This window comes from Podarcis pityusensis (assembly GCF_964106645.2).
Source record: "Podarcis pityusensis genome assembly, chromosome: 7".
Taxonomy (NCBI): domain Eukaryota; kingdom Metazoa; phylum Chordata; class Lepidosauria; order Squamata; family Lacertidae; genus Podarcis; species Podarcis pityusensis.
In genome coordinates this window covers 191,088-259,671 of record NC_138031.1, presented here as the reverse complement: position 1 = coordinate 259,671, position 68,584 = coordinate 191,088, and the positions used below count along the sequence as shown (strand labels likewise).

General features: G+C 51.6%; 3 protein-coding genes and 1 long non-coding RNA gene across 6 annotated transcripts in view; 3 read left to right on the top strand and 1 right to left on the bottom strand.

Annotated features, from left to right (window-relative positions):
* Positions 1 to 6,603: 6,603 nt before the first annotated feature.
* LOC308481429 lies at positions 6,604 to 6,738 on the bottom strand. Its single transcript, XR_013988671.1, has 2 exons — positions 6,685 to 6,738; positions 6,604 to 6,643 (listed from the first exon to the last, which is right to left on the bottom strand). It is a non-coding gene; the product is annotated as an uncharacterized lncRNA (long non-coding RNA).
* Positions 6,739 to 16,679: 9,941 nt separating this feature from the next.
* On the top strand, positions 16,680 to 40,817 carry NRBP2 (nuclear receptor binding protein 2). 2 transcript variants are annotated; one of them, XR_013988526.1, is made up of 19 exons: positions 16,680 to 16,837; positions 26,405 to 26,527; positions 26,678 to 26,779; positions 27,427 to 27,516; positions 27,889 to 27,929; positions 28,029 to 28,123; positions 28,353 to 28,376; positions 28,943 to 29,026; positions 29,156 to 29,211; positions 29,439 to 29,534; positions 34,961 to 35,093; positions 35,208 to 35,310; positions 35,401 to 35,451; positions 35,782 to 35,917; positions 36,193 to 36,246; positions 36,445 to 36,508; positions 36,802 to 36,857; positions 38,029 to 40,593; positions 40,632 to 40,817. XR_013988526.1 is itself a non-coding variant. In XM_081013217.1 (18 exons), exons 1-18 carry the CDS (start codon positions 16,712 to 16,714, stop codon positions 38,095 to 38,097), a joined length of 1,503 nt encoding a protein of 500 aa, XP_080869343.1. In that variant the 5' UTR covers positions 16,680 to 16,711; the 3' UTR covers positions 38,098 to 40,817. The 2 variants fall into 2 exon arrangements, 1 of the variants encoding a protein (XP_080869343.1); XM_081013217.1 differs by having other exon boundaries at positions 38,029 to 40,817.
* Positions 40,818 to 51,736: 10,919 nt separating this feature from the next.
* PUF60 (poly(U) binding splicing factor 60) lies at positions 51,737 to 63,322 on the top strand. 2 transcript variants are annotated; one of them, XM_081013925.1, is made up of 11 exons: positions 51,737 to 51,893; positions 54,479 to 54,574; positions 54,999 to 55,088; positions 55,797 to 55,847; positions 57,985 to 58,146; positions 58,257 to 58,349; positions 58,841 to 59,054; positions 59,138 to 59,328; positions 59,629 to 59,773; positions 62,431 to 62,666; positions 62,896 to 63,322. In XM_081013925.1, exons 1-11 carry the CDS (start codon positions 51,867 to 51,869, stop codon positions 63,193 to 63,195), a joined length of 1,605 nt encoding a protein of 534 aa, XP_080870051.1. In that variant the 5' UTR covers positions 51,737 to 51,866; the 3' UTR covers positions 63,196 to 63,322. The 2 variants fall into 2 exon arrangements, with proteins under 2 accessions (XP_080870051.1, XP_080870052.1); XM_081013926.1 differs by lacking the exon at positions 55,797 to 55,847.
* A 1,529-nt stretch (positions 63,323 to 64,851) lies between these two features.
* SCRIB (scribble planar cell polarity protein) overlaps positions 64,852 to 68,584 on the top strand; it is a 56,057-nt gene continuing 52,324 nt past the window's right edge. The window contains 1 exon segment of the mRNA XM_081013948.1: positions 64,852 to 65,222. Within this exon segment, the coding sequence (XP_080870074.1) occupies positions 65,061 to 65,222 (162 nt within the window). The 5' untranslated portion in view covers positions 64,852 to 65,060.

Below are 68,584 nucleotides of genomic sequence, written 5' to 3'. Positions count from 1 at the left end.
GGCAGGAGGTCCATGGGAGACTGCTCAGAACTATCTTCCCATCTCATGACAATTTTTTTTTTAAATGATATTTATTAAAATTTCAGAAAAAAAGAATTACACAAAAACAAGAAAAGTAAAAACAAAAAACAGAAGTAAAAATACAAGAAAAATACAAAATACAAAGTACAGAATAAAAGAATAAAAAACACTTAAAGAAGAAAAAGAGAAAAATAGATCAATTTTTCCATACCTTACATTCATATCCTTGTTTCCCTGACCTCCTCATACCTCCCTCTTTTGTATTCCAATTCAATTTGTTAGTCCAGCAATACCTTTCCCTCCTTTTTAATCCTGATCTTTAATCTTGATATATTATAACATTAAATTTTTACGTATTAAAAACCAATTTTTCCATATTCTTTTATACCATTACAGCTAGAAACCACTTAACTTCAATCCGACATCATTCTAACATTCATTAATTTTACAATATTTCTGTACGTAGTCTTTAAATTTCTTCCAATTTCTTTTTAAATTTCTTCCAGTTTGGTCAGACTTCGAGAACACTATCCAACTATCTGTCGTCCCCTTCTCCTTGTGCCCTCCATATTACACCCATGTTACACCCCCCAAAACTACATCACTCATACATGACGGTTACATCATGAAAGGGGAGGTCTGGTGGCAGGAATCTGAGCATCCTGGACCCTGCCCCATGGTTCTCCTTGCCCTCCACCAAACACCCATCAAGTGTCACAAAAGAGATGTTTACATTTCTCTGTTTCCCAGCCAAGTTCATCACACCCTTTTGTCTTCACCTGGGTTTGTTATTTCTGGAATGGCTTCCTGTCTGGCCCTCAGGTATCAGGATGCCAGGGATTATCCCTCAGGCAGAGGGGCTGCTGAGTAGCTGAGCTCACGTCTAGATGAATTTCTGAAGTTTTCCCAGTCAGCCAGTACATAGATACATTTATCATTTGGTATCGTGCAGCAGAGGCCCTTTGAATAGATAGGAAGAAACTGTGATGAAGTGTTTTGTGCGGACAAATCAGAGAAGTCTCAAAAGCGATTGTGCTGATTTTGGTAGTGGGCTGCATGTGCATGATATCTGCTGGAGGGGCAACCCCCCCAACCTATACATAAATTCCTGCAACTGTTTCTACTACTACAGACCAACACTGCTGCCTCCCTGTAAACAAAATGAGAAGGGAGGGGGAGGGGGAGGGAGAAGGAAAAACCCAGACCTTGCCTGGAAAAGTTCCACAGCTGTTCTCAGGGTCAGATTTAGGTTTGATGAGGCCCTGAGCTACTGAAGGTAATGGGGCCCTTTATATGTCCAGCTGTCCTTTGTCAACAACAAATTGTCGCTGGTTTTTGGTTTGTTTGTTTTTTTTGTACCATATGCTATATGGTAATTTATGGTACATGGTAATTTATGTTGCCATGCAACCAGTCCATGCAGAATGTAAAGTAAAGGTAAAGGTACCCCTGCCCGTACGGGCCAGTCTTGACAGACTCTAGGGTTGTGCGCTCATCTCACTCTATAGGCCGGGAGCCAGCGCTGTCCGCAGACACTTCCAGGTCACGTGGCCAGTGTGACATCGCTGCTCTGGCGAGCCTGCACCAGAGCAGCACACGGAACGCCGTTTACCTTCCCGCTGGTAAGCGGTCCCTATTTATCTACTTGCACCCGGAAGTGCTTTCGAACTGCTAGGTTGGCAGGCACTGGGACCGAACAACGGGAGCGCACCCCGCCGCGGGGATTCGAACCGCCGACCATGCGATCAGCAAGTCCTAGGCGCTGAGGTTTTACCCACAGCGCCACCAGCCAGCGGCGTAGCATGGGTTGTCAGCACCCGGGGCAAGGCAAGTAATTTGCGCCCCCTAACCCGGGGCAAGGCAAGTAATTTGCGCCCCCTAACCCCTAACCTGCCGCCGCTGCCAGCTTCTTCTTGCTGCTGCCTGGTCTGGTCTGGTGTGGTTCTCTCCCACGCTCAGCGCTGCGCTGGGCGGCCGCTGCACTGTCCCTCCCCCACATAGTCCCTCGCTCTCTCTCCGCACCGCACGCCTGGCACCCACCCCCTCCACAGTGGGCGGCGGCCCAGCGGCTCGGATCGGATTCGCACAGCCAGCACTGCAGTGAGAGAGAGTGAGTGAGCCAGGTAGGGGCAGAGAGCTGCAAGTGCGAGCGCCCCCGCCCCAGATGTTGCGCCCGGTGCGGCCGGCCCCCCCTGCACCCCCCACGCTACGCCACTGCCACCAGCGTTCCCCACAGCGCCACCCGCAGAATGTAGGCACCCTATATATAGAAATGAGCAAACCAGTGATATTTGAGGGAGCAGGCTAGCAGGTGGGGCCCATGACGTACATCATAGGAGCCTACACAACACAAAACACTGTTGCTGTGCGTAGGTTTTATTATTATTATTATTTATTCTGGCAGTTCCCTCACTGTGAGAAGTGAGGTTACAGGGAACCAGGCAGTGGGCCTTCTCAGTAGTGGCGCCTGCCCTGTGGAACGCCCTCCCACCAGAGGTCAAAGCAATAAGCAACTATCTGAAGGCAGCCCTGTTTAGGGAAGTTTTAATGTATAATGCTGTATTGTGGTTTTAATATTTGGTTGGGAGCTGCCTAAAGTGGCTGGGGAAATCCAGCCAGATGGGCAGGGTATATTATTGTTGTTGTTGTTGTTGTTGTTGTTGTTGTTGTTGTTGTTGTTGTTTCTTATATTTGGGAAATGTACATCCAGGTTTTTCCCCCCTTTGGTTTTTTGGGGGTCCCCAAGAGTGTGGGGCCCTAAGCTATAGCTTGTTTAGCTTCTACGTAAATCTGACACTGGCTGTTCTTGCAGTGAGCAGCTGTGCTGTAAATAGGAGCGGGAGGAACCTGCTTCTCCCTCCTCCCGGGCTGAATGGCAGTGGCTGCTCTTTCTCCTGCACCTGACACGCAGCTTTCTCAATCAAAAGTAGCTGGAGTATTTCTGATGTTTTGCCTAGTGGAGGTTTGAAACGTGCCACATCCTTGGGCTTCGAAATACCACACCGTGTGGCTGGTGGGGGTGAAATGGGGGCTGGACTGAGAAGTAGGGTGGGTGTGGGTGTGCCTGGGCACCAGTGCCGGTGCCCAGTCACTGTGGGTGCCAGTCAGCCAGCTCCCCCCACCTGTGGGCTGCTGCAGCTTCTGCCAGGAGAAGAAGAAGCCCTCCCCCAGCCCCACTTTCTCTTCTGGGCCTTTGATGTGTCCCATGTGGGGCTCGGCCAGAGGGGGACAGGAGAGATTCTGCTGCCTTTCTATTTAGACTCTGCTATTTTAAAACTACTAAGCATTTGCTGGAATTGCATCATTTGTTCACCTGCCTATAAGGTGCCTTGTGAGAGTCTTTGTCTAAAAGGCAGAATATAAATTAAATATAAAAATAAAACAAGGGCTGCTTTCCTGGGCACGCCCAGCTGGAGGGGAGAGGCAGATGTAGGAACGTGCGTCTTTTGCATGGTTGGGATGGAGCTACGCTTTCTGCCCCCCCCCCCCACTGGCCTTGGCCATCCTTGCTTCCTGTGGGAGTGAGTTCCATAGTTTAACTGCGGTCTGTCTCTTCCGCCTTGCCTGCTTCCGGCTGCAGCCTCCAGCTCATCCTGCCTGGTGCTGAGTGCCTGGCCAAACGCTTCTGCCCCAGGATCCTGAAAACTGGTTCGGTCCCGTCTGTGTTATGACTCCTGTTGGCATTTACCCCAATAAGTGTCTTGTGCATAACACAAGTCACACTCTTTTAGGCCGGCCAATTAGCCTAATTGCAAGCTGGTGGCTTCCTGATCTCAGCCTGACATGAACCAGGATCATCCTTCTGCAAATTCCTTTCTATTGTATGTAAACTCCCCTTCTAGGCCTCTGCTTGTGTGTAAACTTAGCAATTGCTTGAAGGGAATTGAGGCAAGGGGTGTGGGTGGGTGCTCAGCCTGCAGCAAGGGATTCTGCTCAGATCCTGGAGGAGTCCCTTTCTGCTCCTTCCCTTTGCAGAACAGAGGACTGCTGCCAGCCTGTGATGGTGTCAGGGTGGACTTGCTCTTGCCCACAGCCCCCCCTTCTTGCCAGCTGCTCAAAGGGCCCAAGGTAGGCTTAAAAGAGGAAGAACCAGAATAAGGCAGGTACATGCAGCAAAATCAGCCCAGATGAAACGAAAGAGTTCAAAAGCACTGGCTTGAAAAGAGGCTTCAACAAATTCATAGGTTCCACAGTCAGAGACTGGAAGCCACAGGAGAGAAGATTGTCCTGGTGTTCAAGTCCTGCTTTTGGGCTTCCCATAATGGTCACCTGGTTGGCCACTGTGAGAACAGGATGCTGGACTAGATGGACTTGGGCCTGAGGCAGCAGCCTCTTCTGAGCTGCTGCTGCCCCCTGCAGGAGGAACAGGCACTTCGCCAAGGCTGCTTCAGCCCATCCTAGAGGTCAAAGGCTCCTTCATGGATCACTGGCAAAGGGGCTTGAATAACTCAGAGAAGCTATGAGCTCTGCTGTCCAGGGCCACCTAAGATGGACAGGTCATAGTGGAGAGTTTTGAGCAAATGTGATCCACCTGGAGCAGGAACCGGCAAGCCGCTCCAGTATCCCTGCCAAGAAAACTCCATGAACAAAGACAGATGGTTGGACAGTGTTCTCGAAGCTACCAGCATGAGTCTGACCAAACTGCGGGAGGCAGTGGAAGACAGGAGTGCCTGGCGTGCTCTGGTCCAGGGGGTCACGAAGAGGCGGACACGACTAAACGACTAAACAACAACAGAGATCAAAGGAGCAGAGAGGCAAGCAAAGGACTCCTCTGGGCTCCTTCCAGGGCCTCCCACTGAGCAGGTATTGCCTTAGTTTGTGGCTCCCATGGGGCAAATGCAGCTGGACCCCAAGTCTTGTATTCTTGTAAAGAAGCTGGTAAAATGTGGTCTTGACTATGCTACCACTCAGTGGATTTGTAACTGGCTGACTGACCGAACCCAAAGGGTGCTCATCAATGGTTCCTCTTCATCCTGGAGAAGAGTGACTAGTGGGGTGCCACAGGGTTCTGTCTTGGGCCCGGTCTTATTCAACATCTTTATCAACGACTTGGATGATGGACTCAAGGGCATCCTGATCAAATTTGCAGATGACACCAAATTGGGAGGGGTGGCTAACACCCCAGAGGACAGGATCACACTTCAAAACGACCTTGACAGATTAGAGAACTGGGCCAAAACAAAGAAGATGAATTTTAACAGGGAGAAATGTAAAGTACTGCACTTGGGCAAAAAAAATGAGAGGCACAAATACAAGATGGGGGACACCTGGCTTGATAGCAGTACATGTGAAAAGGATCTAGGAGTCTTGGTTGACCACAAACTTGACATGAGCCAATAGTGTGATGCGGCAGCTAAAAAAGCCAATGCAATTCTGGGCTGCATCAATAGGAGTATAGCATCTAGATCAAGGGAAGTAATAGTGCCACTGTATTCTGCTCTGGTCAGACCTCACCTGGAGTACTGTGTCCAGTTCTGGGCACCCCAGTTCAAGAAGGACACTGACAAACTGGAACGTGTCCAGAGGAGGGCAACCAAAATGGTCAAAGGCCTGGAAACGATGCCTTATGAGGAACGGCTAAGGGAGCTGGGCATGTTTAGCCTGGAGAAGAGGAGGTTAAGGGGTGATATGATAGCCATGTTCAAATATATAAAAGGATGTCACATAGAGGAGGGAGAAAGGTTGTTTTCTGCTGCTCCAGAGAAGCGGACACGGAGCAATGGATCCAAAGTACAAGAAAGAAGATTCCACCTAAACCTTAGGAAGAACTTCCTGACAGTAAGAGCTGTTCGACAGTGGAATTTGCTGCCAAGGAGTGTGGTGGAGTCTCCTTCTTTGGAGGTCTTTAAGCAGAGGCTTGACAACCATATGTCAGGAGTGCTCTGATGGTGTTTCCTGCTTGGCAGGGGGTTGGACTCGATGGCCCTTGTGGTCTCTTCCAACTCTATGATTCTATGATTCTATGATTCTACAAGGCAGCTGCCATCACCCTTTAAGGTGACACAGCCATGCATTTCTCTGGGGGAGGAAGTGCACAGTCTCCCCCCCCCCCACCCCAGGCAGGCCTCATATTGACAGTGGTGGTGGTGGTGTGGTGTTTCTTACATAAAGGGAGGGTTTATTTCTGTTGTGGTGAAGATGTTTCAAACCTGAGTTAAACATACGTTATATAAACATTTTGGGGTTGGCTTTTACAGCCTGTTATGTGATACGGAAGGGGGGGGCATGTCTTCTTCACCTCCTTCTTCGCTACAATATATCCATTTATTTCCAATTGTCAATGTCAAAAGGGACTAAAATCTATAAAATTCATAGAAAATCAACGTGCCAATTTGCTCAATTTCTCTACGACTCCATGACACCTCCCCTGTCCTCCATAATCCCTCAAGCAAGGTGTCAAGACCCTAATCCTGTCAAATCACTCTGCCAAACCTTTCCTCTGGGCAAGGCCAGGTGGCAGACCATGCATACATGGACCATTGTCTTCTCATCAGGTACTCAGGATGTGCTTATCTGCGCATATCTCCAGCTCTGCATATTCCCCCCTCCCTCCTCCATATGTTAATCCTGTGTGACCCAACCTCTTCTTAATGTATTCATGATGTAATCTGTGTAACCCAACCTCTTCTTAATGTATTCATGATGTAATCTGTGTAACCCAACCTCTTCTTAATGTATTCATGATGTAACTGGGATGTATTTTGCACTGTATTCTGGGAGATGGAGGGAAATTTCAAAAGTTCATGTCACCCCTTTCTCGCTGTTCAATCTCGCCTTGAACCTGTTGCGCAATAAACTTGGATCTTCTGCAGTTTGCTCCTGTCTCCGGCTGAGCTCATTTTCTTCCGCAGTGACCCGCGGACTTAGTCCGACGAGCTGGGTGGCAGAGTAGCCCCGCACCCAGATTTTACCGTAACATATGGGAAAAAAATCCAGGGTGAGAAGACTACGCAACAGCCCAGTTCATCGGAGTGCAATTCCCCTGTGGGTCCACACAGTCAGTAAAAGAAGGAAGTTCCAGCCAAGTAATTTGGAGCAAAACAGAGATCTGTAGACCACAATCTGTATTGTTGCACAACAGGTCCCCACAGGAGTAAGAGCCACAAGCATGGGGTGACATTGAAATAAAAAATTTAAGGTCATATATATAATAAATGTTCATGAATATACCAACCAAGCATATGTGGACCACATGTCTGGAGCAGCACAGGGAGACCTTCCTGAAACCATTTTGACTCCCAAACTGACCAAATGTTTTCGCTGCAAGGAGGGAGCGGGTGAGGGAACCTTTCCATTGTCTCAGGAATTGGGTAATCACCATCTCAAAGGAATGGCCAGATTACCAGGAAAGGCAATCAGATATGACATTATCAGATAACCTGGCAGACAGGAAAAACAACAACATTCAAATTTCTGTTGTAGACCATCTTTTCTGTGATGTAGGTATGATGTATCTGGGGGGTGGTCTTGGGTTACACCCCTTCTGTGATGTATGCATGATGTATGGAGGGGTGGTCTTGAGCTCCAGGGCAGGGAATTTAAAATGTCTATATAAGGGCAGACACACCTTTGTTCTGGGTCTTCCTCCTCCTCCTTCTGCGTGTGAGGGGAGCACCCTGTTGCAACAGATCAATAAAGATCAGGCTTATGAGCTGCTTTGCTTCTCAATATTTTCTGGTTGGCCTCTGTTATTTTCTCCTACCGATAGGGAACCCACTTAAGGCTCTTGGATATACAGGCTCTTGGATACTCCGCAAGGGGGAAAAGGCAGATTTTGTTTACAACAATACCCTAGTTTCTGAAACCATTGTCACAGGCCTCCCCAAATTGTGCTCTTTTGACTGTTTTGGTAAGGATTGCCCAGAGTTGTTGAGCTTTTTGAGGGGAGGATTGCCACCTATCCTCTGTCACTTCACCAACAAAAGTCGCAAATCGCCTGCCCAATTACTGCAGCAACAGCCAATCAACACCTTATCTTGCTGCAGCAGCCAATAACACGCCCAATAGCATCTGACAATCTCCGGCTCGCAGCAACAACCAATCACACATTCCTCCATGTACTATCCGTGTATAAGACTACCCGCCCCCCTTTAACATTCTTTCTTAGTAAAGTAAACCTACTCTTATACTTGGTGTTGCAGGGATTTATGTATGGGGGGCGTGTCCCTCCAGCAGATATTGGTGCACATGCAGCTGTGATAAAAATTTTATGGTTTTAGATATATGGCAACGTTCATAACCACACGTACATAGATCAGCACAGGAAAACCAACCTGGAACCATTTTGATTCCTAAACTGAGCAAATGTTTCTCTGCATGGTAAAAATGGAAAAGCCTCCCCATTGTCTCTTTCCTCACAAATCGTGTTTCAAGGATATGTCTGTTTGAATAAGGTGTGAGCCTGTGACCTGGCCCAGGAAATAAGTATTTTACCACTACAAAAGAATGGCCAGGCTCCCCAGGAAATCCAATCAAGTAACCTGCTAGACAGGAGATAAACAACAACAGGAGAAAAACAATATTTAAATTTCTGTGATGTAGGGGGATGTATCTGAGGGGTGGTCTTAGGTTACACCCCTTCTGTGATGTATGCATAATGTTTCTGGGGGTGGTCCTGATCTAGAGAATGGGAATTTCAAAAGTCTTTATAAGGCCTTGCAGGCCATTGTTCTGGGTCCTCTTCCTCTCCTGCGTGTGAGGGGAGCACCCTGTTGCAACAGATCAATAAAGATCAAGCTTACTAGCTGCTTTGCTTCTCAATATTCTCTAGTTGGCCTCTGTTATTTTCTCCTACCAATAGGGAACCTATGTAAGGACTCTATATGGGCTCTTGGATACCCCATAAGGGAAAAGGGCATATTTTTATTTACAACAGATGGCGACCACGCACGAAGGGACTTTTGGTTACCCGGATTCTGGAAGTGAGGAAGGACTGGTTATCCAGCGCGCACCAGGCAGTTTGCCAGGAGGAATAACCAGTCTTCCATCGGTCCCAGGGTCTGGAAATAACTGGAGTTTCAGCGGGGCTAACCAGAGGAAGCAATGCTTGATCAGGCTGGCCTTAAACAACCAGTCAAGACATCGTGGGATCACCAGGAACAGCGCATGCGGAAGTGAGTATTAAGTAGGAAACACGGGTAGTGGGTTGGGGTCTCTAAACCACAGCAACCAAAATTCTTTAATTCTTCCTTTTCCCTTCAAATCTAAAATTTCTAATTTTTTCCTCATCTAAAAATTGCCTTCTCCTTTCTGTCCCCTCGATCTCAACACCAGCCCTAGCCCTTCGGAGTATGCCCAGGCAAAAGTTGTGTGTGACTTCTTTCATTTCCCTTCTACAGTCTATATGCCGACCTATTCCTTCGGAGTTTTGCCCAGAAAAAGGTCGTGCTTTTTCTTCTGTACTGAAAACTATAATTCCCAGGTGTTGTTGCTGCTTTTCATCATTGCACATCTGTAGAAGTGATATCCTGTAAGGGGCAGGGTTTTTGGGGCGACTTAAAAACACAGTTAGACAAGGAAGGGGCAAAAGGCAAAAAGGATGTCCTCCAGTTTCCATGGGAAGCTGCAAATAATAACAATCTTAGTGGATTAAACATTTTATTCATTATCACATTTCCATATAATTACTGTTATTATCTGCTAAGTTTGTTTGCTTTCCTTCACTTAATAAAAACTTACTCCACATGTAGAGAAAGAGAACTGTAAAAAATACAAGAAAGGTTAAAAATTAAAAAGAAAGCAAAAAATTAGATTACCAGTTAGATGAAAACGGACTTGACACAAAGACATCAGATTAAGAAAAGAACCATTATTAAATAGTACAAAGATATTATCAAAACCACACAGATTACTACTGGACTAAAAAAAATGGGAAAACAATGGGGGAAACTTAAAATTCACCATGTGCTATCCAATAAAAGAACTTCATGAAACTGACTTTCAACATGTGATGAACATGTCCCCAAAGTAAAACACACACACACAAAATGACCTATGAGGAACCAAAAATAAATAAATGCTAAGACACACAATTAATAAGCAACCTGAAGTAACCTGAAGTAATCTGTTTTGGCATTCTAACATCCCAAATGAAAATAAAAGAGTGTTTCTTGATGTGACAACATCGGCTGTAATGTTAATAGCGGAATACTGGGAAATGAGTTAATACCAAGAAAAAATGAATGGCAATTTAAAGTTGTGCAAGTACCTTGCACTAGCCAAAATGACAGAATTAATAAGAAATGCTCAGGCAAAATGGTAGACAAATACAATTCCATAAATAATGTTTGGTTGTGCTTTGATTAATTTCATATATATAATGGAAGAACTGATAAAACGAACTTAATAAACGAAAACAGATTATTTGTAACCTAAAAAAAATGTCAAAGCCACAAAGAGATAGAGGGAAGTCACTAATATAGCAGGGATTCAGACTTGTTTTGCTGAACAGAAAGAAAGTGACTGTTTGCCTTTAAGGGAAGAAAGACAAAAAGAAAAACAAATGCAATTACTTTTTATAGAGTATTTAAATCACTGTTTGCATCCCCTCATTATCATTTGTGCTGTGGGAGAAAAGAAAGGACACTCTGTTAAAAGGGAAAATTATTTCATGTGAGAGGTCTGTCAGGAAATGCTGTTCCTAAAATGCATAGGCATATACACACACACACACCAAAAAAAAAACTTATAAAATTTAAAACCCATGGGGGGGGGGGGGAGAAACTACTCAAGAGAGGAACTCACAGTGGGAGTGCTTTGATATTTACCTGTGAAAAGAATTTGGCACTACCAGAATCAGCACAATCACTTTTGTGACTTTTGTGATTTGTCCTCACAAAACACTTCATTTTTATTTTTATTTTGCCTTTCCTTTTTTTTTAAATAATTTTTTATTAAGGTTTTAAACAAACAAAAAAGAAAAACAACACACACAAAAAACAATACAAAACTTAGCAATATAAACACAAAACAATTAATAACGAACTCTCTTTTCCATTACCAATTTTAAGTCACTTATTTTCTGGACTTCCTCATACCTCCCTCTTTTGTATTCCAATCCACATTTATTTATCCAGCAGTTTCTTTTCCACTTTTTTAATCCCAATCTTTAATTTAATAAAATGTTAAAATATATAACTTCAACTCTTTTAAACCTAATCCTTGATCTTAATATCCTGTAACTTTAAAGTTTTCCCTTTTAAAATCAAATTTCCATTTCTTTAAACTTCTTTAATCTTAATCTTTAATCTTAATCTATCCTTAACTTTAACCTATGCAGCTGGAAACCACTTATTTTCAGTCCAACATCACTCTAACATTCCTTAATTTTGCAGTGTTTCTGAAGATAGTCTTTGAATTTCTTCCAGTCTTCCTCCATCGACTCTTCTCCCTGGTCACGGATTCTGCCAGTCATTTCTGCCAATTCCATATAGTCCATAAGTTTCATCTGCCATTCCTCCAGCGTGGGAAGTTCTTGTCACAAAACACTTCATCACAGTTTCTTCCTTTTGCTGCACAATACCAAATGTAAGAATTCACTGATCAATATATCTATGTACTGGCTGACTAGGAAAACTTCAGAAATTCCTATAGACATGTGAGCTCAGCTCCTCAGCAGCCCCTCTGCCTGAGTGATAATCCCTGGCATCCTGGTACCTGAGGGCCAGACAGGTAGCCATTCCAGAAATAACAAACCCAGATGAAGACAAAAGGATGTGATGAACTTGGCTGGGAAACAGGGAAATGTAAACATCTCTTTTGTTTCACTTGATGGGTGTTTGGCGGAGGGCAAGGAGAACCATGGGGCAAGGTCCAGGATGCTCAGATTACTGCCACCAGACCTCCCCTTTCATGATGTAACTGTGATGTATGAGTGATGTAGTTTGGGGTGGGTGTAATATGGGGATTAGCAGGTAATAAAAGTTGGGGTTCTCTTTTGTTCGGGGCTCCCATCTTGTTCCACCTTGAGGCAGGTGGGAGTCCTGTCACAACAGTCTTCAATCAAGACCAAGCCGACTGGCTGCTGTTTTGCTCTGGTATTCCTGGCTGGTGTCCTTGTTTTTTGTCCAAGGGAGCCCTCAGATTTCTCCGCTAACAATGGAAAAGTAAGGTATTTCCTTCTGCAACGGAAATGTTTGGAGCCATTAAGAGTCAAGATGGCTTCAATATTGCTCTCCTCTACTATTTCAGACATGTGGTTTGTGTACGTATTTATGTGTGTTTACCTTGTTCACTTACATTTTATTTCTGACACCATAGAATTATTATAACATAGAGATGGGGGGGAGAGAGGAACAGCTGAAGAGTCCATCATGGATAGAGTCTCACACAGGGGCACAGAGTATAGGGTGGATTGGTCTTTAGCCCCCTTAATATTTTGGGGCAGGGGGCTCAGCCTCCCCAGTGTTGAGGGGGCTGCCACACCTTGCAACTGCCAAGCCCATCCTGCTGCCCCTCTGCCCCTTGGTTCAGGCTTGACCCAGGGATGGAGCAGCCGTGGCCAGCAGCCTCTCTCCGCTGCGGTGGAGCTATGCGCAGGGCAGCCCAGTTGAGGAGAAGGGCAGCCGCTCTCTGCCGCCGATCCTCCACTCCGAGGAAGCTGCCTCCAGAAAATGTGCCTGGTGGATGGCAGGCAGAGAGGGTCTGGGCAGCTTGGGAGGGCGTCATGCATGGTCCTACAAAGCACAACTTGGAGAAACCTTGAGTCGATCCTGTCCAAAATATCAAGAACTGAAAAATGCACAGATTGGGAACAGCATTCATTCATCTGGAATATCAGCACAAAACACTGTTGAAGATCCTCACCTCAAGATGGGGGATGTATCCAAAAAATATGCAGAAAAGGCATCTGGAATAGCTGCCTTGGCCAATGGAACTTGGAGCTGTTGGCATGACTGACGGTTCTTGCCAGACCTAAGGCGCCAGAAGGTCTCCAGCAGGAGGTGGCCCTCTGGACCCCAGAGCATTTAGGGACATCACACCAGCACCTTCCTCCTTCAGTGTAGGATGCTGCAGCCTGGAGCTCTGGACAGCCTTATTTGAGTGCCTGACAAGAGTCAGCCCTTGTCCATCAAATCTCATGTCAGTAGAAACCAGGCCGCGTTCGTACCAAGGCATGAGTGGCTGCCTCAAGGCAGACTGGAACACATTAGAGTTGCAAAGAACACTGGAGGGGCTGTGAAGTAGGGAGCAAGAATTCAGCTGGCTTTGGGGTCCATGGCGCGAGGCAGCAAGCACAGTGTAATATTGGAGAGGGGGGCAGGGAGGTGCCCAGGACCAGGCTGCTGAGCTTGGAATGGCTTTGCTCCTCATAAGGACAGGAGCAGCTTTGCTTCCAGTCTCCTTCTGCAAACTGTTTGCTTTCCCCAGAAACCTTGTGGGGTGGGTGGAGGAGGAGGAGGAGACCCGTCTCCTCTCTCCATTGGTGGGACAGTGAGCTATTCCAGGCCTGAAAGCAAAGTGTGGGGGTGGGGAGGAGAAACAAGGATGTGGAGAGGATGAAAGCCTTTCCAGGAATCAGCTCTGGACAAGATGCACGCACAAAGAGGCAGGTTCTGCCAAGGAGCAGAGAGAGGTGTTCCTGGCACAGGAGCGGCCCCCTCCTGTTGCAAACACAGCTCCTGTCATGGGACAGAGCCTGCTTTTTCAAGGGAGGGAGAGTGCCAGTGCTTCCACAGAAGTGGAATGCACAATGAAGAATGCACAATGAAGCACCTTTTCACCCACAGAAACACCCCCTTCTCTCCTTCACGCTTCGGAAAGGGGTGTGTGAATGTGCTGTAAACGTGTGGGGCGTGTGCAGCCTCAGTGGCACCATAAAGCCAAAGAGACGGATTGTGGCCGGCAGCGCCAGAGCCTGTGTCCGCTGCACCAAAACCACAAAGTGGTCCCCTGAGTGGCAGGGTTGATACACTCCTGAGGACCAAGAGAGGTGTGTGAGACCGGCTGCATGGGCCCTGGAGGCAACGGACGCAGGACCTGAGGTGGCCACAGCCCCTGGCAGAGCCCAGGCAAACAGAGGACTGAAGGAAGGCCAAGTTCCTAGTCCTTGTGGGGTGCTCTGCTCCCATCCAGCAGCCGCCAGAAATGAGGAGACTCAGCAGGAGGATGGAGCCACGCATGACAGGGCCTCAAAGGGTTCCCTTCCTCTCCTCAAGGAGCTGGAGAGGCCCAGGACTTGCCAAGACCAAATTCCTGGCTGTCGCTGAGGAGTCCCAGAAGAGGAGGGGGAGGGGCAGCTGCCTCCTTCGCTGAGTTGCAGCAGAGTCTGGCCTTCCAACAGAAGAGGCTGCCAGGAACATAGGAAGCTGCCTTATACCGAGTCAGACCATTGATCTGTCCAGCTCAGGACTGTCTACTCTGGCTGGCAGCACCGGCTCTTCAGGGTTTCAGGCAGGAGCCTCCCCAGCCCTACTTGGAGATGCCAGGAGGGGCTGAACTGGGACCTTCTGCTTGCAGACACTCTACTCACTGAGTTACGGCCCTTTGGCAGTGGATTTGTGCCCGGGGAGGGGGGTGGCTTCTGCAGGCTGAGCAAGGGCCTCTCCCTGAGCTACCTGGCCCCCTCCCCCATTCACAATGCTCCAAAGAACAGGCCAAACATCTGAGGATCCCATGACCCTCAACCCAGTTGCACAATCACGGCGCTGTTGTTTCTGACCAGAAGAAAGCGCCTAGGGCTTATCTGCACATTTAAGATTTGGGGGCTGTGCCCTCCATGTTGCGGAGCCTTTTCAGAGATTGTCTTGCCGCTGCCTGGATGGGCCAAGGGACTTAGAATCCCACCCAGCCTGCTCCTGGTCAAGCCGCAGGCAGCTTTGTGGAGTTAGCCACACCCTGGGCTCCCTGTTAAAGCAGCAACAGAACCTGGGGCTCTCTCCAGAGGAACTTCTGGCTGAAGGGCACCCCCAACCCTGCTCCCCAGACAGGCCCCAAGCCCCCCAAGCAGGCGCCTTCCCGAGGGAGCGGCTCTGCAATGGGGAGTCTCTCTGCCTCTGTCTCTCTTATTGATTGCATTCATTACAATTACCGGTATTCTCTGCCCTTCACTCAAAGGTTCCAGGGTAGAAACCTGCAGGGCAGCTCTCTGCCCCCTTGCAGACCAGTGGGGCAGCTGGCAGAGGGAGGGCTGGTGGCTCCCTGGCTGGTCAGAGGGCAGCCCCTTTGGGTCCAGGGGGGCAACACGCAGCAAGGCTCCTCCTCCCTGCAGCTTCTGTTACCGACTGAACTCCAGCCATTCTGGGGACTTGTTCTCCAAGACAGATGTTTCTACGAAAGACAAACTAGCCAGTCAGAATTGTAGCAGGACATGGAAGGAGCACTTGCCAAGCAACAGGCAGATTTCAAGACCCAGGTCCTCCTGCCTCGGCCACTGGACATCTCGCTCGGCCTGCCTTCCTGAGTCGCATCCAGCAGCATCCTTCCCCGCACAAAAGGGGGGCCACGTTTGACTTTGTGCCAGCGCACATCACAGGACACCCCCCCACATTTCTCTGCCTGACCAATTCACCCTCTTCCACAGACAGACTTGGGGAGGGGCGTGCACTATGGGAAGTCTGTCATGGGTGCTGTTTGGGGGCTTCTGTCACGTGCATGCGCAATTTCATTCTGCACGGGCTCAGATGGGCACAGTGCCGGATTTAAGTATAAGCTAAAAAGGCTATAGCTTAGGACCCCACTCTCTTGCCCCCCCCAAACTTTAAAGTGTAAAAACTGGGTGTACATTTCCAAAAGATAAGATAAAAAACAACTAAAATAAAACCTACCTACAGCAACAGTGTTTTGTGTTGTGTAGGCTCCTGTGATGTAAGTCATGGGCCCCGCCTGCTAGCCTGCTCCCTCAAATATCCCTGGTTTGCTCCTTTCTATATATAGGGTGCCTCCATTCTGCATGGACTGATTGCAGGGCAACATGGGCAAATGGCTTGAGATACCTATGATGTCCATACATTACCATATAGCATATATTCAGCACAAAAAAACAGCGACAATTTGTTGTTGACAAAGGACAGCTGGACCCATTACCTTCAGTAGCTGAGGGCCTCATCAAACCTAAATCCGGCCCTGATCGGACACCAGCAGCCCCCCCCCCCGGGGTGACAGATGCCCCCTCTCCCTGCTCCGCAGCCGGGTTCGTGCAAAGCCCACCGATTGCGCGCCACCCAGAATCTGCGTCTTGCTCCTCAGACTTTTGGAGGCTGGCGAAGGGGACTGAAGCTGCGCGGGCCACGACAGCCCCTTCCCGGAGCCCGGAGGTGGGGGGCTCGCTCTGCTTGGCCCCCGCGGCTGCCCTCCCCTCCGCCCGCAGGCAGCGCGCCCGCCCGCCCACTTGCCAGGAGACCGTCCCGCCGGGTCCCCTCTGGCCACGGAGGGCGGCGGCGCCTCGGCTCCCGTCTCGGGGGTCCGCTGCGGAGGAGGGCAGACGAGCCCCGGGCCCCCTTCTCCGGCGGGCCGGGCGGCTTCTGCGCCGCCAGGACCCGGAGGCCTCGGTGGGGCGCCCGAGGGCAGCGCAGTTCCGGCGGCCGAGGCCGGCGCTCGGACCCGGGGCGGCTTCCCGAGCCGCCGCGACAGCCGCGCCTTCCGCGCCGGGCGGAGCTGAGCCCGGGCCCGCCCCGGCAGCGGGGGCTCGGGCGGCGGAGCGGCGGGACGGAGGCTGCAGCTGCGCCAGCGGCGCGTCCGTCCTCCGGGCGGCATGTCGGGCGCGGCGGAGCCGGAGGCGGCGGCGCCGGTGTCGGCGGCGTCGCAGGAGGAGAGCGAGGACGAGAGCGAGGTGCTGGAGGAGAGTCCCTGCGGCCGCTGGCAGAAGCGCAAGGAGCAGGTAGCGGCGGCGGAGCCGAGGGCGGGCAGCTCCCGGAGACACCGGGCCGCGGGGTCCCCTGGCCGCCCCCACGAGCGGCAGGAGGGGCGCCCCGAGGGTCTGCGCTGCGCTTCCGGCGCGCCCGGGCTGCCCCCCATCCTGCAGCGGGGACCGGGCAGGACGGAGGCCGAGACGGGCTTCCTGGGTGCCGGGCGAGCGGGGTCTGCACCCGCGCCGGTGCCTCCCTGCCCGACTCCCCCTCGCCTCGGCGGCGTCGCTGTTCTGGCTTGCTTGGTCCCCGCGCCAACCCGGCGAGGTGGGCGCACGAGGGGGGCAGCAGAGCGGGGTCCCGGGACCCGTCGGAGCACCTCGCAGTCGCCTCCCCTCCCCGCCCCCCGCCTCGAGGGGGAGCCGCGGGGCTCCTGCAAAACAGGGCAGCGGGGCAGCCCCGGTGCGGAGCCGGGGAGAGGGGTGCTTCCGCTCGGGCGCTTGTCCCGGCCTCTCGTGGGCTGCTTATCTGGATGTGGCGCCCCAGAAGCGAAGTGGGGCCGGGAGGGCGAGGCAGAGTCCTGGGGGCGGCAGTGGGCTCTGCCCTCTTGGCTCTTGCGCCCCCCTTAGCCAGCCCCGCTTCGCCCCATATTCCCTCCTGTTGCACACAGACAGAGCATGTCTTTGACTGGGTCCCTGCCTACCTGAACCAATCTCTCCTTGTCAGGACCCGTCTAAAGGCAACAAGATCAGGAGGAAGCCTCCGAGTCCCCCTCCATTTGGAGAAGGGGCGCCCTCCCCCTGGCAGAGGACCCACCTTCATCGCACGGGTGCAGAGCCCCCCCCCTCCACTGCCCTTCCCCCAGGCGCCTCTGGTGCTCCTGCTCCTGATAAGGCCCATGTTTACCTTCAGGGGAGGCTCCCAGGGAGGCCTGCCTGCCCAGTGTTGGGGGTCCTGCCCCATGGGCCCCCAGCCACGATAGTGGCGGGGGCAGCCGGGAGCCAGCTGGTCACACAGCATTCAGCACAGAGCAGCTGGGAAGAGGGGCTCTGGTGGGATCTGTTTGCTCAGTGCAGGCCATCTCACTTCCTCCTAGGCTAGGTCTGCCCCACAGCAGGCAGGCAGGCAGGCAGGCAGTGTGGCCCCCTCCTCCTTATCGCCACAAGCCCCATCATGCCTCCCTCTGCCAACATTGCGGGGAGGGGCTCCTCTTTGTGCTGCCGCCCCTGAACCAGTCAGAGCAGAGCCTGGAAAACTGTGAGAGGCTCAGCGTGGCTTAACCTGCCTGGGAATGTGGCTCCCTGAGCTGCACTCTGCACTCGCCCAGAGACACACCTGAGATTTTGTCTGTGTTTCTGCTGGCCAGCTGACCAGGACTGAGCTCTCTCTCCTCTTCCGGGGTCTCCTTTCTGCCCTCCCCCAGTGCCTGTCTCAGGATCGCTCTGCAGCAGGGAGGGCAGTTGGGACCCTGCCATTGCCACGCTCTCCGAGTGTCAGGGAAGAGGATCCTGCCCAGGTGGCCTCACTGCCGCTCTGAGGCACAGGGTGAGGCTCCTGCTCTTGGCTCGACCCAGTGCCAGAGAGGCTCTTGCCCTCCTGGTCGCTCGTTCCCGGGCCTCTGCGCACAGAGTGGCTGCATCACAGTCCAAAGGGTCTCAGGAGCCAAGGCCTTTGCTGGCAGAATGCAAAGACAGGCTGGCGCATCCTAGGCAAGGCAGGGCGATTTCTTCTGTGCTGACCTCCCCACCTCCACTGTTTGCAAAGCCTTGGCAGCTTCAGGCTTCCATGGCACAAAACGGGTTTATGGAACCGCCTGCCACTGGCCTGGCTGATGCCACTGGCACCAAGAGCTGAAGTGCCCACAGTCCCTGCTATGACCCACCTCCTGCCCAGGGGGGCTTCTCCCTCATGGGGGTGACCACCATTGCCAAAGCTGCCTCAGGAGCCTGGCCCACTCATTGGGCCCCTCGCTCTGGCTTCTGGGGACAAGCCTAGATGTGCTGGTATCCCTCTGGGGCTACTCCCTCTGGGGCTGGGGCAGACTTCTGGAGCCCCACAGGGCCAGATTTGTGATCCCTGTCTTCTGAAAGAAAATGTCAGTGTAGAGAATGGGAAGCTTGGAGGGTTTTTTAAAATATATATATATACTCAAGCAATATATGCCATTCATGGAAAAAATGCCTAGAACAAGCTGTGGGTCTGGCCTGCCCCTCTCTCCCTCTCCGCTTTGCCTCCTGCCAGCCGCCCTCCACTTCTGCTCCTCGGTGGAGGATCCTAGAATAAGCATGGGTGGGGTGCCATGGGTGGAGGGAGTGGGTGCTTGTGCAAGCCAGGAGGCCCGCAGGTGACCTCTGCGGAAGGGCTGCTTATCTTGCAGCAGACCTGGGCTCTGGGCTGGCTTATCAGGGCCTCCTGCTGTGCCAGGCTTAGGGGGGGGGGAGGGGGCTTTGGCCTTCAGTTCGGCCTTCAGCCCCTCCAGACCTGCTGCCTGCCTGCCCAGCCTGCTCCACTTTGCTCTGGAATGAGGCCTGTTGAGGAATTATTATTATTATTATTATTATTATTATTGCCTTCTTCCCCTACAGGGTCTCAGGGCATATTACAGATAAAATACAAGCAGCTAAAATATAGGGGGGAAAGCAATAATTTAAAAACAATTAAACATTAGTACAATTAAACAATATGAACATAAAAAGAACCACTAAAGCATCATTAGAATATGACCACCGCAGGACCAGCCCTTTCCTTAAAGAACAGTCAAAATAAAACCGTCTTCATCTCCTGTGGAAGGAGTGCAAGGAGGGTGCCCCTCTGGCTTCCAAGGTCCCAAAGTGGTGGGAGAGCAGCCACCCCCGAGAAGGCCCTCTCCTGTGTTCCCGCCCAACGTGCCTGGCTGGGTGGTGGGACCCAGGGAGGGCCTCCTTGGCAGCTTTGGGTGCAGGCTTTGCTTCCTGGATTGTGGCCTGACTGCGTGTCTGAGGAAGGCAGGAGAGGTAGAGAGGAGGGAAATGGAGGCGTGGTGCGGAGGCCCTCGTGGTCTCATGTAGCCTGGGGGGGGGGGATCTCCAGCGCCTTTTGCAAAAGGGACTTCAAGGGACTTTCTTTGCAATAGTGTCCCCTCACAAAATGACCCTTAAAGGCCCAGGAGCAGCCCCCCCCCCGGCAGCTGCCTCGCTTGCAGCTCGATCTTATGCTGTCGCAAGGCTTCCACATGCCTGGTCCTGTTTGCCTCCTGGGTCTCCCAATGCAGTTGCCATGGCTACAGCTTCTCCAGAGCAGCTGTGGTACCCAGCCAGATGGCCCTGCAGCATCTTGTTGGCTGATGAGCCAAGCCCTCTCGCTCCTCATTGGCTGCCTGGGATGGGGGGGGGGAGCAGAAAGGAAGCACCTCCAGCCTCTGAAGAGGCCAGAGACTATCTTGGTTGTGAGTTTTGGTGAACCTGCTCCCAGCCTTGCTGGCTGTTTCTCCACCTGGCCTGGGAGGATGGAGTTCAGACTGACTCCAACTACGAAAGCGGAGGCTGCTGAGCAGACTCATGGGCTGGGGTGCTGTTTGGGTTTCTGCTGTTGTCAGGGTTGTTGCTGTTGGTTTTTTGTATCTTTATTTTGTATCTTGTGATTTATGTGGAAACTGTTCAGTTTGGTTATGTACTTTTTAGTATTTCGTTTATTGTTTATGACCACTTTTGTTATGTTGTTGTTAGTATTTTTTATTCTTGTAAGCTGCCTTGAGTCAGGGCTTTTGCCCGAGGAATTTCTCACCAGCATCAGCACGATGTTCTTGTAGCAGTTGTCAGGCATCCTTCCCCCAGAGAGGGTGGTTGTTAAGGACATTTATCTCACGCCTTCCCAACAGAATGTTGCTCAAGGCAATCAATGATAAAAAAATGAAGCTCATTAGAATTCAAATTAAAACATTTATAAACTGCACACCAAAGTTATAAGCAGGGCTGGAAACCAAAATGGCTTCAATTATATCAACAGCCAACGCAAAGCCAGCCACTGAAAGTCAGCTGCAGAGCCAGTGGGAAAGAGCTGTTGCCTCCCCCCCCCCCACTTGCCTCCTGGAAGGCTGTCAAAGAGGAGGTTGAACTTCCCAGAGGGTCTCCCAAAACCTGCCTCTGACCACTGACCCTCCTCCCCGCGGCTGCGGCTGCCCCCCAGGGTGTCTGTGTGATGCTGCCTGCCTCCTTTCCAATCCCTCCCTGAAACGTCAGGCTCCCGTCTGGACCCCGCCATCCTCCCCCCCAGGAAATGAATTTGCCCAGCTTGCCCAGGTTCTGTCCTCGCTGTGCCTCCCCACCCTTCATTCATTTAAAACGGTTGTCCTCTGCCTTTCCTCATCAAAAGCTCAAGATGGCTGCAACAAAATCAAACCACCATTCAGCCCTTTCAAGTCCCCTTTCCATAAACATTAATAATAACAACCATTTTATTATTTGTACCCTGCTCATCTGGCTGGGTTTCTCCAGCCACTCTGGGCCACTTACAGTACATATAATTTTTTTTGTAAAACATCAGACATTAAAAAGTTCCCGATACAGGGCTGCCTTCAGATGTCTTCTAAAAGTCATATAGTTGTTTATTTCCTTGACATCTGATGGGAGGGCATTTTACAGGGCGGGCACCACCACCGAGAAGCCCCTCTGCCTGGTTCCCTGTAACTTGGCTTCTCGCAGTGATGGAACCACCAGAAGGCCCTCGGAGCTGGACCTCAGTGTCCGGGCAGAACGATGGGAGTGGAGATGCTCCTTCAGGTATACTGGGCTGAGGCCATTTAGGGCTTTCCTGGGAGCCAATGTTGGTTTTTCAGGACCAATAAAAAGAGCAGTTAATGCAGCAATCAAGTACCAGCAGCTAAGTTATTCCAAATCAGCAGAGTAAAACATATGCAATAAATCAACCACTTGCAAACCCAAAAACCTTCTGCAAAAGGAAGGTTTTTACTTGCTTAAGGGGAGGGGGGCACAAAAGGGTGGTCTTCCTTTAGCAGGCGCTCCCGAGCCAGAGGAAAGACCGGCTCCTTCCTGCTTCCTAGCAGAGAGCATTTCAGGGGCGGTTCAGGGGATACACAGGGCGGGTGGCAAGAAGGTCAGATACCCCAGTCTTGAGCCATTTAGGACTTTAAAGCTCATCATTAACACTTTGAATTCTGCCCCCCCCCCAGTGAACGTGGAGTGGGGAGGTCACTTGGCCCCCATATGTGGCTGCATTCTGGGGCCCCTGTAGCCTCTGGGGCAGGGCAGTGAAGGTGCATGGCAGCCCCCCAGATGGGATGCAACAAAGGTGTGTCCGTCTTGCCATGGCAAGCCCTGAATCCTTCCGGAGGAGGCAATGTGGGCACACCAGTCTGTTAGGCAAAGGCCCTCCTGGGCTCTGCTGAGCTCTCCTCCTGCAGGCTCAAGGGGGGGGGGGTGTCTCAGATGGATGGCAACTCCGTCTCTATGGTGAGAGGCAGTACATCTCTGAGCAGGGCTTTATGGGATGTGTGGGGAGAGTGCCCTTGCACTCAGGTCTTGCATTTGGGGCTCCAACTGGAGCATCTGACTGGCCACTGAGAGAACAGGATGCTGGACAGTGGCCAGATCCAGCAGCCAGGCTCTTCTCACGACCTGTGGGCCAATGTGCTCCTCTGGCCTCTCTCTGGCTCTGGACCCTCTTCCCAGGCCATGCCCTTCATTGGGCTCCTGCAGTGCTTTTGCCCAGCTGAGCTGGGTCCTTGGGCTGCGCCAGTGCTGCTTGCCTGCCAGGATGGAGATGTCATTGTGCAGAAACGCCGAACCTTAGTGTGGCTGCTGCTCCACCTGTTGCTCCACCCCCATTTACATGTGGCCCTGGAAGGTTGCCAGGAGGGAATGTGGCCCCCAGACATAAAGTTGTCCCACCCTGGTCAAGAGAAATCCTCAAGGGTGTGTACCTGTGGTTCCTGGGGAGGGGCAGCCTCATCCAGTACAGGTGGGGTCCCCATTCCTGCTCCACCAGCACCTGTGCCAGGTCTGTGTTGGCTTTTGGCTTATTTGCCACCTCCCAATGTCAGATCAGGACCTCCCCAGATGCCTTAGCACAGGCATCCCCAACCTTCGGCCCTCCAGATGTTTTGAACTACAATTCCCATCACCCCTGATCACTGGTCCTGTTAGCTAGCGATCATGGCAGTTGTGGGCCAAAACATCTGGAGGGCCGCAGGTTGGGGATGCCTGCCTTAGCAGGACAATGAAAGAAGAGACAGAGTTGGGTGCCACCTGCTCATTGAGACCACAGAACTGCAAATCCCTGGGGGACCCCCTCAGCCTGTAACCCCAACCCAGGGCAGCAGCTCAGGTGCCCAGTGCCTGGAAGTGGCCTCCCCACAGGGACCAGGACACCCTCTTTCCAGGCCCCTCTCTTCTCAGGGAGCTCGTCCAGGAGGCTGGCGTATTTCTCTGCCCCACTGAAATTTAGGCTGTAAACCTCTGGGGACAGGGACCTGCCCTGCCTTAAAAAACCTTCGACCCCTATTGCGCCTGCGTGTTTCTCTGCAAAGCGCGCTTCCTCTGCTTTGAGCTGTCCCCTCTCTCTGCCCTGATTTCTTTCTCCCCCCCTTGCCCTTTGCTCCTCCTCTTCTCAGCGATGCCACCCGTGTCCTGGCATGCCCCCCCCCCCGGCCACAGAGCCAGAGGCGAAAGAGCAATGAACCCTTTTGCACCAGCAAAGCAGCCTCAGCCTTTTCCGCACAACAATGGTGGGGGCTGTTGGATGAAGAAATGCCTGTGTGTTGCTCCCCCCCCCCCCAGTCCTTTTTGGGCTTCTGCTCCCAGGGACCCTGCCCTGGGTTTGCTTAATAAAAAGGTGCCACAAAGACTGGCTCTGGCGTGAGTCACTCCCCCTTGGCCTCCTGTGGGGGGACACAGACCTTCAATAAGACTTCTTTTGGGGGGGGAGTTAGTCTCACGTCCACTTTGGCTGCCCCTTTTGCAGTCCCATCTAAGAGACTGGCAAGAGGGTGGCGCCTGTGGGGAAGGTGGGCGGATTGCGACCTGTTTCAGTGGCAATGGGCAGTGGGGTCCGAGGCCTTCCCTGGTTGGGCTTAGCCACTGGCCCAACTGTGGCTTCCTCTGCACCTTGGCCAGGGGGCAGGCAGGGTCCTTCCTGGCAGACGCTGCCTATGAGACCCCCTTCCCTCTTGGTGGCTCTCCTTGGCACGGTGCCCATGTGAGGGGTGCTCTGTTCTTGCAAGTTGCCCCAGTGTGTCATCCCAGGCACACCTTTCTGGGCCTTTGACAGAGGGGGTCCCCATGCCAGCTAGCCGGGCAGCCAGCAGCGGAGCCACCCCAGGGTGAAGGCGGCTGGTTTCTGGCCCTGGCAACCCCACTCCTTGGCCTGGGGGGAGGCAGGTGGCCAGGCGTGGGGGGGGGGAGGATGGGGACAATGGGGCCTCTTTGTTCCCCTGGCAGGAACTGGGTCATGAGGCGCGGCTGCCAGGACGGCTCCATCTTCCCCTCTTAATGAACTCGGGCTGGCGCTGTGGCTGGAGGCCTTTGTCCCTCCTGGCCTGCCAAGGCAGACGTCTGCTGATGCCCCAAGGCCTGGCAGGCGGACGGGACAGGGTGTCCTCTCTGGGCCACAAACAATCCTGCCTTTCAGCAGGTGCTGGGCCAGCTTTTGCCTCCCCCCCCCCCTTGCCAGTGCCTGCTGCTGTCGGAGGCCCCACAGCAAGCGGGCAGGTGCCCAAGGGCCAAGGGGTTGGCACAGCCCCCCTGCAGGGCATACCCTCGGTCCCGTGTCCAGGCGCCAGCCCTCTGCCTCAACTTCCCCTGAGGCAGGAGTGGCCAGCCAGGCAGGAGAGCAGGACAGAGCCCAGGGCTGTGCTAGCAGGCTGCCTTTTGCCCTTGCCTAGCAACAGCCGGGGCCTTGTTTTCCCCGCCCATTTCTGCCAAGGAGATGTGCTGGGTCTGGGCGCAGGTAGCTTGGCCAATTGGGGGGCCATGGCGATCTTTCTTCCCCCCCAGGGAACCACTGGCTACATCCCCCCCCCCCCAGCATCCTGGGAATCTCAGTGTTTGTTTACTAAAAGATATCCCACATTCCTTTGCCTGCCCTGGATGCCACCCCCAGAGAGGCTGGGAAAGTGTGCCTCCTGCCCCATCCCCATCAGCTCTGTGCCCCCCACAGAGGCTGAGTAGCAGGACAGGAGCCCAATAGACTCCCCCCCCCCACACACACACATGCACACCCTTCCTTGTATTCGGAAATATACTGCCTTTGATCATGGGAGTTAGCTTAGCAAATTTATTAATCGTCCCACAACGATTTAGAAGAATAAAATACAACGAAGCAGAAGAAAATACATGAACATATTAAGACATAACCAAAATAAAAGCATCCAGTCGCTGGTGCTGCCCAGAAAGGCAAAGACAGATTTGCATGGTACTGAAAATAAGACAAGCTGGAGGCAGCTGGGTCTCCTGGGGACGGGGCATTTTCTAGCTGGGAAGCTGCTGCAGCAAAGGCCCATTCTCTCCTCACCAGCCCTGAGGACAGAAGCAGCCAGCAGGATCAGGCCAGTGGCCCATCTAGTCCAGCATCCTGTTCTCACAGTGGCCAGCCAGATGCTTGTTGTAGGAAACCTGCAGGCAGGCTCCAGGCTCCAGAGCAACTCTCTCCTGCTGCGCTTTCCCGCAAGAGGCATTCAGAAGAATTGCAGAGCTTGGCTATTAGGACTGGGGGCCTCCACTAGCCCTGTCCTCTGGGGGGTTGTCCAATCCTCTTTTGAAGGCCTCCAAGTTGGTGGCCATGCCAGCCTCCCGTGGGAGAGAGTTCCACAGCTGGACTCTGGGCTGCATGAAGGAGGACTTTCTTGGATCTGTCCTGAATCTTCCAGCATTCAGCTTCACTGAATGTCCCGGAGTTCCAGCGCTACGACGGGGAGGAAAACCTTTCCTCTCTCTACTTCCTTTGTGCCAGGCATCCTTTCATGCCGCCCCTTCCTCGCCTTTTCTCTAAACTTAAATGTCCCAAATACTTCAACCTTCTTTCATGGGGGAGTCGATCCACCCCAGATCACTTTGCTGCTCCTTTAGCTCTCCCAGGAGATGGCACACCCAGAAGGGGCTCAGGTGAGGATCTCTGGGGCTAGGCAGGTAAATGTGCAGAGAGACAGTCCTCTGGGGTTAGGAGTCAGGAGCCGTGGGAGGTTTAAAGGGCTGAAAGCATCACTTTGAGTTAGGCCAGAGCAGTTTCCACAAGAAACAGTGTTAAATGTTGTTGTTGTTGTGTTGTTGTTGTTGTTCACCACCATTCATAGATAACAGGGCAGTTCACAACATAAAAATACAAGATAAATAACAACGAATACAAAACAAAAACAAAAATGAAGCAATAGCCCACATCCCCTGCTGCAAACAGATCTGCTCCTCCTTGTTCCCATCAGCCACAGAGCCCTGCCTTCTGCACTAGCCAGATTCCAAACCGTCTCCAAAGGCAGCCCCATGCGCAACGCATTGCAGCAGTCTCCCAGTGCTTGCTTGGGCCGTGACTCCACTGTGCTCTGGGGGGGCAGGGCCCACGTCCTGCAGCCGCTCTGAGCCCCTTGCGTGCTGAAGCTGCGTCTCTCCCCGCAGGTCAACCAGGGCAACATGCCTGGACTGCAGAGCACCTTCCTGGCCATGGACACAGAGGAAGGCGTGGAGGTCGTGTGGAACGAGCTGCAGTTCACGGACAAGGCGGCCTTCAAAGCTCATGAGGTGAGGCTGGCAACCCCCTAGACCTTGGGGGTGGTGCACACCAAGCACTCTTCCCCAAAGAAGGCAGTGCTTCCCCCTGCCCAGCTCCAGACCCCCAGCTTGTTCCCCATGGCTGAGTCTCCCCTCCCTGCCCACTTCCTCTGGCAACAGGAGAAGATCAAGACCATGTTTGAGCAGCTGGTTGTCGTTGACCACCCCAACATCGTGAAGGTCCACAAGTACTGGCTGGATGTGAAGGAAATCAAGGCCCAGGTGAGGCAGGGGCCCCCCACGGAGGCTTGGCAGGGCTGCCCGCAGCCCCAGGGATACGCCCCCTCCACGATACGGGCCCAGACCTAACCCTGAGTGGGGAAACGGGTTGAGGGTGACCACCATTGGGGAGGTGGGCTTGTGTAGGGGTCTCAGGGGCAGAGGAACTGCTTTCCAGATGGGAACCCTTGGGTTCAATCCTGGCAGTGTCTCCCATCTCAGCTGGAGCGGCAGCAGCTGCTGAGGCTGCCAGCGCAGGGCTGACTTGGCAAGACCCTCCTGCCAGGTGACCGAGAGCCTGACTTGGTCATGCCAGAGTGGAGGGGAGCCCCACACATCCAAAGTCTGGTGCCCATTCCCTGGTTTCGGCAAAGCCATTGTGTACGAAAGAGCCACCTGGCTGGTGCCCAGAAAGAAAGGTCGCAGGTCCCGGGCAGGATCCTAAGGACAGTAAGAGCCCGGCGGAAGGGAGGATTCCTAGAACCTTCTTTCTGTTGGGGGCTGGGTTTGTCTTTGGGTGCCCCTTTCCAGACCTTGCCGATGGAGGAGCCTCTCCCCCTTGGGGCTACTGTGGGAAATGTGGTGCCTGAGATGCTTCCTGGGGCATCAGGTCAACCCCTCAGGTTCACCCACCTGGTCCCCCCCACCAGGTGATCTTCATCACAGAGTACGTCTCCTCCGGAAGCCTGAAGCAGTTCCTCAAGAAGACCAAGAAGAACCACAAGGCTATGAATGCCCGGGTAGGACCCCTGCCTGCCCCCCAGGCCCCACTTCCCCCAGGCCCCTGCAGAGATGCTCCAGTTTGTCCCCCAGGGCGACAGGTGTGGTACAAGGGCAGGTAGGGGGGCTGGGGGAAAGCCAGAGGAACCCTTGCAACAGGAGCAGCAGGTCAGGCAAGACATATCTTCCTCTGAAGGAAGCTACTCCCCACAGGCTGACTGGGGCCCCCCGATGGGTGGGTGAAGGTGGATTCAGGGCAGGCGGCTGCCCTGTCCAGGTGGAAGCTGCTCCTGTTGAGCGAAAAAGGCACTGAGTCGATGTGGTGGCGGGGGGTGGGTGTCTCCTGAGCTGACTTGATCTCTCATTGCTCCCCCTACCAAAAAACAAAACAGGCTTGGAAGCGCTGGTGCACTCAGATCCTCTCGGCCCTCAGGTGAGCCTCCACTGCTGCTGCTCCCCCCGCAGTGCCTCAGCCCCACCATCTCTGTGGGGAGAAGCAGTCCAATGCCCCTCGACTCTCTTCCTGTTGCAGCTACCTGCACTCTTGCGACCCCCCCATCATCCACGGGAATCTCACCAGTGACACCATCTTCATCCAGCACAATGGGCTCATCAAGATCGGGTCAGGTACGGAGCAGGTCCTGGGCCTTGGCAGGAGGGACCCCCCTGGGGGGGGGTAAAGAACCGCTTTTGCTACCCGTGGAGCAAACTGACACGGGAGGACCTAGTCCGGCCCCCACAGCTCCCCCCAGTGGCCAGGCAGGGGCCTCAAGGCTACATTTGAAAGCCTTTCCTCTGCTGCTTCACAGAAGCACTTGCTTTTCAGTAACTCTCCCTCCCTGTTCTCTCCCTGCAGTTTGGCACAGAGTCTTTGCGAAGGGTAAGTGCTGCCTCTTCCTCTTGCCCCCCAAATGTATTCCCTGCCCTGTTTCATAGGGAGCGGCAGGCGGGTTTTCCTCCGCATTCTTCAGGGCTCCAGGTCTTGTGTTTGACCAGAGGCAGCACAGCCACCTTAAGTTCCAGGAGTGCTGGATTGCTTCCTCGTGAGGACCTTCTCCGGGTCACTTGGGCTTCGGGGGCAATGGAGTGTGTGGGTGTTGGGGGGGGGTCCCCGACCTCTGTTCTGGCCCCAGTCCATTCCTGGAGGCTGTGGGATCTCTCGCAACCTGCTGCCTGGGGGAGGATGGGCCCCTCTAGACACTCCATGTGCTGTCACTTACGGTAAGCCCTTCAGAAGCACCGCTGCCTCTGGCTGTGGAAGGGAGAGCCGAGCCATGATGGCTGCAGCCATCGATGGCCCTCTTCTCCGTGAAGTTGTGTAACCCTCTTTTCAAGGCCTCCACGCTGGTGGCTGCCACTGGCTCCTGCAGGAGGGAGTTCCATAGTTTAATCCTTGTATCCACCCTGGATGCTCCAGCCTTCCTCTCCCTTCTCGCCCACCTACAGCCATCCCGCCTGAGCTCCGCAGCCCCATCCGTGCAGAGAGAGAGGAGCAGCGCAACCTGCACTTCTTCCCCCCGGAGTACGGGCGTGAGTAGTGGTGCAAGAGCCCGTTGGAGGGTGGGCGGGGCTTCCCTGGAGGCGGGGCTTCCCTGGAGGCGGGGCTTCCCTGGAGGCGGGGCTTTGGCCAGCTGGGTCTGGTTGTGCTTGCTTTTTCAGACGTGGCAGATGGGACGGCTGTGGACATCTTCTCCTTTGGGATGTGCGCTCTGGAGGTAGGGAAGCTGGGGCGTGCGGATGGCCCCCCAGGGGTCCTGATGACCCTGCCCTCGGGGGGTGGGGGGGTGGCTCCCTTCCCCACATCCACCACCTCTCCAGCAGGGGGCTCCTTCCCAGGGCCAGGCACTGTCTTCTGGCAAAAGGGCTGCTTCCAGCCGTGCTGCCCCTTTCATTCTGCCCCAGCTGCACCCCCTTGCCCCCTCCCCTCTGCTTCTCCCCACAGATGGCGGTGCTGGAGATCCAGTCCAATGGGGACACCTACGTGTCGGAGGAGGCAATTGAGCGGGCGAGGCATTCTCTGGATGACCCCATCATGCGGGTGAGAAAAGCCGCTTGGCCACCTCCCCACACGGGTGGCACAGCAGGGGATCAGGCTGCCTGCCCATCTGGTGGCTGTGGCAACCCCTCTGCCCCCAGCCCCATCGTAGACGCCTGGAACACCCCACTGCCCTTTCTCTGAGGGTGAATGCTGCCAGGCATGTGAGCAGCATGAAAGTGAGGCCTGCCTCGCTCCTCCCCAAGTCCTGCTGCTGTGGCAAAGCCCGGACACCTCTGGACATTACAGGGGAATCTGGCTTCCCAACAACCCACGAGTAGCAAAGGAGGAACAAGCCTTGGCTCCAGCTGGAGGGCTGTGTTGGGAGTCTGGGGCCTGTGCTGGCGGCACCAGGATGGACGGACAGATGGACGGATGGAGCTTGCGCCTTCTCCCTGCCAAGCCATCGCTGGGGTTTGCGTGATGCATGAACTAGGTCAGGGACGTCCAACTCCCAATAGACTGCGATCTACTCACAGTATAAAAAAACTGGCAGTGATCTTCCCATTGTCGTAAAAAGACTGGCAGTGATCTACCCAAAGTTGTGGGGCTTTTTTTAGGAAGCCAAAGTTGGGGTGGGTTTTTTTTTGCTTTTTTGTAAATTTTTTTTGCCTTGATTACTGCCTTCATGGATCACTGCCTTGCCGTGGCGAAGGGGCTGGAATAACTCAGAGAAGCTATGAGCTATGCCGTGCAGGGCCACTCAAGATGGACAGGTCATAGTGGAGAGTTTTGAGCAAATGTGATCCACCTGGAGCAGGAACCAGCAAGCCACTCCAGTATCCCTGCCAAGAAAACTCCATGGACAAAGGCAACAGGCATATAAAAGTTATGACGCTGTTCCCAGTCAGCGAACATGATGTTATGTCCAACATCTTGTGCCCATTTAATCATAGCAGATTTCACCGTTTCATCCTGAGTATCCCATTTCAGCAGCAAGTTATACATTCTTGACAAATTCTTAGTTTTGGATTCTAACAGTTCTGTTTCTAATTTTGATTTTTCCACCTGGAAACCAATTTTCTTATCCAAATTGTATGCCTCCGTTATCTGATAATAATGAAGCCAGTCTCGCACTTTGTTTTTTAGTTTTTCAAAACTCTGCAATTTCAATCTGTCTCCATCTTGTTCCAAAATTTCCCAATATTTTGGCCATTTGACCTCCATATTGAGCTTTTTCAAGGCTTTCGCTTCCATTGGTGACAGCCACCGTGGAGTTTTGTTCTCTAGTAAATCCTTGTATCTTATCCAAACATTAAACAATGCTTTTTTGTAATCACTGCCTTGATTACTGCCTTCATGGATCACTGCCTTGCCGTGGTGAAGGGGCTTGAATAACTCAGAGAAGCTATGAGCTATGCCGTGCAGGGCCACTCAAGATGGACAGGTCATAGTGGAGATCCTATGCCTGCCAAGAAGTATCCCTGTCAAGTATCCCTGCCAAGAAAACTCCATGGACAAAGGCAACAGGCATATAAAAGTTATGACGCTGGAAGGTGAGCCCCTCAGGTCGGAAGGCATCCAACATGCTACTGAGGAAGAGTGGAGGACAAGTACAAGTAGATCCAGAGCTGATGAAGCGGCTGGGCCAAAGCTGAAAGGATGCTCAGTTGCGGATATGCCTGGAAGTGAAAGGAAACGCCAATGCTGTAAAGAAAAATATTGCATAGGAACCTGGAATGTAAGAACCATGAACCTTGGTAAGTTGGATGTGGTCAAAAATGAGATGGCAAGAATAAATATTGACATCCTGGGCATCAGTGAACTAAAATGGACGGGAATGGGCGAATTCAGTTTGGATGACCATCATATCTACTACTGTGGGCAAGAATCCCGTAAAAGAAATGGAGTGGCCCTCATAGTCAACAAAAGAGTGGCGAAAGCTGTACTGGGATGCAACCTCAAAAATGATAGAATGATCTCGATACGATTCCAAGGCAGACCTTTTAACATCACAGTAATCCAAGTTTATGCACCAACCACTGGTGCTGAAGAAACTGAAATTGACCAATTCTATGAAGACTTACAACACCTTATAGAAATGACACCAAAAAGGATGTTCTTCTCATTATAGGGGATTGGAATGCTAAAGTAGGGAGTCAAGAGATAAAAGGAACAACTGGCAAGTTTGGCCTTGGAGTTCAAAACGAAGCAGGGCAAAGGCTAATAGAGTTCTGCCAAGAGAACAAGCTGGTCATCACAAACACTCTTTTCCAACAACACAAGAGACGACTCTACACATGGACATCACCAGATGGGCAGCATCGAAATCAGATTGATTATATTCTCTGCAGCCAAAGATGGAGAAGCTCTATACAGTCAGCAAAAACAAGACCTGGAGCTGACTGTGGCTCAGATCATCAGCTTCTTATAGCAAAATTCAAGCTTAAACTGAAGAAAGTAGGAAAAACCACTGGGCCGGTAAGATACAATCTAAGTCAAATCCCTTATGACTACACAGTGGAACCGAGGAACAGGTTTAAGGATTTAGATCTGGTGGACAGAGTGCCTGAAGAACTATGGATGGAGGCTCGTAACATTATACAGGAGGCAGCAACTAAAACCATCCCAATGAAAAGGAAATGCAAGAAAGCAAAGTGGCTGTCCAATGGGGCCTTACAAATAGCGGGGGAGAGAAGGCAAGCAAAACACGAGGGAGATAGTAAAAGATACAGGAAATTGAATGCAGATTTCCAAAAAATAGCAAGGAGAGACAAGAAGGCCTTCTTAAACGAGCAATGCAAAGAAATAGAGGAAAACAACAGAATGGGAAGAACCAGAGATCTGTTTAAGAAAATTGGAGATATGAAAGGAACATTTCGTACAAAGATTACCATAATAAAAGACAAAAGTGGAAAGGACCTAACAGAAGCAGAAGACATCAAGAAGAGGTGGCAAGAATACACAGAGGAATTATACCAGAAAAATATGGATGTCTCGTACACTCCAGGTAGTGTGGTTGCTGACCTTGAGCCAGACATCCTGGAGAGTGAAGTCAAATGGGCCTTAGAAAGCACTGCTAATAACAAGGCCAGTGGAAGTGATGATATTCCAGCTGAACTATTTAAAATTTTAAAAGATGATGCTGTCAAGGTGCTACACTCAATATGCCAGCAAATTTGGAAAACTCAGCAGTGGCCAGAGGATTGGAGAAGATCAGTCTACATCCCAATCCCAAAGAAGGGCAGTGCCAAAGAATGCTCCAACTACCGCACAATTGCACTCATTTCACACGCTAGCAAGGTTATGCTTAAAATTCTACAAGGCAGACTTAAGCAGTATGTGGACCGAGAACTCCCAGAAGTGCAAGCTGGATTTAGAAGGGGCAGAGGAACCAGAGACCAAATTGCAAACATGTGCTGGATTATGGAGAAAGCTAGAGAGTTCCAGAAAGACTTCTACTTCTGCTTCATTGACTATGCAAAAGCCTTTGACTGTGTCGACCACAGCAAACTATGGCAAGTTCTTAAAGAAATGGGAGTGCCTGATCACCTCATCTGTCTCCTGAGAAATCTCTATGTGGGACAAGAAGCTACAGTTAGAACTGGATATGGAACAACTGATTGGTTCAAAATTGGGAAAGGAGTACGACAAGGCTGTATATTGTCTCCCTGGTTATTTAACTTATATGCAGAATTCATCATGCGAAAGGCTGGGCTGGATGAATCCCTAGCCGGAATTAAGATTGCTGGAAGAAATATCAACAACCCCAGATATGCAGATGACACAACCTTGATGGCAGAAAGTGAGGAGGAATTAAAGAACCTTTTAATGAGGGTGAAAGAGGAGAGCGCAAAATATGGTCTGAAGCTCAACATCAAAAAAACGAAGATCATGGCCACTGGTCCCATCACCTCCTGGCAAATAGAAGGGGAAGAAATGGAGGCAGTGAGAGATTTTACTTTTTTGGGCTCCATGATCACTGAGGAGGTGACAGCAGTCACGAAATTAAAAGACGCCTGCTCCTTGGGAGAAAGGTGATGGCAAACCTAGGCAGCATCTTAAAAAGCAGAGACATCACCTTACCAACAAAGGTCCGTATAGTTAAAGCCATGGTTTTCCCAGTAGTGATGTATGGAAGTGAGAGCTGGACCACAAAGAAGGCTGATCGCCGAAGAATTGATGCTTTTGAATTCTGGTGCTGGAGGAGACTCTTGAGAGTCCCATGGACTGCAAGAAGATCAAACCTATCCATTCTGAAGGAAATCAGCCCTGAGTGCTCACTGGAAGGACGGATCCTGAAGCTGAGACTCCAATGCTTTGGCCACCTCATGAGAAGAGAAGACTCCCTGGAAAAGACCCTGATGTTGGGAAAGATGGAGGGCACAAGGAGAAGGGGACGACAGAGGACAAGATGGTTGGACAGTGTTCTTGAAGCTACAAACATGAGCCTGACCAAACTGCGGGAGGCGGTGGAAGACAGGAGGGCCTGGCGTGCTCTGGTCCAGGGGGTCACGAAGAGTCGGACACGACTAAACGAATAAACAACAACAACAAAGGAGATGGCTGAGGGGCCAGAGGTCAACCACAATCAACCAGGAATATGCCGTGATCTACCAGTAGATCATGATCTACCTGTTGGACACGCCTGAAGCAGGCCATCGTGAAAGGATTGGGACGCCCCATGGCTGCGGGGGAGGTGGGCAGCTTTACTGCAGAGGAAGAGCCTGCTGGATCAGGCCAAAGGGGCTCATCTAGTCCAGCATCCTCTTCTCATGGTGGCCAACCTGGTGCCCATTGTGGGAAACCTGCAAGCAGGGTTCTGTCCCCCTATGGCGTGGGGGGCCGAGAGGCCAGATCCAGCCCAATCACCTTCTAAATCCAGCCCGCGGACAGTCCAGGAATCAGCATGTTTTTACATGAGTAGAATGTGTCCTTTTATTTAAAATGCATCTCTAGGTTATTTGTGGGGCATAGGAATTCATTCCTCCCCCCCCCTTCAAAATATAGTCTGGCCCCCCACAAGGTCTGAGGGACGGTGGACCGGTCCCCTGCTGAAAAAGTTTGCTGCCCCCTGCCCCATGGTTTCCGCCCACTGGAATTGAGAAGCCCCTCTGCCCCCAGCTGTGGAGACAGAGCCCAGCCACCTCCATGCAGAGGATGCTTCAGCCCCTTTGGCAATCCCAGTTCTGCGTCAAGCAGGGCCTCAGAGGCCAGAGCCAGGAAGCTCCCAGGAGGCAAGGCAGGTCCTCAGGAAGGGGGGGGGGAGCCAATGTGTGTCCCACGTGGCAATTCCCTGGCAGCGTCTCAGCTGCCCACTTCTGTGCTCCCTGCCCTTTCTCCTGCTCTGCCTGGACACTGTGGCCACTGATCTGTGGCTTTTCCTGGCCGGCCTCTTGGCTGTGGTGCCCGGCTCTCCTGGCAGGAGGCTGGCGCTGAGCCCGGCTTCCCCTAAGACCCCGCCCCCCGCTGCCCCTGTGTCCTTGCAGGAGTTCATCCTGGGCTGCCTCCTCCTGAACCCGGACCGGCGTCCTACGGCTCACAACCTCCTTTTCCACCGCGTCCTCTTTGAGGTCCACTCCCTGAAGCTCCTGGCCGCTCACTGCTTCATCAGCAACCAGTGTGAGTTGGGGAGGGGGTGGGAGTGGGAGTGGGGGCAGCTGGGAAGTGCGCCCCCCCCCCGGCCAGGCCATCCTGCTTCAGCCCCAACCAGCCCTGCCTGCCTGATTCTTGCAGACCTGTGGCCTGAGAATGTGGTGGAAGAGAAAACCAAGCAGCTGGACCTCAGCATCGTCATGGCAGAGATCCAGCGAGAGGGTCGCCCGCCTGTGCAGTGGAGGTGGGCAGCCAGGGAAATGGGTGGGGCTGGGCAAAGGGAACCCCCACCCCCACCCCCAGCCAGACAACTCATTCCTTTTCTTCCTTTTAGATACTCAGAAGTTTCCTTCCTGGAGCTGGACAAGTTCCTGGAGGATGTGAGGTGAGTCTGTGCATGGGCTGCACATGTGGGTCTGTGCAGGACCCCCTGCCCCCTTCATGCCCCACAGCAGGATTCCAAGGGTGCAGCTCCCTTGCCTTCTGGGACTGCAGAGGAGCAGCCCTGCTTTTTGCCTCCCCCCCCCCTTCCAGGAATGGGGGGTGAGGCAGACGGATGGATGAAGAAGCCGAGCTGCTGCTCTCTTAGGGGGCTGAGCCCCAGAGCCCCCTCTCCCCCTCCCCTCTTGGGCTCCGGCTGCCAGTCTCCACCGGGCTGTGGGGTCCATGGGGCTGGTGCTCCTAGCAGGCCTATCTTTCTCTCCTTTCACCCCAGGAACGGCATTTATCCCCTGATGAACTTTGCTGCTACCCGCCCCCACACGCTTCCCAGATCGACATCCCAGCCCCCCGAGGACCCTCAGAAGGCCAAGACGCCCACGCCAGAGCCCTTTGATGTGGAGACCAGAAAGGTAAGAGCAGCCCTTGCAGAGTTGCAACGGAGCGGCCAGAGGGTCTGCTCCACATGCGCAATATCCTGACCTCAGCCCCCCAAGGGCATCTTTGGGGTGGGGGGCTTGGAAAGTCCCCAGCCTGCATCCCTGGGGGAAACCAGTGTAGGCTCGGTGGAGCCCCCCAGGCTCTGGCCTCAGCACCCACAGGGGACCCCCTTCCCCAGCCTCCCCTCCAGCGTGGGGTGGGGGCCAAGGAGCCCCCTCCTGAGGAGTGTCCCTGCCTCCCCCCCCAGGTGGTGCAGATGCAGTGCGGCATGGAGTGGAGCGAGGAGAAGAGGCAATGGCGGGTACGTCCCCCCCCCTTCCTGGGCAGGGCTGGGAAGAGGGCAGGAGGGAGCCCTGGCTGTGGGGCAGAGGAGAGGCGGCCGCTCTGTGGGTGCCCTGCAGGTGCCGTCAGCCAGCCTCCCCTTCTCACACATGGGGGGGGGGAAGGTTCTCCCTCAAGAGCTCCCCCCCCCATACACTCTCCATATGTGTCCTCCCAGCTCACGCTCCTTCTGGTCCTGGAAGACAAACTTCACCGCCAGCTGAGCTACGACCTGCTGCCAAGTGAGTGGACTCCCCATTCCCCCAGGGCAGGTGGGCCTCCCCGGTACCCACCCCTCACAGTTGCCTGGTTCTTGGACCCGAGACATTGGTGGAGGGCTCCCAGTGGCACAGCCATGGCCTTGGGGGGCTGCTTTGTTGGCCTGGGGTCAGCTGTGCCTCCCACGCTTTGTGGGGGTCCCTCCCCACGCCAGTCTTCCTTTCGCCTCTCACTCACTGCCACGAGGCTTGAAATACCCGCCGGCCCTTTGGTGACCCCCCCCTTCAGCAGCTCCTCCTCCTCCTCTCCTCCGCAGATGACAATCCCAAGGACTTGGCTGTGGAGCTTGTGCACTATGGATTCATCAGCCCGGTGAGCTTTTTCAGGGCCCACCCCCTGGTGAAAGGGGGGAGGAGGGAAGCAAATGAGAGAGAAAAGGAAGGTTTGTTTGAGGCAAGAGATCTGGTCCTGCTCCTCCCAGGGATTAAGCAGGTGAAAAACAGGTGGGGCTGCATTTTTCAGCCAGTTCTGTCTGCCTAGGAAAATAATCCAAGCTGTCAAGTTCCACAAGCGCTTTCTCTTTCTTTCTTTCTTTCTTTCTTTCTTTCTTTCTTTCTTTCTTTCTTCTCCCCTTTCTCTTTGTGTGCCTTTTTCTGCGTAGCCTCTGCCCCTCCCTACCCAGCGTGGCCAGTGGCTACAGTGGGAGTTGTGGATCAACAATTCCCGGAGGGCGACAGCCCCCACCTCCAGCCCCCCACCCCTGCTGGGCTGTGGGCTCCTGCCTTCCTGTCAGCTGACATGGGGGCACCAAAAGGCCCTCCTCTTCCAGGGCTACCCTCTCAAACTCAGGTTACGATACGAGACGATACGATAATCTTTATCGTTATTGTCCCATAGAACAGAACAACTAAATTGAAAGAATCTACACCAGACATTCAAAAACCAACAAGCCTGCTATCCCAGCTATTCCAGCCTGGTTAACCCCCTAAAAACTCTGATACCCCATAATTAAATACAATATACTCCCACAGAGACTACCTTACACTGCGTTTAAAACCAAAATCGCATTTGGATAAAAACTGTTTCTCAGGCGGCTGGTTTGCTGAGCCACATGCAAAGCTGCATAGGCAGACTGCCAATTCTCCACCCTCTTTTTCAAATCTATTTTGATTATTACATTTCTATCCCCCCCTTTCCTGCCAAGAAGTGGCACACGCGGTGCTCCCCCTCCCCATTTCATCCTTGCATCAACCCTGTCAGCCAGGCGAGGGATGGCAACTGGCCCAAGGTCACCTGGCAGGGAGCCGAGTGCCAGCTCAGAGCCAGCCCTGTGTTCGATTTCTTGCTGGGTTCCCTGGAAGTTGGGGGCAGAGAGAAAGGGCATGGAAGAGCCGGGGCGGAAGGCAGTGGGGCAAATGCCCCAGGCTGCACTTGGGCAGAAGCCTCCCCCTAGGGACCAACTGGGAGGAGGAGGGGGGCTGCCACTGAGGCCCAGCATGGGGGAGGGGAGCCCCCGCTGACCCTGCCTCTTCTTCTCCCCCAGGACGACTGTGACAAGCTGGCCGCCTTCCTCGAAAGCGCCTTCCGCAAGCAGCACCCTCCTCCTTCCTGAGCCAGCGTGGTCCGGGGCAGGTGGGCCCCGTAGGAGAAGGGACAGGAGCCACCTTGGGCGTGGTGGGCCGGAGGGCTCCTCTGTGCCAAGGCTGGCTTGGAGGGCAGCCAGGTGGGGGAGGCACCAGGAGCCCTGAGGGTGCCCCACCGGAAGACCAGGAAGAGCTGGGCAGGGCTGAGAGTTGGCGCTGGCCAGGCGAATCTCAGGAACAGTTGCATTTCCACCAGCCCCTCCATCTCCCTCTGCTGGGGGGGTGGCAGAGGAAGTGCAGGCTTGCTCAGAGCCCCCGGTGGCCCCTCTTGCTCCGCAGCGTCCCCTTACGATGGAGAGGGTGGCAGGCTCAGAGCCACGAGAAGGAAGCAGAGCTCCAGAGGCCTTAGCTGGGCCACCACACCCGCTGGATTCCCCCCTCTGCTCCTGTCCGTCCCAGATTGGGGGCGCCAAGAGGGAAGTCCCAGGACCTCGTTCTTCTCGGAAGGGTCGGGAGCCAAGGGGCAGCTGAGCTGCTGGCATTTGGACTGGGAAGGAGCTGGGCCCCAGGAACCCCCTGCTTCAGAAGCTGCTTCTGCCGCCGCCACTTTGAGCTGCTCAGCTGTGCCCTGCTGCTCTGGGCAGGCAATGTGTGCGGATTCTGCTCTCTTGTGATGTATGTTGTGTTTGCTGCTTGCAGCCTGCTGAGCTGCCTGCCTTGGGCACCTTGTGCTGGCGGTGCCAAACCTCCCCCCCCCCCCCGTTGCTTTGCCAGTGCCTGTGATGATAGCAATTAATATATTAAAATATAACGAGCCTCTTGGGGAACAGTTGCCTCCTCCGTTTCTGAGAACTGGCCCTTTCCCAGCCATTTTTCTCTGGGCAAGAGGGCCGGGATCCTGCGCAGCCTCAGCTGCTCTGCCTGCCTCCCTTGGAGCCCAGCTCGGGTGCCTGCAGCCAGTGGCGTAGTGTGGGTTGTCAGCACCCGGGGCAAGGCAAGTAATTTGCGCCCCCTAACCCGTGGATTTTAGCAGGGGGCAGAGAGCTGCGAGTGAGAGTGCGCCCCCCCAGATGTTGCGCCCGGTGCGGCCGGCCCCCCCTGCACCCCCCACGCTACGCCACTGCCTGCAGCTCCAGTCAGCTGGATGGTTTGTCCCCTGGGAAGAGGCAAAGCAGCTCTCAGGAAAGGCAGGCAGAGGCAGGAAGAGGGCCCTGTGGGGGACGCTCCTCTCTTCTCTGGACCAAAAAGCTGCTTCACCTGCACCCAACATCCTGCCCCAGCACGGAACCCGCAACCCAAATGCATGCCCTGCTTCAGCACCATCAGCCTTGCCGCTTGTGGGAAAGAGGGTGGGGAGCTAGCAGAAGCCGCTTGTCTGGTGCTGCCTCCATGGTTGGGCTGCCCCTCCCCCAAGCAAATCCCAAGGCAAGATTCAACTAGCAAGTCTTGCCAGCAGAACAGAGCCAGCATGAGGGCTCCTTTCTCCCGCTGTGCCCGCAGAAATTGGCTGGCAGTTGCTGGGAGATCCCCCCAAACTGCACTTGGGAGGAAGAGAGGAGACCATCCCGCCTGGCAAGCTGAGGAGCTTGTGCTGATGAAACAAGTGGCCCTTGTACTACGTGGATTTCCTCAGCACAGGAATGCTGCCAGCCAGCGCCCTGGCCTTTGGCGAGCAAGGGGGCCTTGCTTGCTGCTGCTCTTTGATAAGCCAGCTGTGATCCTCTCTGCAGGTGGGCTTGCTCAGGTGAATTATGTAATTATATTCTTCCACCCCCACTGCCCTTAGGCTTCCCTTGTCAAATAGCCAAAGCCCTATTTCCATCAAGACAGCTGGGCTAAATGAGCCTCAGATCCTGCTGGTGTCCTTGCTCAAAGTCCGTCACCCAGCGCAGTCCATCCCTTGCTGGGAGTGCAGGCCTGCTGTGCTGTAAGAGGCTGAAAGGCTTTTCGGTAGTAAGATGCACATTCCAAGGGACACCCACGAGGTCCAGAGAGGAAGATCCAGAAGTGGGCCCAGGGGGCATGGATGCCATGTGCCCCCAGCAGCCCCAGACTCTGTTTTCTTTCTATTTCTATTTTGAAAAAAGTAAGTCTCCAGTCCTCCTGGAAATAAAGTTAAGCAGCAAGATGTGCAGGTTCCCCTTCTACACACTGTCTGTAAGAAGAGCCAATCTGGCTGCTTCTGCCTTTCAAGGTTTTTAGCCAGTGAGTGAAGTCAGAGCTGTGAATGATGAGTGAGTTGTTTAGGACCCCAGAGATTCCTATTGCCTGGTGTCTTAAAGAACTGCTGTTTTCCCCACTCCTTTAGCACACTTTTCTGGCTTGTGATTCACTTTCTAATCCTTAGAAACTCTGTAGTTTGCCCACCCTTTTCTCCTGGTAGTTAGGATGCATCTTTCCTGTGGTGTTACTTTCTGCAAATACAGTAAGTATGCATGGATGTAAAAACAACAACAACAACAACCCACCCTTGCAAATGGCAAAATGTGAAAATTTTGCCAAGAGGCTTAGGTATGTCTCCTGTTGTGCACTCATTAAGAAGTCATCTATAGCTGACTTACAGTACAGTGGTATACATGTCTACTAAGAAGCCCATTTGTGATAAAAAGGGCTTACCCTATGGCTTTGGTTTAGGGCTGGCAGTGAGGGAAAGCAGGCTCCTTGTGCCTTTAACAACTGTGTGGCAGACAGAAGTTCTAGAAGTTAAGCCTTTTCAATTATGGAAATACAATGTTTCACTTGTTCACAATCTGTGTCCCAAGACATTTTATTATGTGTGTTTGCACTGATTCTTAATTAATTAATTTCATAAAATTTAAGCATTACTTGATTGTAAAAACAAAACTATTTGTATATGACACCAATAACAGGTAACGTTTTGCACTATTTTGCAAGAGGGTCAGAGGACCCAATCCACAGTGCACTTTCCCTAGAAAATCCCACTGGCACCCCTGGTTGCAGGCAGACCAGATAAATCTTCCAGATTTGCATAATCAAATCAACTTCTAGCTGCAGTAAGAGGGGCCATAGGAACGCAAGTGGGCTGTTTTGTACACAGCTGAGCCCAGAAGCAAACTCCAGCAGCTCTTCACAAAGCCTCCTGGCCCTAGGCCTGGGAAAAGCCTCCCTCTGCTGCAGACCCCGGGGAGCTGAACTAGGAAAGCAATTCAGCCTCACCTACATGGTGCCCACTTCACTTGGGCCCTCCGTCCTTTCCCTGCTTATTTGACTCAGATACCTGAGCCTCATAACCCACAACTTCCAGCTTTTGGCACCAGGGAATATTCCACGTCTGCTGTGCCTTCAGGATCTAGGCCAGATCCTGCCATTAATGCCAGTGTCAATTATTGGTCTTTGTTGCCCTTGTAGAACCCAGAAGGGGGAACGTGCTTCTTTAGGATGCGTTTCATGCAGATTTCTTCCTGCTAGACTAGTCAAGGAGCCTCCTTTGCACCAAGAAGAGGCAGACAGTTCTCACTCAACCGCCTGACAGATGTTACCATGTACAGCCAATCTCTATAAGATGGCTGAGGAACTTCTGAAGGGAAACATTCATGGAGCACTCATTCCTGGGAGTCATGGGTGATGGTAGTGGGGAGTGCTGTTGTGCTCATGTTTGGCTTGCAGGCTTCCCATACGCAGCCCGTGAGACATTGGGGGAGCAGGATTCCAGACTTGGTGGGTCCCGTCTGGCCTGAAGCAGCGGCAGCAGGGCTCTTCTGATGTTGCTATTGTGTATGTGTTAAAGTGAAGGGCAAAAATTCATTCAGGGGCCAGAAAGTATGAAACAGAGTCTAAAAGCCTTAAAACAAGAGCAAACAAAGCCAAAGTCTGAATGCCTGCACAACAGTCACTGCAGGGACTGTCATTCCTATGAGGAGATCTCCCAGGCCAGGAGGAAGAGTGCTTGGCTCCATTCAGCAGCTGAATCTAACCAGTGTGATGTAGTGGGTATGGGGACGCAGGTGGCGCTACGGTCTAAATCACTGAGCCTCTTGGGCTTGGTGATTGGAAGCAACGGGGTGAGCTCCCATTGCTCTGTCCCAGCTTCTGCCAACCTAGCAGTTTGAAAGCACACCAATGCAAGTAGATAAATAGGTACCGCTGCAGCAGGAAGGTAAATGGTGTTTCCATGCACTCTGGTTTCCATCACGGTGTCCTGTTGTGCCAGAAAATTTCAGCAATATATATTCAAGTAATATATTCTGATCAAAAAGCCAAATCAATTGTAAACCAGGTAGTAGCAGATAATTGTAAGATACAGAAAGGAACAAGACAGGGATGTCCATTATCATCTCTATTATTTATTCTGACTCTAGAAGTGCTGACGAGAAACATCAGGGCAGATGAAACCATTAGAGGAATTACGGTGGGGGAAAAGACATACTGTATAAATTAAAGGCATATGCAGATGACCTTGTAATTACAGTTGAGGATCCTAAGAACTCTCTTCCAAAAGTTCTAGGGAAAAAACAGGAATTTGGGCAAGTGGCAGGCTTTAAGTTAAATAAAACTAAGACAAAGCTGTTAGTGAAAAAAATATCATGGAATTGGCGGAAATGACGGGTAGAATCCGTGACCAGGGAGAAGAGTCGATGGAGGAAGACTGGAAGAAATTCAAAGACTATCTTCAGAAACATTGCAAAATTAAGGAATGTTAAAGTGATGTTGGACTGAAAATAAGTGGTTTCCAGCTGCACAGGTTAAAGTTAATGATAGATTAAGATTAAAGATCAAGATTAAAGATGTTTAAAGAAATGGAAATCTGATATTAAAAGGGAAAATTTTAACGTTATATGATATTAAGATCAAGGATTAGGTTTAAAGAAGTTGAAGTTATACATTTCAACATTTTATTAAATTAAAGATTGGGATTAAAAAAGTGGAAAAGAAACTGCTGGATAAATAATTTGGATTGGAATACAAAAGAGGGAGGTATGAGGAAGTCCAGAAAATAAGTAATTTAAAAATGGAAATGGAAAAGAGAGTTTGTTTTTAATTGTTATGTTTTTTTGGGTTTTTTTTGTATTGCTTTTTGTATGTGTTTTTTGTTGTTGTTTAAAACTTTAAATAAAAATTATTTTAAAAAAAAAATCAGAGAAGGATAAAAAAGAACTACAGCAGAATACTGAAATAGAGATTCATTAAAAAGTTAAATATTTAGGAATTTGGTTGACAACCAAAAATATTATTATTAAAGATAATTATGAAAAAATTGGAATGAAATAAAAAGGAATCTAGAAATATGGGAAAGAATGAATTTATCATTGCTAGGAAGAATCGCAGTGATTAAGATGAACATATTGCCAAAAGTGTTCTTTTTATTTCAGTCAGTACTGGTCATAAGTAGTGCAGCATGCTTCAAGAAATGGCAAAAGGATATTACAAAATTTATATGGAAAGGGAAGAAACCAAGAATAAAACATAAATTACTTATGGATATTAAAGACAGTGGAGGTTTCTCCCTCCCAGATTTTAAATTATATTATGAAGCCGCTTGCATTGCTTGGATCTGGGACTGGATCAAATTAGAAAATACAGATATATTAGAATTAAAAGGACATGACAACAGATTTGGATGGCATGCGTACTAGTGGTATGAGAAAGGAAAAGTGCATAAAGGATTATATAATTATATAATCAGATCACTTTTAAAAGTTTGGGAAAGATACAAGGACTTATTAGAACAAAAGACTCCGTGGTGGTTGTCACCAACAGAAGCAACATCAATTAAAAAAATTAACAAGAAGGAAAAATGGCTCTCATAGAGATCTATTAACAGAAACAGAAAGGAAATTAAAATTGAAAGATTTTGAAGAGATCTGAGAATATGTCAATGACTGGTTGCAGTATTTCCAAATAAATGAGGTATTTTAAAAAGATAAAAATAAAGGATTTAGTTACACTTTATCTAAATTTCAAAGAGAAATCATAGAAGACAACACTAAAATATTGAAGAAAGATGAACAATTTATTGCTAGAATGGGTAACTAAAGATGAAGAGGTTAAATGTGTAATGATTAAATTGGCAAGAAGATTTACGTCACAATATACAAATGGAAGATTGGGAAAAATTATAGAAAGTGGATTTAAAATTTACTGATTTTATAACTTGGAAAGAGAATTACATGAAAATGATGTATAGATGGTATATGACTCCCATTAAACTTGCAAAAATGTATAGAACAAGTTCGAATAAGTGCTGGAAGTGTAGAGAGAAAGAAGGTACGTTTTATCATGTGGTGGAATTGTAAAGTAATCAAAAATTATTGGGAAATGATATATAATGAATTGAAGATGTTTAAAACAACTTTTGTTTAAAAAACCAGAAGCTTTCTTGTTAGGTATCATAGGGTAGGAACTCCCAAAAGAGCAGAAGAAATTGTTCATGTATGCTACAATGGCAGCTACTAGCCCCAAAATGGAAAGATGACGAGACACCGACGAAAGAAGAATGGCAAGTTAAACTCAAGGAATATGCAGAAATGGCAAAACTCAGGCAAAGAGACAAAGACAATAGAGACTCGAAAAAAGACTGGGAATCGTTCATGTTAAATCTACAGAAATACTGTAAAGAAATGGGCTCACCAGCAGAGTTTGAGTAAACACAACTAAGGAAACAAGAGCAAAGGTTAAGAGACAACAATTGTTGTTCTTTAGTGGTGTCCGCCTCTTCGTGCCCCCCTGGACCAGAGCACGCCAGGCACTCCTGCCTTCCACTGCCTCCTGCAGTTTGGTCAAAAACATGCTGGTAGCTTCGAGAACACTGTCCAACCATCTCGTCCTCTGTCGTCCCCTTCTCCTTGTGCCCTCCATCTTTCCCAACATCAGGGTCTTTTCCATGGAGTCTTCTCTTCTCCTTGTTAACAGAGAAATCCAAGGGCTCCCTTGGACAAAAAGCAAAGACACCAACCAGGATAATTGGAGCAAAACAGCAGCCAGTAGGCTTGGTCTTTATTGAAGACTGTCGCGACAAGGTGCCACAAGGTGGAATAAGATGGAAGCCCCGAACAAAAGGAGACCCCAGCTTTTATTAGCTACTAATCCCTCATGCTACACCCCTAAGACTACATCATGACTACATCATTGATACATCACAAAAAGGAGGGGTTGAGGGAGGAGTTGTGGTGGTTACCTGAGTGTCCTGTCACCTGGCTGGTTCCTCCTTTCCCCCTCCCCATGAGTACTTCCCAGAGGACAAAGGGGAGTTTGCCGTTTCCTGTCCCCAGAGGGAAGAGCTGATCACTGTCCTTTGTTTCAGTTCGTACTGAATCCACTTCCATATGCAGGTCCTTTGTGAGTGTAATGATCCTCTGTCTAGGACCATCAAGGTTGTCATGCCAACTGGGTAGGGCTCGCTGTGGACGGGTTGGCTGCCTTGTGTCAAGTCTCCCCCCTTTGATAGTCCTTCCTTCATGGTGTAAAATAAAAAGTGGAACGGTACAGATCCGATGTACTGGTTATTTTCTAGAATTTATAACAGAAGTGTCGCGTATGTCGTGTTTGTACAAACTGAATGATGGGGGGGGGGTTTCCTGCAACATCCTTAGGTGGCCAATGTCTTGGAGCCTCAGCTTCAGGATCTGTCCCTCCAGTGAGCACTCAGGGCTGATTTCCTAAAGAATGGATAGGTTTGATCTTCTTGCAGTCCATGGGGCTCTCAAGAGTCTCCTCCAGCACCAGAATTCAAAAGCATCCATTCTTCGGCGATCAGCCTTCTTTATGGTCCAGCTCTCACTTCCATACATCACTACTGGGAAAACCATAGCTTTAACTATACGGACCTTTGTTGGCAAGGTGATGTCTCTGCTTTTTAATTTTTTTTTTATAAGATATTTATTAAGATTTTCAGAATAAAAAAGATTTTCAGACAAAAAAAGAAAAAAAAGAAAAAAAATACAAAATAAAAACAGTTAAAAACAATTCATTCCTTCCGTTACTTAGCCTTCATTTGCTTATTTCCAGGACCTCCTCACACCTCCCTTTTTGGTATTCCAATTCAGTTATTAGTTCAACAAATCCCTCCCCTCTTTATGTATCCTAATCGTTAATCATAAAGTATTTGTAATTTTAGATTTTTACCTATTAATAAACCTTTTTTTTTTCATATTCCCTTATAACATTTCGGCTAAAGACCACTTAGTTTCTATCCGACATCATTCTAACATTCATTAATTTTACAATATTTCTGTAAATAGTCTTTAAACTTTTTCCAATCTTCTTCCATCGACTCTTCTCCCTGGTCTCGGATTCTGCCAGTCATTTCCGCCAATTCCATATAGTCCATCACCTTCATCTGCCATTCTTCCAAGGTGGGTAGATCTTGTGTCTTCCAATACTTTGCAATGAGAATTCTTGCTGCTGTAGTAGCATACATAAAAAAAGTTCTGTCCTTCTTTGGCACCAATTGGCCGACTATGCCCAGGAGAAAGGCCTCTGGTTTCTTCAAGAAGGTATATTTAAATACCTTTTTCAATTCGTTATATATCATCTCCCAGAAAGCCTTGATCCTTGGGCACGTCCACCAAAGGTGAAAGAATGTACCTTCATTTTCTTTACATTTCCAACATTTATTATCGGGCAAATGGTAGATTTTTGCAAGCTTGACTGGTGTCATGTACCACCTGTATATCATTTTCATAATATTCTCTCTTAAGGCATTACATGCCGTAAATTTCATACCTGTGGTCCACAACTGTTCCCAGTCAGCAAACATAATATTATGTCCAACATCTTGTGCCCATTTAATCATAGCAGATTTCACCATTTCATCCTGAGTATTCCATTTCAACAGCAAGTTATACATTTTTGACAAAATCTTAGTTTTGGGTTCTAACAGTTCTGTTTCCAATTTTGATTTTTCCACCTGGAAACCAATTTTCTTATCCAAATTGTATGCCTCCATTATCTGATAATAATGAAGCCAGTCTCGCACTTTGTCTTTTAATTTCTCAAAACTCTGCAATTTCAGTTTGTCTCCTTCCTGTTCCAAAATTTCCCAATATTTCGGCCATTTGGCCTCCATATTGAGCCTTTTCTGAGCCTTTGCTTCCATCGGTGACAACCACCTTGGGGTTTTATTTTCAAGTAAGTCCTTATATCTTATCCAGACATTTAACAATGCTTTCCTGACAATGTGGTTTTTAAATGCTTTATGTGCTTTAACCTTGTCATACCACAAATATGCATGCCACCAAAAACATTATTAAAACCTTCTAAGTCCAAAATGTCTGTGTTCTCAAGAAGCAGCCATTCTTTCAACCAGCAGAATGCTGCTGATTCATAATAAAGTTTAAGGTCTGGCAGGGCAAATCCACCTCTATCCTTTGCATCGGTTAATATTTTAAATTTTATTCTGGGCTTCTTGCCCTGCCAGACAAATCTAGAAATGTCTCTCTGCCACTTCTTGAAACAGTCCATCTTGTCCAAGATTTGCAATGATTGAAACAGAAATAACATTCTTGGCAATACATTCATCTTTATAACAGCAATTCGTCCTAACAAGGAAAGCTTCAGGTTTGACCATATCTCTAAATCCTTTTTCACTTCTGACCAACATTTCTCATAGTTGTCTTTAAATAGGTTTAATGAATTAAAAAAGGTATTTAAGTATACCTTTTTTATATCCTAAGAAACCAGAGGCCTTTCTCCTGGGCATAGTCGGCCAAATGGTGTTAAAAAAGGATAGAACTTTCTTTATGTACGCAACAACAGCAGCAAGAATACTCATCGCAAAGTATTGGAAGACACAAGAACTTCCCACGCTGGAGGAATGGCAGATGAAATTTATGGACTATATGGAATTGGCGGAAATGACTGGTAGAATCCGTGACCAGGGAAAAGAGTCGATGGAGGAAGACTGGAAGAAATTTAAAGACTATCTTCAGAAACATTGCAAAATTAAAGAATGTTAGAGTGATGTTGGACTGAAAATAAGCGGTATCCAGTTGTACAGGTTAAAGTTAATGATAGACTAAGATTAAAGATTAGGATTAAAGTTGTTTAAAGAAATGGAAATTTGACATTAAGAGGAAAAATTTTAACATTATATGATACTAAGACCAAAGATCAGGTTTAAAGAAGTTGAGGTTACATATTTCAATATCTTATTAAAGCTAAAGATTGGGATTAAAAAAGTGGAAAAGAAATTGCTGAACAAACAATTTGGATTGGAATACAAAAGAGGGAGGTATGAGGAAGTCCAGAAAACAAGTAACTAAAAAACGGAAATGGAAAAGAGATATTGTTTTTAATTGTTATGTTTTTTGTTCTTTTATTGTTGAATCTTGCTTTTTTTGTGTTTTTGTTATATGTATTGTGTATGTTTTTCTTTTCTTTCTTTGTTGTTCAAAACTTTAATAAAAATTATTTTAAAAAAATAATAAATAATAAATTCTTAGCAGTCATGTTAACCCCCAAGTATTTTACTTTCTTAACCAATGTTAAACCTGTCTCCTTCTGAAACCTCTCTTTCTCAATCGGTGTTAAATTTTTCTCAAGCACCTTAGTTTTTAACTTGTTCAACTTAAATCCTGCCACATGACCAAATTCCTGAATCAATTCTAATACTCTTTTAGTACTAGATTCTGGCTCCTGTAACGTCAATACTAAATCATCTGCAAAAGCTTTCAATTTGTACTGTTTCCTTTTTTCTTTTTTTTTGAAATAATTTTTATTAAAGTTTTAAACAACAAAGAAAAGAAAAACATACACAATACATATAACAAAAACACAAAAAAAGAAAAAGAAAAAAAACAAGATTCAACAATAAAAGTACAAAAGACATAACAATTAAAAACAGTATCTCTTTTCCATTTCCGTTTTTGTACTGTTTACTTCCCCTTCTGGCTCTTTAACTATTTGCTACTTCTGCTATTTGCTACTATACAGGTCGGAGCTAAACAGTACAAAATGATATAAATTTAACATTTAAAAAAAACTTATCAATTTGTACTGTTTAGCTCCGACCTGTATACCTTTAATCTGATGGTCCCTTCTGATCATATTTAGCAAAACCTCCAGGACCGAAATAAACAGCAATGGGGAAATTGGGCAGCCTTGTCGTGTCCCTTTCTCTATCTTAAATTCCTCTGTCACCACATTGTTAACTATTAGTTTAGCCTTTTGTTCTGAGTAAATTGCACTTATACCATTTTCAAACCCTTGACCAACCCCCATCCCCTGAAGATTTTTCTTCATGAAACTCCAAGAAATATTATCAAAGGCTTTCTCCGCATCTACAAAAATTAAAGCAGCTTTAGTATTAATATTCACTTGTAGCATCTCCAGAATCATAGAATCATAGAATCATAGAGTTGGAAGAGACCACAAGGGCCATCGAGTCCAACCCCTTGCCAAGCAGGAAACACCATCAGAGCACTCCTGACATATGGTTGTCAAGCCTCTGCTTAAAGACCTCCAAAGAAGGAGACTCCACCACACTCCTTGGCAGCAAATTCCACTGTCGAACAGCTCTTACTGTCAGGAAGTTCTTCCTAAAGTTTAGGTGGAATCTTCTTTCTTGTAGTTTGGATCCATTGCTCCGTGTCCGCTTCTCTGGAGCAGCAGAAAACAACCTTTCTCCCTCCTCTATGTGACATCCTTTTATATATTTGAACATGGCTATCATATCACCCCTTAACCTCCTCTTCTCCAGGCTAAACGTGCCCAGAATGTTGATTATATTCCTCGTATTGTCAGACAAGTGTCTACCCTGGGAGAAAGCCAGCTTGGTCTTTATGTATTTCCTCCACTAATACTTTTTTTAACCTTTTAGCCAAAATGTCTGCAAAAATTTTATAATCCACATTAAGCAGGGATATGGGGCGGTAGTTCTTAAGTTGTCTCTTTTCAGACTCATTTTTCGGTATTAGAGTAATATAAGCTTCCTTCCACGACTCTGGCGCTTTTTCCCCCTCCAAAATTTCATTGCAAACCTCCTTTAATGGTTGTATTATCCAATCCTTCAAGGACCTATAATATTTTGAGGTTAAACCATCTGGCCCTGGAGATTTGCCCAACTGCATGTTCTGAATGGCACCTTCCACCTCCTGTTCTGTTATTTTGTAGTTCAACATTAACTTATTTTCTTGGGAGATTTTTTGAAGTCCATTTGTTTTTAAAAATTTGTCTAAATCGCACTCTTTCTGTGGCCCTTGTGTATATAGCTGTTTAAAGTACCTCTGGAAGCATTTTCTAATTTCCACTGGATTCTGGATGTTCTTTCCTTCCACTTCCAAGTTGGTAATGGTGTTAAGTTTTTGTCTTTTTTTCATTTGCCAAGCTAACAGTTTTCCACATTTATTAGCCGATTCAAATGTCCTTTGTTTCATCTGTTTAATTTTCCATTCTATTTCCTGATTCATCATCTTCATATATTGAACTTGGTATAACTTTATTTCTCTCAGAATCTCTTGTGATTTTGGTTTCACTCTCAGTTTCTTCTCCCCCTCTTTTATTTTTTCCAAAATTTTATCTTTTTTGTCATTTTGAGTTCTCTTCTTTATTGCATTCTGTTGAATTAGAAACCCTCTCATAACTGCTTTACTTGCGTCCCAGATTACTCTTTTTTCAATGGTGGTGTTCATATTTATCTCAAAGTAATCTCTCAAGGTTTTTTGGGCCTTCTTGGTAATTTCTTGATCTCTAAACAAGGTGTCATTCATCCTCCATCTGAAGGAGCCGGTAGGTGTTAGTTTCATCTCCATTTTCACAGCATTATGGTCGGAGCAGGTTTTAGGGCAAATTTCCACTTTTCGAGTCTTAGGTGCCAGTCCTCTAGTAATCCAGATTTGGTCAATTCTTGTCCATGTCATTTTGGCTTCAGAGAAGAAGGTTCCCTCCCTAGCCAAGGGATTCTTTATTCTCCAAATGTCAATCAAATCCATATTGTCAGTCATCTCAAAAAAAGTTTTTGGTAGTCTACCATCTTTGGTAACTACCTGTCTCTGCGACTTGTCCATGTTTGTGGATACCACTCCATATCTCCCATCATGATAATGTTGTAATCCATATAGTCTAACAATGTCAACAATATGGAAATTAATTAAAAGTAAGATGTTGGAACCGGAAGGAAATTTGGTATAAAAATGCTAAGAATATAAGAGCACTCGGCTAAAAGATGAAAAATAAGATAAAATTAAGCAGAAGTAGCTAATAGTTAAAGAGCCAGAAGGGGAAGTCACCGGGTGGGGGGTGTTTTGTTTTATTGTATTTTCTTTGATATGATTAATATGTTGAATATAAATTTAACATTTAATAAAAACTTATTTTTTTAAAAAAGTCAACATTCTTCTAAGCTTCCAGCGAATGGCGAGAAGAGGACAGGGCCGGGAGTCCCGCGGCGGACCAGCCAGGCGGCGCAGCAGCAGCAGCAGCCTTCCAGCTGTCGCGAGAGCCCACGAGGCCCGAAGTCTGCCGCGGTCTGTCAAACGCATCACTCGGAGGCGGGACTTCCTGGTGTCCCGTCCTATCGGAGACCGAAGGCTCTGACTGGGCCGCAGCCGCCTGTCTTTGGGCGGGAAAATGCGAAACGGAGCCCGGGGCCACCGCTGAGGCAAATCTCGAACGCGGTGCCGAGTCTCGGAGCGGGAGCCTGGCCACCCGGCGGGGCGGAGCGCCGCTCTCCCCGTCTGCCGTCGCGCTCTCAGACGGTCGGTCTCCCCCCTGTGTCGTCACCGCCCCCCGCCCCGTCCGCGAGAGACCCCCCCCAGTAACCGGAAGTCGGTCGGCCCGTTCTCTCTCGCGCAGTTTAGTTCTCGCGAGAGCCTCGCACTCGGGGTAGGAGGAGTCGGGGAAGATGGCGGCGACGACGGCGATCTCTCTGGTGAGCTAGTCGCTCCTCAGCCGGCGGGTGAGGGCTAGGCGGGCGGGAAGGAGGGTGGGCGGCGCGGAGAATACCCCGCCGTCGTGCTCGGGGCGCGGGGGCGCCGCCGCCGAACTGCCCCCGCCTGAGCCTCAGAGTTATCCCGGCGCGGGCAGCGGGCGCGGGGGGGAAGATTGCGGGACTACATCCCCCAGCATGCCCCGCGCCTCTCTCCCGCCCGGCGCACGGGGCCACAGTTGCCGCGGCCGGTGGGGCGCGTAGTTCTTGGCCTCCCAGTCGCTGAGGAGAAGCCAGCGCTCCGGCGTATTCGAGGGAGGGAGGAGAAGGAGACCTCCTGGCGCATGCGCATCTGGAGGGCGCTCGCCGCCTGGCGCTGACTGCCGCAGCGAAGGGATCCCGGCCCCCCGGGAGGAGCGGCCCTTTCCGTGGCCCCTCCTGGGGGGGGGACGGAAGGCACGCTTCTCACTCCCCCCCCCACTAATTAGCGGCGGAGGAAATGCTTCCTCCCCGGGGCATGGCGGGACTTGTCTCTTGCCCCCCCTTAGTCAGCCGCTGGCGGCATCCCCGGCTCTAGAGCGGAGCCGTTATCAGGTGCGGGGGGGGGGGGAAGCCCCCTCGCCATCTGCAGGAGCAGCGGCGGAAACTACGGAACTCACTCCCGCAGCAGGGGAGGCGGGACACCTGGGTGGCTCTAAAAGAGGATTGGGCGAATTCACGGGGGAGGAGGAGGAGGGGTCTATCGATGGCTACAAGCCAGGATGCTTATTCTGTGTCCTGGAGGCAGCAGTGCTTCTGAATGCCAGCTGCTGGAAATCACATAAGGGGACAGTGTCCTGCTTGCGCGTTTCGCTTTGGGGGAAGCTGGTTGGCCACTGTGAGAAGAGGATGCTGTGCTGAGCCAGGATCCTATGTTTTTAAGCTGTTGCCCTCCAGACCCCCCTTTATTCGCTGTGTATTTGTGTCCTGACCCCCCCCCCCTTCCAGCACTGTCTGCACCTGCAAGAGTTCTGGAGCAAACTGTCATGGCAGGTCCTACCCTTTTCTGTTACCACACATGTTGTAGGTTGCTGTTTTTTCTCCTTCTTTTGTGGTGCTATAACACAGGCATGTCGCTTCCCAAGCAGTGATAACGTGGTAACAGTGGAAAAATTTCACAGAACAGCTGAAGAAGTGAAATGATGTTTGGACCGGTTTGGCTTTAATAGAGTCACAAGCAGAGGCAGCAGTGCTTCTGAATACCAGTTGCTCAAAACCACAGGAGGGGAGAAAGCTCTTGTGCTCAAATCCTGCTTGCAGACTTCCCAGAAGAGGCATCTGGTTGGCCTCTGTAAGGCCAGGATGGGCCTCATAGACTAATCCTGCAGGAGCATTCTTATGACAGTCTGGTATAAATGTACCTCCAACTTGATAGGTTGCACCTATGTTACTAAGTCATTGCCACAAGATGCGCTTGTGCCTGGCTCAGGTGCTTGTAAAAGGGGAGTAGATAGGTAGGTGAGAGTGGAACACCGGATTACATGGAACCACTTGCTCTAATCCTGCAGTCACCATCAGTTCACTTGTTAGTCCTTGTGTTAGCGCTCCCTCCCAAGGCTGCCTTTCTCCTTTGTTAAGAGGAAAGTCTACCTACCATCCTCTTGTTTTTGTCCTCAACCTCTTTCAGTTTATCTGGAAGGTCTTTAAGGAAATCCTCCTGGACCGCTTTCCTCGCACTTTTTCAAGCTCCCAGTCAAGTCATATATTTGCCCAACCTTTGCCCTCCTGTGAGGGTAGACCATACTGAGTTAGGTGGATCAGTTGTCTCCCTTGATCTGCTTCTGGTGTTCTGCAAGGTAGCTTCTGGCCTGTCTCTCTCAAAACACTTTGCGTGCCTCCATCTCACCTTCTGGGTCACCATGCCAGCCCCCTTCTCTGCATGCTACTTTAAGGATCCTGTGTGCGTCTTGAAGACAAGGTGCTTTGTAGATTGCCGCTCACTTCCTTGCCTCCTGGATCTGGTTACATGTTCAGGGTTGCCATATGTTCTGAACAATTTGGGTGAGGGCCCCACAGTGTGTAAAGCAGCCACATCTCTCTCTGTCTTGAGTGGTTTGGAAACTTCCACAGGATATGTGCAGCTCTTATACGAAAGTGAAATGTTTTTGCTCTGTGCTGCTGCACTGCAGCCTCCTTTGCTGTTCCAACAAGTATTTGCCTGATGAGACCTCTGGGTGTTGCAGTTGCTGCATTACCACATATGGAGAGAGGCACGTGTGGCTAAGCAGTGGGGGTCCTTTCTGAGTACTGCTGCTGGGCTATGGGGCCATGTGTGCATCCTTGAACTAGAGCTTGTTCTTCAGAGGCACTCTGGAAAGTTGGAGGGTGGCAGCAGTGGTGAGGATACAATGGCAACACATCGGGATCACATGGCGGCTTTTTGGGATGGGGTGGGCAATCACTCCTAGAAGAAGAAAGCTGGGTTCTCTGAGGGAGGCTCAGAGACTTTCCCTCTGTCTTCTCATTGCTCTCCCTGCTGAAGCAGCACAGACTTCCCTGCAGCACTGCTCAGGCCTGGCCACCTTTTATGAGTGTCTCTTTCGTTGCAGGGCACAGAGACCGTCAAGGTAGAAAATGGACAAAGCACAGCAGCCAAGTTGGGACTCCCTCCTCTCACCCCGGAGCAGCAGGAGGCTCTTCAGAAGGTGAGTGGACCAGCAGGGGCCTTGCGGCTTGCCTGCTTTTTCTCTCTCTCAAGGCTAGCCGTAATGATGCTAGAAAGCATCACAGCTCATGGGGAGTAGAAGGCAGGCTAGCCCGCTCCTCCATCCCTAGATGTCCACTTGGTGCGTCTAGGCCCCCTTGGCAAACAACTCCAATAGCTTTGAAGGTGATGGGGGGCGGGTCTTGAGCTTCTCAGTCAGCATTGGGCAACAGCCACTGACTACCAACCTGTCGATGGAGGGGAACTGGTCTCAGGCAGGTGGGCTCTGGAGGAGGAGGGGGTAGTCCTCTGTGCTTGCAGTGCTGGGAAATGCCTCACACTTTGAGGATGCTGGTGTGGTGCACCCCAGTTTGTTGTCGCTGCGGATGTCTGTTCTGTGACTCTGGGCTTTCTGTCCCCTTCAGGCCAAGAAGTATGCAATGGAGCAGAGCATCAAGAGTGTCTTGGTGAAGCAGACTATTGCCCACCAACAGCAGCAGCTCACCAACCTTCAGGTGAGGCACCACCCAGGGAAGCCCTGCCTTTGCCTCTCCCTCCTCCCCCCTCCCCCAAGGTGGATCCCTTTATGCACTTAGAGCCACTGCACAGCCCTGAGATGTGACTGGAGCCAGGTACTTTAGCTTCCATTTCCGCTGCGAAATTGGAGTGTGTTGTATTCCCCCCCCCCCGCTAGCTCCCAGGCCCACACACTTGCTTGCATTCATTGCCTGGGTAGGGGAAGCTTAGCTGCTGAAGGAGGAGAGCTGGGCTCCCAGCTGGGAGTCCTGCTGTTGGCCTGCCTAGAAGGGGGTGCCTGGGGTTGCTGGGTACATCGTCCTCACACTGACAGGGGTAGGGAGTGGCAGTCGCCTTACAGTGCAAGAGGGGTCTGTAGCTGCTGGTGAAGCCCTCTTGCTCAAGAGCCACAGATTGGGGGTGGGGGCACTGGGGCCAGGCCCTTTGGGCAGCTCTGGGTTACTGGGTGGGGGCACCTCCCTGCAATTAGGCAGCTGTTGAGGGTCAAAGAGGAGCCCCGCCTGTCCTGAAACACCCCCCTTGCTCCCTGGGGCTGGCAGGGGCTGTGCAGCGAGGAGGTGGAGGCGGCAGCGGCAGGCAAGCAAGGAGGAAAGAAGGAAGGAGAGGCCTCTTCCACTTGAGTTTTGACGAAAAGCCGTCGTATGCTCAGCTCCCACAGACTGAACTCTGTCTTTACTGTCTTTCAGATGGCAGCAGTGACAATGGGCTTTGGAGATCCTCTCTCACCTTTACAATCGGTCAATAGACACATTCACTTCTTCTGGGGCACTTGGTCTTAGTCAGGGCCTAGCACAGGGGAGGACGTAGCTGTGGCCTCCCCCTCCCTCCCTCTCCCTCCACATACCCACCTGCTTTGGACACGCCCCACCAACCCAGGCCAAGTGTTAGCTCCCCAGAGAAGGAAGACCGTGGGCTGGGGGCAGCCGGGGCCGTTGGAGGCATTGGGCAGAGAGAGAAAGAGCGAGAGAGCTTTAGAGCCAAGCAGCTGGGAGAGCCACCTCTCTAGGGATGCTGAGGTCCTGACCTAAAAGTAACTGCCAAGGTAACTCACCAGTGGGCCAGCACGGGACGCGAGAGGCCTGGCTGCTGGGTGTTGGGGCAGTGAAGGCCCCTCTGGGCAAGTTGGACTGCTCTCCCGGGAGAACACTGCTAGGACAGTGTTTACGGGGGTGGGAGAGAGAGAGGTGGCAGTTGCCAGTCCTCCCTCTGCCTCGCCATGCGCAGGGCTCGGGCTGGGAGGGCACCCGCCCCTGCTCCTGTAGCTGGAGCCTAAGCACTGCACAGACACCTCACAGAGCCTCCTCCAGCTGTACTGAGGCACGGCAGGGTTAGCCTGAGCGCTTGGCAGGGCCTGGACTCCTGCCAGGCCCTTGTGCCACACTGTGCATGGGGTGGGGGTGGAGCTTGCTGAGGCATCCCGGTTACTGCTGCGTGGTGGACAGGGAGGCAGAAGACAGACTGAGCCCTCCAGGAGCCGTTGAAGAGTCCGGCCTTTGAGCACAGAAGGGCAGAAATGCCCTTGAGGGCTGGCCTCTGGATTTGACAGAGGGTACCGGCCGCTCTTCTGGGGCTGGGAGCCTGGGTTTAGCTTAGCATTGGTGGGGCAAGGTCTCCACGGGAGCGAGTAACTGGCTGGCGGCCTTGCAGTGCATCTGGCCACCCACCCGTGGCACCTCATAGGAGCTGCCCGTCGCTTCCCTGCTTATGTTGGGAGGGGAGCAGGCAGCCCAGGTGGCAGGTCCTGGGGCGGGCTGGGGATGGTTGTCCTCGCCCCCACGTGCTTCCCTTGCGAGTGCATGCAGCATCTCTCCCTAACTCTTTGCTCTGCTGGCTCCTGAATGCTGGGAGGTGTGATGAGGTCCTCGAGGTTGCCCTGTGGCTCTAGTTTCCTTGGTCTGCAGCTGGGAGCCCCATTCCAGAGAGGGGGCCCTTTGCTGGCCCCACAGGCCCCAGACCGGCTCACTTTGCATAGGGAAGGCAGGCTTGGCTTGCAGCTGTCCACTGCCTCACCCATGCAGTTCTCTTCTAGCATGGTCTTCAGCCTCTGTCCCAAAGAGAGGGAGGGAGGGAGCAATGAAGGAAGGAGTGATCAGGGCGGGCCTTATTTGCGTCCTTTTGGTCTCCTGGATCATGCAGGCTCCTTCCTGCCAGAGAAGCGTTGCGGGGCCCCTTGGGGGCCCCAGGGCAGCCCTGACCGTTGCACAAAGTCCACGTGGCTCTGGGCAGCCAGTGCGTGTCCCTGGCCATTGGACTCTCCTCTCCCCACCTGATCCCAGAGAGCAGTTCCTTCTGCTGGCCCCATGTGCAGGCGCGGGAGTGCAACTGCTTCAGGGTCCGGCTGGGTTTCCACAGTAGCCTTGTGTGCCACTGCAGGCCAGCAGCTGGGTGGTGGCAAACCTGGGATTGGACGCCAGCTGAGGGTGTCTGGCTCAGGGCTCCAGCCAAGACAGTATGTGGAGGGGAGGGACAGGGAGACGCATGACTATGGCCCGTGCTTGGGACAGCAGCCCGTTCTTTGGAGCGCAGGCAGCGGAAATGACCCCTTCACGTGGACTGTTGGTTGTTTCCGATGGGGCCTGTCTTGGGGGATGAGGGTTTTGTCAGATGAAGACTGAAGCTGGATCTCTTGCTGCCCCATGGGAGGTGGTTGACCCCTTTCTGTCTGCAGTAGGATGTGGCAGGTTCCTCTTGCAGGAGTGAGATGAGATGGCTTGGGTGGGCCAGGCTGGGCTGGGGCTGCTGAGACTCGGAGCTTCCCTTCGCTGCTGGGGGGTGTTGGGGGCGGGAAAGGAAAGCGGGGTTGTTGGGGAAGAGCTGTCCTTGCCCCTCCAGCTACCCCCCAAGCTGACCAGCCAGACCTTCTCTCTGATACAGATGGCAGCCCAGAGGCAGCGGGCTCTGGCCATCATGTGCCGGGTCTACGTGGGCTCTATTTACTATGAGCTTGGAGAGGACACGATCCGTCAGGCCTTTGCCCCCTTCGGCCCCATCAAGAGCATCGACATGTCCTGGGACTCTGTGACCATGAAGCACAAGGTTGGTGCTGCTGTGTTGCAGCCAGTTGGGTGAGCCCCTTCAGGAGGGGCGCGGCGCGAGGGCCCTGGCATGGGTTGTGAACAACACTCTCTCCCCCTCCTTCCTTGCAGGGCTTTGCTTTTGTGGAATATGAGGTGCCTGAAGCTGCTCAGCTGGCCCTGGAGCAGATGAACTCCGTCATGCTGGGGGGACGGAACATCAAGGTACACACAAGTGCCAGCAGGTAGCTCTCCCTGGCCCTGACAGGGTGGTGTTGCTGCCCATTTGACTGCCTCTCGGTTCACTTGTTTCGGTTTTCTCCCTGCCAGGACAGGACAGGACTCTGCAGGCATGGAAGCCCCATGCTGACTCCCTCCCCCTATTGGAAATCTGTTTGGTGCCCACCCCCCGCTCACCTGGATTTTCAGCAGGGGCTGGACTCCCTCACCTCCAAGCACACCTCCCCTCCCCTCTGGCCCGTTAGTTGCCTGCTTGTTGTCCAGAGGGAAGCAGTCACTTGTACCCAGCACTGTCTTCTGGGGGGCTCCCTGCAGAATTGTGTGTGCAGCAGTGTCAGGAGAGTGTTGGGTGGGTGGCATGCATGTCTGTCCCCCTCGAGGCAAGGGACGTCTGTTGGGCAAGCCAGGCCAGTGGTCCCTGAGAGGCTGCCCTCCAGGCCTCGCCTGCGCCTCTGACAAAAGCCCTTTTTTTGCAGGTGGGGAGGCCCAGCAACATTGGCCAGGCCCAGCCCATCATCGACCAGCTGGCGGAGGAGGCACGGGCCTTCAACCGCATCTACGTGGCCTCAGTTCACCAGGACCTTTCGGATGATGACATCAAGAGTGTTTTTGAGGCCTTTGGGAAGATCAAGTCCTGCACGTTGGCCCGGGACCCCACGACAGGGAAGCACAAAGGCTACGGATTCATTGGTAAGTGGGCTGTCAGTGGAGAGGGCAAACTCCACTCTGGTATGGGGCAGCTGCCCTCTAATCGCCATCTTCTCTTCTTGCAGAATATGAGAAGGCACAGTCTTCGCAAGATGCTGTCTCGTCCATGAACCTCTTTGACTTGGGGGGCCAGTACCTCCGAGTGGGCAAAGCTGTCACGCCCCCTATGCCGCTCTTGACTCCTGCCACTCCAGGAGGCTTGCCCCCAGCAGCGGCAGTCGCAGCCGCTGCTGCCACAGCAAAGATCACAGCTCAGGTAAGAAGTGGAGTTGAACATTAGCATTGAGCCGTGTGTGCTGCTCCGTCGTCTGGGTTTTGCAGGCACAGGTTGCACACGTGCACACATCTCTTCCATCACATTCTTGCACCTGCCTAGAGCATCTCTAGGGGCTGGAGCAACCTGCTTGGACTCTCTTGTTTCGGACTGCCATGAGTGCTGGTGGGTGTAGCGCTGAAGACAGTTTGTGGGCCCTCAAGCCTCTTTGGGTGCTTGGAAAAGGAGGGCCAGGGCTCCTTGGGCAGGTCTGATGTGGTGCTGTTGCCTTTCCTTCCGTAGGAAGCTGTGGCAGGTGTGACAGGAGCTGCCGTCCTCAGCACGTTAACAACTCCAGGGCTGGTGACGCCGGCACTTACCTTAGCACAGCCCCTGGGCGCTTTGCCGCAGGCTGTGATGGCTGCCCAAGCACCAGGTGTAATCACAGGTGAGTCTGGAGACAGGGCGCTGAAAGTCTCACATGCTGGGTGTGGAGGTGAGGGTGGCCCTGGCATTTGGAGGCTGGAGGTCTTCCTGAATTTGTTGAATCTTCTTTTTAAAGCCTTCAGCGAGTTCCATAGGTGTGTTGTGTGGAGAAGTCGTTCCTTTTGTGTCCTGAACCTGCTGCCAGTCTAATTTCATTGGAGAACAAAAATAACTTTGTTTGCTCTCACTTCTCCACACCAACATTCTTTTCTGTGTTTTCCCATCATGTATCTACACTAAAGTAAGCCAACAACCTTCTAAGCAAGATGCTCCAGCCTTTTCATCATCTTGCTTGTCTTTTTCTCCACCTGCTTCAGTTCCATGATGTTCTTTTCAAGATGAGGCATCCACAGCATCTCTGTATGATGGCTGTTCTGGTTTTGATTTCCTGAAATGGCCCTTTTCTCTGCTGCTTAAACGCTGCTCACATTGCTCATGAAACCCGATGTGTTTATTGTGACTCAAGCAGGACATGTAAAGTTTCACTAACCTTTTAGAGTTCTTTGAAAGTGTAAGCAAGCCTATAGATAGAGGTGGTCCAGTCAGCATTGTGCATTGAACCTTTGGAAAAGCTGATGGTAAAGTCTCTCATTAAATACTCCAGAATAAGTTTAGTGGTCATGGGGTCAGAGGGCAGGTTTGTAGCTTATTAAGGAAGAGGAAGCAGAGAGTAGAACCAATGTAGGAGGTGGAGTCACCCGAGGATTAGTATTGGGATGGGTGCATTTTAATTTACTCATTAGTTAGGTGCAAGCAGTGAGGTGGCTGTTTGCTGGTGATGCCAAATGTTCCAAGTTGATTAAAATGAAAAGGGATTGTGAGGAGCTCCAAAATGATCTCTCCAAACTGTTAAATGGGTTTTAACATGGCAAATGCAATTCTGTTCAGTCAAAGGGAAAGTTAAGTACATTGGAGCAAAAAATCTTAAATTCATACATAGGCTAATGGGGTCTGAACTGGCAGTGACTGACCCAGGACCAAGACCTTAGGGCTGCAGTGGACAGCTCAGTGAAGAGCTTGACCCAGTGTGTGGCAGCTGTAAAAAGGCAAATTCCATGCTAGGGATCATTAGGAAAGGAACTGAAAGTAAAACAGCTGATCTCATAATGTTGTTACAAAAATCTATCATGTGACCACATTTGGAATACTGTGTCCAGTTCTGGTGGCTTCACCTCAAAAGGATATTGTAGAGATGTCAAAGATTTGTTGGCTTATAAAAGTACTTTTTAACCACTATATCATAAACAACCGGGGCGGTGTATAAAGTTCAGAAAAGGGCGAACAACATGACCAAGGGGCTGGACCAGCAGCAGCATTTGGGGCCTTCCACTATAGCAGGGGAAAGAGAAGTCTGTTTTCTACCAGCAAAGCCTGGTTTGGGGGACAGATCATGTCAGGGGATGCATTTGCCTAGTGCAAGAAGTCACTAATTTCTTGCAGCCACCCTCTCCCCAGATGCTTGCAGCACATCCGTTTCATGCACCTCCAGAATCATTTGTTAATCTCATGCTACAACTTGGAGGTACTTTGTAGCCTTTGTACTTCTGGGGAGAGTCTCAAAACAACCTCAGTTTAAGGTGTTTTGTCCCTTTGCCCACACCTGTTGGAGATAGGGGTGAGCAATGAAGTCATGTTTGTAGATGATGGGACATTAATTCATTTACTCTGTGTACAACTCTGGCCATGTTACCACAAACAAGGTACTGTAGAGCTGGAACAGAAATGTTTCAGGCTTTGTAGTATTGAAATGTGAGCAAGGAGGCATATGAGGGGTTTTTGAAATGATTTCATGGCATAGAGAAAGTGGACTGAAAGCAGTTTTTCTTCATTGCAATAATAATTTAGATTACCTTAGCAAGAGGCACTGGTAGTAGGTTCAGCAGAGATAAGAGGGGACTTATTGGAATATGGAACTCGCTGTTAGAAGGCATCCAATGACCATATTTCCTTTAATAGAAGATTTGGTGTAGGCCAGCTTTCTCAGTGACTATAAGCTATGATGGTCATTGAACCTTCACAAATATTGCATGTTGTGGAGTGTATGCCTGCCTTGTGATTTTTCAAAGCAGCACAATTTCTTTGAAAAACTGGTTGCTGGACTAGGTGGGCCTTTGATCTGATTGAGCAGGGCTGCATTCAGGAGGATTGGGAAGCTGCTTTGTATCAAGTCAGAACACAACCCTATACATAGCCCAGTATTGTCTTTTCTGACTGGCAGACAAGGACTCCAAGATCTTGGGCAGAGAAAGAGGTAGAACAGTTAGTGGTAGAGCAGCTGCTTTGCATGTAGAAGGTTCTAGCTTCAATCCCTGTCATCTCCAGTTAGAACTGAAAGAGGCCTCTGCCTGAAATACTTGAAAGCTGCTGCTGCCAGCCAGTGTAGACAGTCCTGAAGTGGATGGATCCAGTGGCCTGACTTGGTATCAGGGCAGCTTGCTATGTTCCTGAATCAGAGCTCCCTCCCATGATCTGTCATTACTGCATTCTCCCAGGTGGTGTTTGGCCTCCCCCTTTTTGGGTGCCCTGCTCCTTGGCTAGGGGAGGGAGGGAGGGTCCTGGAGCATATGAGTTGCCTGGCACTGCTCTTGCTCATGCCTTGGTCTGTTTCTTTCCCTTCAGGCGTGACCCCTGCTCGCCCACCCATTCCCGTCACCATTCCCCAGGTGGGTGTGGTGAACCCCATCTTGGCCAGCCCCCCAACACTGGGCCTGCTAGAAGTAAAGAAGGAGAAGGAAGAGGAGGAAGTTTTCCAGGAGTCTGAGAGGCCAGAAATGCTCAGTGAGCAGGAGCACATGAGCATCTCTGGCAGCAGCGCCCGTCACATGGTCATGCAGAAGCTGCTTCGGAAGCAGGAGGTGAGTTGGGGCCAGGGCAGTGAACTTGGCTGCACTTGGCTTTCTGCCTTGGGACTGGGAGGAGAAGGGACAGGACACGAAATGTGGTAGAAGGTGGTGCAGGGTGAGATTGACAACACCCTTTGGCTGGGGTGTGGGGAGCCAGCTACCAGATGATTTCCCCACCCCAGAGTGGGTAGGGAGGGGTCTTGTGGAGTTGTGACATTTTGCTCTCCTTTTCTCCTGGCAGTCAACTGTGATGGTCTTGCGCAATATGGTGGACCCCAAAGACATTGACGATGACTTGGAAGGGGAAGTGACAGAAGAGTGTGGCAAGTTTGGGGCTGTCAACAGGGTCATCATCTACCAAGAGAAGCAGGGCGAGGAGGAGGATGCTGAAATCATTGTCAAGATCTTTGTTGAGTTCTCCATGGCCTCAGAGACGCACAAAGCCATCCAGGCGCTGAATGGCCGCTGGTTTGCTGGCCGGAAGGTGGTGGCCGAGGTGTATGATCAGGAGCGATTTGACAACAGTGACCTCTCCGCATGAACTCTGCTCCAGAGAGACTTTGTTATTGTTCTCCTCAACCCCCTTTGTGTTCAGGGATGCTTCTGGGCCAGCATCTCTTGCTCCTGTCATGTATTTGTAGTTTCGGATAAAAGTGCAAGGAGAAAAACCTTTCTACCATTGTGGTGGTGGTGGTGGGGCATTCCCTTCCCAGTGGCAAGAGACTTTGCGCGCGCTCTCTCTTTCTCCCCTGTCCTTTACCAGATGGCCAGAAAGGAGTGAATGGGCTGTGTTTACTTAGTTATGGGGTGGGAATGAAGAAAGGGGGCCAGTTCATTCCCCCACCTCACCCCCTTTCTGGCAATTATGAGGAACCCTTCTGTTGAATGTTCTGGTCCTCTCTCCATACCCCTTGCTTGGTGATGGTGGCAGCAGTCGTGGCCAGCATCTCTCTTCCCCTACAGAGCAGGAACGTTGCCCCTGAGCCACATAGGGCCAAAGCCACAGCACTCTGGGGAAAATGAAGATGGCAGGCGCACCATCTAGCTTTGGGCTGCAGTTCATGACCAGTGGTCAGGGATGATGTGAGCTAGGTCCAAAACCTCTGGGGAGGACACCAAGCTGGTGGAAGGCTGGCCCAGAGGATAGATTGCAAACTCATAAGGTTCTCAAGGTGGGTGTGAGAGCAGCAGAATAAAGTACCACCTAGAAAATAATGATCTGTCCCTCCAACCAAGCTTTGCTGGTAGAAAACATATATGCAAGGCTACAGTTGTCAAATGTACAGAAGGACAACCCCTGCTGAGGAAGAAGAATGGAAAGGAAGAAGGAAGTCCTCTTTTGGGGTCTGGAGACTAGGCTCCCAAGCGCCCGCTTGGCCGTAGTTGGGGGTGCCTCTTCCCCAAGTGGATGTGGTGGACCCCATGCCCTCTTCCTCCCCCAACCTGGGGCGGGTGGGTGTTTGTGTCTCCTTCCTGTTTCTTTGCTCTGAAGTGTCCCCTCCCCAACCTGAGCAGCAACAAGTTTCTTTTATTCTGTTTTCAAATTCTCATTCTGTGAGCTGCTTTGAGGCAAGAGGTGGAATGATAACAAATATTGTTTGGTAATTTAGGGACAGGGGTGGAGAGGATGACCTTAGAGTTGACCCTCAGGAAATGATGGGCCGAGGGAGGTTTGGGACGGTCGCTGAACCGCCTCCCTCCCCACGCCGTGCAGCAAAACCCCCCTCGAGCTGCAGCGAATGTCAGTTCCCTAAACTCGGCCGCTCAGGCGTCTTGGGGGCCAAAGTCGTCGCCCTTGCAGGCGGAAGCCTCTTGGGTTTGGAGCGGCTTGAGAAACAAGAAGCGTCGTCTTCTCGCCATGCCAAATAAGCCTGACTTCCAGTGTATCTGAAGAAGTGTGCATGCACACGAAAGCTTATACCAAGAACTAACTTAGTTGGTCTTTAAGGTGCTACAGGAAGGAATTTTTTTATTTCGACTATGGCAGACCAACACGGCTACCCATCTGTTTCCAGAGAGGGAGCTGCGGATGCCGGCGAGCCTGAGGGGCGGCGTCGAGAGGCGGGGGCGGGGCCCTGTCCGGAAGCGGGCCCGGAAGTTCGGCCGCGCCTCGGGTCGCGGGGGCTGCCGGGAGTGGTAGTCGTGGGCGGAGGGCGAGGCGGGCGCCCTTTCCCAGCGTGCCTGGCGCGGGGGCGGGGCGGCGCCAGGTGCCGGCGGGGCCCGGTCAGCGTCTCGGGAGGAGGGCCGCGCCGAGAGGGAGCGAGGGAGAGAGCGAGAGAGAGAGGAAGGCCCCTCCGCCAGCGCCGCCCTTCATGGCTCCGCCGCCGCCGCCGCCTCGGCCCTGGGGGGCGCCTCCCCGGAGAGCAGCGCGCGCGTGAGCGAGAGGCCGAGGCCGCCGCCGCGAGGATGCTCCGCTGCATGCCGCCGCTGTGGCGCTGCAACCGGCAGGTGGAGACGCTGGACCGGCGGCACTGCTCGCTGCAGGCCGTGCCCGACGACGTCTACCGCTACAGCCGCTCCCTCGAGGAGCTCCTGCTCGACGCCAACCAGCTGCGGGAGCTGCCCAAGGTGCCGGGCGCGGGGGGGGGGAGGGGTCCGGGGGAGTCGGGCGAGCGAGCGAGGCCAGGCGCCTGCCAGGGGGTCAGCCCCGAGAAGAGACCCTGCGGGGAGGAGCCGGGCCTCCAATGTCGCCTCGCCCCCTGCAATGCAGGAATCCTGCCTGCCCAGCAAGGGAGGGGGCGAGGGCCAAGGCCGCCTGCTGGGGATGCTTCAGCTGTGACTCCTGCGTTGCAGAGGGCTGGACTGGATGACCCTGGGGGGCCCTTTTGACACATGTGGCCCGGCTAAGTCTCTTTGGTCCGGCACTCTGTCCTTCAGCCTGCACCCAGGACCCCCCAGAGCTGCCCTTCTCCTCTGCCTGTAGCGCAACCATACGCCATCTATGCGAGTGCTGGACTCATTTAGAGCCATTAAGTGTGCAAGGCTCAGTGTGAAATCCAATGGGAAGCCGACAGGTGAGCTGTGCTCCCAAGGCAGCGCACAAGACCGGTGGATGCTGCAAGGCGGATGCCACAGCCAGACAAGCCTCTGGGTGAGCCCTTTGGCAACGGCTGCTCCCAGTCAAGGTGAGCAGGTGCTGCTGCACCATCTGAGGCCCCAGCGCAGCCTCTTGCCTTGGGCAGAGCTCTGAGCTGCAGCTTCCTTGCAGCATGTGGATGCCTTCAGGTGTTTCCGCTTCTGCCAGCGGTTCTTGAGCTCCCCCTACCAGCATTTGGGGTTTTTTTTTTAACCCTCCTCGCCTTTAGGGCACAGTTAAGGTTGGTAATGACATGTTAAATGTAATCAAGTGAAACTTGCAGCACTAAACCCTCCCTCTGGAGCACACAGTGCTGTTGTCTGAAGCTTCCTTGTTCCCCTGACCCTGGCCTTGGTCTTCCAGTCCCTCTGGAAGGGGGATGGGCTTGACTCTGGAGCTTGTGAGGCACTGATGGCTTATCTCTAGATCAGTCCCAAAGGTGCAGGAGAGTGTAGATCCCAGGGCATTTAGTGACTCACATCACTGCCAGAAGTCCAGCTAGTTGTTTCCCTCAGGATGAGCCTAAGGTTGTGGACCTTTCCTTGGTTCCCCCCAAGGCTTTGCTGTGGCTTTTGCTGGCTGTGGAAGCTGCAGAGCGGGGAGGGGATTCCTTCTGTAAGTGCAAACCAAGCAGTTCTGGACCGAGAAACCCGTGAAGAGCAAACAGCAGAATTGTCAGGAACTCTGGCTGGGACGGGTTGGTGCCCTCCTCCTTTGCCTCTTAGTGGTGTGGGCTGGAGAGCTGGACATCTAGCTGAGCAAGCACCCACTATCCTTTGAGACTTGAGTGGGGTGCCATCAGTCCCCACCCCCAGCCCTGGCCAAATCCCAGGGCTTCCCCGAATTCCGAGGGAGGGAGGCAGGCAGGCAGGCAGGCACCAGCCTCTTGTGCAACTGTTCCACAGCTGCCGTGCTCCACCCCACACTGGCCAGGGTAGGGCTGGGCCCGGAGCTCTGTGTGCATGTTGTGGAATGGCAGCCAGAGTGTTTTTCCTGAGGCATTTGATATGCATTCTTTGGGGCCTGAGAATGGAGGGTTAAATAGCAGGAAATCCGGCTAGCCTGCCTTGCGGGAGGAGGAGGCAGCGGCGGCGGCTGCAGCAGCCAAGGAGCCAAAGGGGCTGCTGTTTGTGTGGGTTTGCTGTGGCGGCAGTGGCTGTTCTGGCGGCTGCTCATTGCTTACCTGCCTGCCTGTGAGGCAGTAGGGGGTCTTTTTCTGACCAGGCTGCTGCTGCGCTACTTTTACTTCCTACTCTAGCTGTGGCCTTTACTTCTGTTCTACTGATGCTTGCCATTCAGCCAGGTGGGTGTTATGAGGACGGTGGATTGGCAGCTTGGCAGGTCTGCTGCCTCTGGGCTTAGCCATGCTTACCCTTAGTCCCACTCTTTCCAGGCACAGGCCCCTGCTTTAAGTTGTTGTTGTTGTTGATGTTGTTGTTGTTAGCGCTCTTTCTAAGCACCCCCCCCTTTTTAGCCCTGGAGCTTTTCCCGCAAAACACAACACTTTAGCCCTCAAGTGTCCTTTGGACATTCCCATGCGTTCCTGGGAAGAGCAGAGGAAAGGTGTGTATGGATAGAAAGGGCCTGGCTGGCTTCCTCAGTCTCCTCGGCTGCTCCTTGTGTAGGATATGCTCCCCTTAGGCAGAGGGGGAGAAAAGCAGGGCCCGCTGGAGGCCACCAAGGCCAGGAGAGCTTCATGTTCCCCCCCCCATTGTTCTCAGAGCTAATGCAGGAGGAGGCAGCCCTGCTGTGCGAGAGCCATTCCCTGTGCTGGGAATGCCCCTCTCTCTGAGCTGACACTCTGATTGCAAGCCCTCTACCCCTTGCAAGAATTGCTCTGCCCTCCCTGGTGCTGGAAGTCAGCTTGGCTCCCTCTCCTGGCACAGCCGCCCCTGCCTTGGTCTGGGGAAGCTTTCCTTGAGCAGAGCAGGAGGGGCCTTGCTCAGGGACCCTGTCGCCCCCTGCAAGACCCCTCCTGCCCCGCTTCCTCCAGGAGCTGGGTGAGGCCCTGCACAGTGCTTCCCAGGCCCCGATATGGGGCGTGGGGGAGGAGAGGCAGTCCTGAGCGGACAGACAAAGCCACTCTTATTCTTGACCCGCGGGGGGGGGGGCGTCTGCTGCACTTGGGGACCGAGGGGCGGGGATGGCTATTGTGATGCTTGAATACCCCCTCATCACTGAGCATAGGGGAGAGGGGCTGGCTCTCTGGGAGCTGCCATCTTGGGAAGCAGGGGGAGGGGCACAGGGTGTCCTGGGGGGGGCGTGAGGATGGTGGTGCCTCGGGTGCTCACTGCTAATCCTGGCTAGCCATTCACAGCCACCTCCTCCTGCCGGGGGCTTTGTCTGCTGCTGCTGAGAAGCTGCCTCCTGGCTCTGATCCTTTTATCCTCCAGCCATTCTTCCTTTTCATTTCCAACCCTCTGATGATGTGGTTGAGTGGCTGCCGGGGTGGCGGCCTCAAAATGTGTTGGGAGCAGGTATTGCCTGGGCCTCCCTGGCCTGGGTGATGGTGCTGCCATTCAGAGCGGAGGACCAGGGTGGGCTGGAGGTGGGGAGTGCGGGGGGGGGGGAGCTTTGTTCTGCTGCAAGCCTTGGGCCGGGTGCTCCAGGCAGTGCTTGGGGCTTCTCCTGGGAAGAAGATTTTCTCCAGATTTTGCCCTAGGAAAGCCGTGGTCCATTTTCAGTCCCTCTGAGGTTCGAAGTCAAGAGGGCAAGGGACCTTGTCTCAAGCATCTGTGTTTGTGTGGGGTACATTGAATTTGTCCCCACCCCAGAAACCAACCCCTTCAGAAGACCCTTCCTGAAGCTTTCATGCCGAGCCCCCCTCCCCCACCACACGCCACCTGGCACTTTC

What these genes read in the sequence shown, in the direction of transcription:
- NRBP2 (XM_081013217.1), top strand. Translation starts at nt 16,712, where the DNA reads ATGTCGGGCGCGGCGGAGCCGGAGGCGGCGGCGCCGGTGTCGGCGGCG. An exon ending in ACAAGGCTATGAATGCCCGG is followed by an intron (nt 27,517 to 27,888) that starts GTAGGACCCCTG and finishes AAAACAAAACAG; the next exon opens with GCTTGGAAGCGCTGGTGCAC. An exon ending in TGGATGACCCCATCATGCGG is followed by an intron (nt 29,535 to 34,960) that starts GTGAGAAAAGCC and finishes GTGTCCTTGCAG; the next exon opens with GAGTTCATCCTGGGCTGCCT.
- PUF60 (XM_081013925.1), top strand. Translation starts at nt 51,867, where the DNA reads ATGGCGGCGACGACGGCGATCTCTCTG. An exon ending in AGCAGGAGGCTCTTCAGAAG is followed by an intron (nt 54,575 to 54,998) that starts GTGAGTGGACCA and finishes TGTCCCCTTCAG; the next exon opens with GCCAAGAAGTATGCAATGGA. An exon ending in AGCAGCTCACCAACCTTCAG is followed by an intron (nt 55,089 to 55,796) that starts GTGAGGCACCAC and finishes ACTGTCTTTCAG; the next exon opens with ATGGCAGCAGTGACAATGGG.